Source organism: Cinclus cinclus, chromosome Z (assembly GCF_963662255.1).
Source record: "Cinclus cinclus chromosome Z, bCinCin1.1, whole genome shotgun sequence".
Lineage (NCBI taxonomy): Eukaryota > Metazoa > Chordata > Aves > Passeriformes > Cinclidae > Cinclus > Cinclus cinclus.
The window spans coordinates 21061325-21133413 of record NC_085084.1 but is presented as its reverse complement, the minus strand read 5'-3'; positions in this window follow the sequence as shown (position 1 = coordinate 21133413).

Sequence of the window (72089 nt, the reverse complement as noted above, 5' to 3'; positions counted from 1 at the left end):
GTTGTTCTAAAATGTTGAAAAGTTTTATGGTCCCATTTCTAGTAGATTTCTCGTGTTTTTCTGCTATTAATAGATCATTTACATATTGTAACAATTTTACTCCTTCTGGTGGCTGAAAAGACTGTATTAATTCTTCTAGGGCTTGTCCAAAGAGATTGGGGGATTCTGTAAAGCCCTGAGGCAATACTGTCTAGCAGTTGTTTTCTGCTCTCATCAGGGTCTTCTTATTCAAAGGCAAAATAATCTCTACTACTTTTTTTTCTAGTGGGCATGTCCAGAAGGCATCTTTTAGATCTATTACACTATACTAAGTGTAGTCAAGGGACAACTGATTTAAAAGAGTGTAAGGGTTTGCTACTCCAGGAAATTTGGTAACAGTTCGCTGATTTACAGCCCTCAAATCTTGTACCAATCTGTAGTTTCCGTCTGTCTTTTTGACAGACAAAATAGGAGTATTATGTGGGGACATACATGGTTCTAAAGCTCCTTGTTGCAAAAGGTTTTCTATGACAGGCTTAAGGCCCCATCTCCCTTCCAGTGATATTAGATATTGATGAACTCGGATAGGCAAGTCTGGATCCGTGATTTTCACTTTGATAGGCTTAATTTTTAACTTCCCTATTTCCCCAGGGGTGTACCACACCCCAGGACATATTTGCTCCTCGTCCTTTTGGGTTAAGGCAAAAATTTTAAGTTGCCCTTGGGATACTTGAATTTTCAAATCCAATGCTATTATTAAATCCCTCCCTAATTAATTATTTTCTGCTTCTGGCAGTAACAAGAGATCTTTTAATTCAGTTTTGCTCTGGGTCTCAATTTACACATTTTTAATTATAGTGACCCGAAATGGTTCACCTTTTGCTCCAACCACGAATGTTGTTTCTGTACTAGGTTAACACCCTTTTCATAGGTGTCCAATTGTCGATTTTTTGGCTCCTATATCTACTAAAAATTTCACCTCCTCTCCATGGGACCGATTTTTAATTTTATCAATGGCTCTTTAGATGGTATAGTCCCCAGTACATACAGCCCCTGACACCTCTATTTGTCCTCCTGTAACATTTTACTGTCCCATATTCTTTCTTTACAATTTTTCTTCATATGACTTTTTGTGTTACAGTAAAAGCAGGTCCGACTTAGTGAATTTTTGCCTGCCTCATTTTTTTGTTTCAGTGGGGGTTTTCCTGGTTTCCCTCCCCCTTTCTGCTGGGTTTCTTTCTGTGTTTCACGAACTGCAGCTATAAAGATTTTATCTTTTGCTCTCTGCTTCTCTTCCTCCCTTCTTACATAAACTTTTTGGGCTTCTCTTACAATTCCTGTAATCCCCTATCTTGCCAATCATCTAACTTTTCCAATTTCTTTCTAATATCTTCCCATGATCGAGAAACAAATTGGGTTTTGAGGAGTGCTTGACCCACCTGTGTGTTGGGTTCTATCCCGGAGTACATTTGGAGATCTTTCCTCAGTCGCTCCAACCAGTCGGCTGGGGATTCGTCTTTTTTTGTGGTTCACTAAAGGCTTTATTGATATTTTGTCCTTTAGGAACTGATTCTTGGATACCTTTAACGAGTATCCACCTTAAGTCTATTATATTCTGGCAATGGACATAATTTTGAGTATCCCAGTTAGGACTATTTAATGGCCATTTCTGCCCTCCCCTAGGTCAAATTTGATGCTCCCGGTCCCATATCCTCATTCCAGCTTGTCTGATCATTTTTCATTCTTCCGTGGTGAATAGGATACTTAATATAGATTGTAATTCCATCCAAGTATACATGCATGGTCCGAGGAATTGATCTAGTCTCTTAGATACCGTAATAGGATCTTCCAGTAATCTTCCCATCTCTTTTTAAAAGTTTCTTACCTCCCCTGTGTTCAAGGGAACATTTACAAATTCAGTTAATCCAGCCTGTTGTCCCGCTAATGGGACTTCCCTCAGGGGGTAAGGGAGAGCCTTTGTGTCATTATCTCCCTCTTTGATATTATCTCTCCTGCTATTTTTTTTTTACTCAAGTGAGTCCTTAGAGCTATTGGAGTACCAGGAGGAGAGGGAACGGAGACGGTGGGAGTGTCTCCTGTATTTTCTGTATTATACGGAGGTGGGAGATTATTCAGGAGTTCCCAGGTAACCTTTTTTTCATCTTCATCCTTTTTTTCCTTTAAAGTATATACCAAGAATGGTTTACGTTGTTCTGTTCACAGAGCAGCATAGTCACATTCCTTTCTGTTAAATGGTTCTTTATAAGCAACATATGTGATTAATGCTCGACAAATCCAACCCTCAAATAATCCAAACATGGGCTAGTACAGATTATCTCTGCGGATCATTTCCTTGGTCCATTCTACCATACAATAATGAATCAATTTTTCTTTACTTTTTCCTCTGTATAATTCCCTTGTGTACCAACATCTTAATATTACTCCCAAAGGGCTGCCAGATAGTATTTTTAGCAACTTGTTGATCTTATCTTCATTTCTTTGTGGATCACAGGAACCTGGACCCTTTTGTGAGTTATTTAGTCTTAAAACCTTACTGTTTTGTTGTCCCATCTTTACCTCAAGGGACTGTCTTGAGGTATTTGTGCTCCCCCTTGTATTCCGCCCAGATCCTGCCTCTCCTTGGGTCAGGATGGGAAGGAATTCTGCCTCTACCTGGGCTAGGATGGGAAAAAGCAGCACTCACTTCGTCCCTTCACCGGCCAGGCCCCTCGCGGGAAACCGGAACCACGGTTGGAAGGACTCCACACTCGGTTCGTGGAAAAATCCACGTCTCATTCAGCAAGCACACAGTCACCTCCACCAAACCAGACAGTTACTTACAGCTTTGACGCTTCTGTCTGGGTCTTTGTGCACAAGAATTACAGGTGATTTTGCCGCGGTTTTCCGGGGAGCTCTTTTTTCCTTGCTCAGTCTATATCGTGAGGTACATCCATGGGTCCAGAGAACCACTGAAGAACCGGGGCCACAGGAGTGGGCGCACCTCCCTGAAATCGCAGTGCCTCTCAGGGCTCCAAGGATGTCCTGGGTTTCGGCACCAAATTGTTGTAAATGAGAAACAAAGTCTCGATATTTAGCAAAATTATATTGCTTTATTTGATATAGACGGGGCAAGCAGTGCTGGGGAATGTGAGGGGTCACCACCCACTCCATGCTCCTTTGAACTTTGGTTTGCAGCTCCTTTTTATAGTATGGTTTTCTTCATAGTCTTCAGACAGTTTGTCATCTGGTCTTGTTAGATAAGGAACAGCAGACATGGGGGATTTGGTCTTAACACATAAATTGCAATTGATTACACCAAGGTAGGAGATTTGGTATTGCAAAATCTTTCAGGTTGCAATTGATTATACAAAGGCAGGAAATCTGATTTTGCAATATCTTTCACGCCGTGGGAAACCACCATTTTACAAACTGGTATCAAATAGAATTTACTAAAAACCACAATATTCATAACAGGGGAATTTTAAAAAAATTATTTAATCATATATATTTTTCTCTATCTAATGTCCATGCTTCATTTTAGACCTGAGTATTCTGGTTTATATAAACTCCAATACTTTTATGATTGACACGAATCTTTTATGAATTATCACAAAAGATTACCTTAAAAACAGACATTGATAAAGAGGGAAAGCAAGTGTGAATTTGTTCTGACTATACAGTTCCAGATCCCTCAAAATGCCTGACAAATTTAACAGAGAGCAGGCACTGGAAATTTACTAGGATTTAAAATTTTGTTTGAAAGAAAGTTTCCCTTTTCTGATAGGTATCCAGAAGATTTTGTGGACATGTTTGTTACAAATAAACAAGGAGCAATCCTTTAAAAAGCACAGTAGAAATTTCTGCCTTTTCTATGGTCCTCTAAAGGGTATTTCTAAAAATTACTCAAACTGCAGCAGCAACTGTCTCTGCTGAGATGAGACACCTATTCCTCCAGCGTTGGAAATGCCCAAGACAACGGAGCAGGTCCTTCTGTTGCTGTGATCATTTATGATTTTTGTTGTAAGTGATGTTTATGAACCACTTCAAGCAACTGATCTTCCTCCATGCTTGCTTCCCTGTTTTTTTTCTCATGTGTTACTTGTCATGCTCTTTCATGACTTTTTTTAGCAGTTTGTCAGCTGTTTAGCTGATCTAGGGACTTTCCCAGAACATCCTTGCCCTAGGATACCTAGTTTTATGATTTGTTTTGCAAAAGTGCTCTCTTCACAATTACCTGGATAGGTTTTTGCACACCATCAGGAAGAAGTCTTTGTCAGATGTGAGTCGCAGGGTGCAGCTTTAGGTCTGTCTCGGTTTGAAAGACAGGTGTCTGCTAGGGAATGCAGGAGCCTCCCTTGGATTGGAGAATGTAAACCCCCTCCCTCTGAATTGTTATAATTTTGAAATTAAGGGGCTCTTGGGCAAAAAGATACAAAGATAGGAATAACAGTTCTTCATTAATACGTGTAACAAGGCAAACAAACAACAACAACTGTGGAATTAATAACAAACAGAACCAGGGAACCCGTGACAGCCTTCTCGGCCAAGACAGGAGAGGATGGAGGAGAGGCTTCGCTTCACAAGCCCTGGGGCAGTCAATCCCGGTGCCCCCGCAGGACGCGGAGGAGCGCCAAGCTGAAATGCAGGAACGAGCAGAAATGCCGGGCTGGCGGACGAGATGTCTCAGAAGCTCTGCGGCAGTAGCTGGAACTGGGGGACGCCCCGGCAGGGCAGGGGGTGCGGGGCGGCAGCGCAGAGAAACCCAGAGCAGCGCCCAAAGAGCGGCAGGGGTCGGGCAGCGGCGGCCTGGCTCCCAGCAGGGCAGGGAGAGGGGGCTCAGGATTCCCGGGAACACGAGCAGATGGGGATAGGTCCCTCACTTAGTGAGGCGGGGTGTTAATAAGGCCCCTGATCTCACGAACAGAGGCTCACCCCGCAAGAGAAGCAGCAGCTCCGGGCTAGGTTATGAGAGAGAGAGACAGACAGAGACAGAGAGACAGAAAGATTGTAGCTGTCCCCTACTCTCCTTCTACTGGGGCCAGCCAATTTCTCAAGTACCCATAAGTACCAGCTACTCAGCGCTTCCCAACAACCCATGAGAAAAATTCTGTAGGTAAGAAGGAGCAAAAGAAAAGAAACCTAACCCCCAACAAAGTAATTTTTAAAAAGGCTTTAAACAATGTGTCTGAAGAGCTTTTCTGCACATTATTAACGACATCCTAGTGTTGTCTCAAGTCTCCAGCCAGCCCTGAGTTCGGTGATGAGGAACTGCAGATATGCATTGCAGGAATGCTACCTGGAAAAGATGTCTGACAGCTTGGACTGATAATGGTTAGATGGGGAGCAGAGACAGAGAATTCAACCAGGTCCATTTACGCCAGGAATTAGTTGCTGCTAGACCAAGATAATATTTTCACCTATTTCCCCTTTTCACAATTTCATTTCTGCACTTGTTAAGACTACAAGTGGGGGAAAAAAGAGTCTGTTCTCTAGTTCTTCAGAGGGATATTTAACACCTTGATACTGTCACAGCTGAATAAGAGCTTGTATACTGGTTTCAGAATTATGTGAAAAGTATTTAATGCCTCCATTTTGCAAGATATTCATCCTCTTTTGGGCCTATTTTAGAGACAGTCTTTTAAGATCATGGGGTTCTGACTTGTGTGAAAACTTATTTCACCCTGTGCTGAAACCTAAGATGTAAAACTGGCTGGAAATTATGAACACAAAGCCCTTCTTTTCTGTCTGTTTATTGTTTATTACGAGACTTATGAAGGATGGGTAATTGAGAGGGATCCACCTTTTCTTTTGAAGCTCTCAATGTAAGCATCCTATACATACAAAAATTATTTACTTTTAATTGTTATTTTGAGTTTTGCCAAGGACTTGCCTGTTGCCAGGGAAACTTTTGAATATGCAGAGATTTAGCAGTCCCTGTCCAGACGCCATTTGTCAAATAGTAGCCATATATATACACATACATACATATATGATAAATAATTAAAAGGTAGCAAATCACAGCCTGTGGACAGTGATCCATGTAAGGTTAATTAAGGATGTAGGAGAAAGGAATTCCCTCACATTCCTGTGGAAATTCCCTAGTTTTTCTCCTTCTTCCTTCAGGCTATTCTGATTTCATTAATGAAATGTGTAGTAGATACAATAACTGGCTCCCCTTAAGTGATATTTCCTACTTTCAGCTTTCATTCACAAACAAGATAATTTCTGTATAGCTCTGTCTAGTGTTCTCTGGCTACCAAGACATAAAATCTCACAGAAGAAAGAGCCAAATTTTCAGGTAGCTGTGCTCTGCTAATATGTCACTGTTTCCAAAATGTTAGTTTAGGTGAAAAATCGTGGATGCTTTCCTGAAATTCAGGCTTCATCAATCATAATCTGTGTCTGGGATCTTGCCAGCCTGGACGAGAAGCTGCTGAGCACAGAGCAATTGGGAATGCACCCATGGTGCCTGAACACCTCTTTGATTCACAAATCAAAAAGTCTCTTCCCTGAGGAGCTCCACAGCTCCTTAGATGGTCCAGGCAGCAGGAGGGATTGAGAGGCAGGTCATTTTGTCAGCAGTCAGTCCTTACTAGTTTATCCACAGATATTCAGCACATTGATGCCTGTGTTTGAAAACAAAACCCCTGGAATGCAGTACTGAAACTCTCAGCTTTGATTTGGGCTACATGGAAAATTTTGATCTTTAGAAAGTGCTGACTTGACTGGTTGTCATGTGGCTATTAGTGGCTCTCAGACACTGATTGTTTGGTGAATTGTTTGGAAAAGAACTAAGAGGATCTGCAGGTTGTCAATTCAGTATTAATATTTAATATATTAAATATTAAATAAATAAACAAAATATTAAAATATGAAAAATATACTAATAATTTTAAAATATAATTATCTTTTTCTTCTGGATAAAAGGAATGGGCTAACACACAGCTCATAGAGCCACAGATGTTCTTCCAAAGACCAATGAACCAGATTCTTATGAGTCCTACAATCAAGAAAATAAAACATGTAGAACATAAAAAATGTAGAACATTGAAAAGCTATTAGTAACTAGTAGTGGTAATATGAAAGTAAAGAACATGGAAAACACTAGAAGACAATTTTGAAGCACACATTACATTTATTTGCAGAGTGGAAGCAAATCCAAATGTCTAACGTTTCAAACATAAAGGCTCAACAGGGAGAATGTAAATCCTATCCTTAAGTTATTGAAGTTTAATCAGCTATATCCATAAAAGACAAACTGAAAGAGCAGAGCAATGGGGAAAAGTCTATTTTGTAATAAACTGAAACAGCATACTATGTAGTAAACAAAGTATATGCTTCCAGTGTGTAATTTACACTTATTTAAAATAAATGTTTTAGTTGAACTTGTTCAAAACACTCAAAATTCAGTGAATAAATCCATTCAAACTAAAGTCATAAATTCAAGATTTGAACGAGAGCTAGATTAAACCCATTTAGAAATGCTTAGTAGATTAAAGAATTCTATAAAGTAGTTAATTTATGGGTGCAACAAAACCTTTTCATATAATACTTCCTTTTCCTGATGCAATTACCAGTTGTCAGTTGATTCTGTACAATCGTTTTTTGTATTGTTAAATTCACTGCAGCTCTAAGTTGTGATTGTGAGGTTTAAGACTTGGGCAGTGAAAGAACACCTGGGGGCATGAGTTCAGCCAGCAGGGTAATAACCAAAGTTTGCATCTGAAAAGGAGTACTTTACAATCCACTGAGCTAAACATGGACAGCAGTTTCATTGCACTACAGAGAAAGCAGAAAATCACATTCTTCCTCCATTCTAGATGCTTTGAGCTCTCTGTTGTAAGTGAATGTCATTGTTTTCATTTGGACAAGGAAACTGAACTTTGGACAATGAAGTCTGAAAGAAGTGAAACAACATATATGTGATCATTGCCCTAACAAAACCAGCAGATACCAAGATCTTCTCAGGTCTTGGTACCTGGAGGAATTGGATTCAGATGTCAAAACCAGCAGTGATAGGACTTCAGGTTACAGACAGTTGTGAGACAGATCTACCTAGAACTTACCCAAAAGACCAGAAAAATCTGGATGAGGTGTCACTTCCATTTTGCTTTGTGAAAAAAGGAAGACTTTAGTGATGAAATCAGCACAAAACTAAAAGCAATTTCCATCTCCGTTTCCCACTATGTCTTTGGAAGAATCTCAAATTTGGGAGCGGGGGCTGCAGTGAACCTTGAGCAATTCACAGTATTTGAAGGGAGATGGACTTCTCTTCCTTTATGAAGCCTAACTGTGTGTTTGTGGTTTCCTGACACAGTATTCTGCTTCATTTATGTGACCAGCAGGTTCCCAGAATGGCAACAACTTTTTCTTTCCTGTGACTGCCATGTTTTGCAGCATGGTGCTTTTGTCCCAGTCGGGCTGTGCTGCTAACAGAGAAGGAAAAAGTGTATTCTCTTTGTAAAGAGTTCTGCTTTGCCCTGCCGCCAGAAAGGGGCAGAACCCACACCGAAAACATGCAGATTGTACATATACCTTCTGTCTCAACTAGAAAGAAAGTTGAAGAGTTCAGGAGGCCAATAAGTTGCTCCCTTGGAAAACTTCAGAGCAGATTTGAAGCAGACATAGTGGGCCCAGAGGAAGCAAGATCTTCCCCTTCTTAGTTATGTATTAGCTGTCTGTCCAACTACCAGAAAGAACTGAATCATACACTTTCACAGAAAATATTTTTTAAACTGTGAAATTTGGCAGAACTTACTCCACCTGCCCTGTGCTCCAGCTGGACGTCAGAGATCAGACAGGCTGGGTGTGGCTGGGCTCCAATTCTGATTAGAACCAATACAGTGCTGTAAGTCTGGTTCAGAATGATGTTTCATGAAAAGTGTGATTTATTGATTGGTGTGACAGAATAGGGGTCAGAAATTGCCATGGCACTGGTGTCAAAAAGGGGAAGTCAGTGGTATCATCATAGAATGAAGCTTATTTCATAGGCCTCCTTATGGGGCAGGAGATGGCCCCAGACCTTACATAGCCCCAGAATAGAAAGGTGGAGCCTCCTGTCACTTCTTTTCCCTTTTAAGTCCCAGGTCTATTGTTTGCTTTGAGAGTGGGAAAAAGGCAAAGTTCTAACTGATGTAATTTCATGAGCAGGTGGAGTTTGAGGGACTTTATTCACACATGTAATGCATATGCAGGTTTTATTTTGCTGGTATATGAGGGAGCGTGAAAAGCAGTATGTATTTTTGAGTGAATTAAGCAAAGTTCTACTTCTGGTCACTGTTTGGACCCTTCCTTGGCTTAGCTCCCATTGGCTGCATTGTTTTAAGCAGAGCATGACCACAATCTCTTTGTGCCACTCCATCCTTTGTTTCCTGCCTCTCTCTGAGCAGCACACCAAGCTCCCTCAGTGTCCCTGCTCCTGGGGCTGCAGACTTCTTGTTTCTCGTGAATTATTGCCCACACAGACACTTCTCTCCCATGCTTTGTCTTTCAGTATTCTCTTAACAGTGTTCCTGTTGTGAATTTCAGCATGATCTCCAGAGTCCTTAAGTTTGGCAAAACCCCCCTGCATTACTTGCTGAAGGATTGTTTTTCCAGATTTCCCTGTTTGTTTCTGAGCTCATAAGATTCACCTGCCTGTTTAGAAACCAACGGGATCTTTTTGTATTATGTATCAATGCCCTCACTGGAACTCAGTGTAATAGGCTGTCTTTAGAAGAATGTCATCAGAAGCATGTACAGTGGTGCCAAACATAGTACTTATTCCTTTTTCTGTATGTTTAGTAAGCAAAGCACAGCCTGGGGACAGTAACTTATGTGGGTTGTAAAGGCATGAAAACTGTTTTAACATCAGGTCTGCAGTTTGTTCCTTCCTTTGCAAATCAGTTGCATGGTGGATAAGCATTCCCTCCATTTTATAATTTTACGCGCCAAGATATGAAGATCTTGGGACCCAATTAGCTGGGTTGCTGGAGTTCAACACATTGGAGAACAGGTATTTAGCAAAAATCTGCCTAAAGCTTCTCCAGGTACTTAGCTTCAGTTTCTGCCTAAAGACTCTCCAGGTACTTGATTCAAATGTGGTCTATAAAAACCTTGACCCTTAATCTCTTCACCCCTCCATCGGTCTGACTTCTGCTGTGCTGCCATATTCTGAACCCTCCTTTGGGGAACACGATTTTGCTGTAGTTCTGGGACGTCCATGAGAACTGTCTCGAACTTCTGTGAATTTCTGCTCTTTTTGGTAATTTTTTAAAGGTGAAAATCCCCTATTGTTATCTTTGTCTCTTCTGTGTCTCCTGTCTAATTCTGTTATTCTATTATTTTTTTAGGATGTTTGGTAAAACTGATATGAAATATGTGAAACCCAGTAATTCTGAATTAGGTGGTTTTGACTTTGATGTTGTTCTCGTATTTTTTTTTCCTTTTCTCCTTTTTTTTTTCCCCTTCAAAGGAAAGCTCTGAACTACTGAAGAAAAAGCTTGATCTAGACATGGAGGAGCTGTGGAATTTTAGAAGCTTTTGAAATTAATGACTGATTATATGCCCTTGAACATTTCCTTTTCCAGACACTGTATGTTTATTGATGACAATCACAAGAAAATTGCTAGAAAAAGCACTGCCATGTTTGTAAAGCATTTTTGGGTGCAGAAATGTGTCTTTTGCTACTCTGTTATACAAGTTACTTTAAAAGTGAAGTTGAAGCTGGTCATAAAGTGAAGTTGAAGCTGGTCATTCTTTACCTGATGACACATCTGCTTCACATTCTGTTGAGGCTTGACAAAATTCCTGTCCATCTATGTGTCTAAACACAGTTTTATTGTTATGCCTGACTAAAGGTGTGTACAAATAGATGGATTAAAGGCATAATGAAAAGAAAAAACAATCCAAACACAAATTTGTCTAGAATTAATAGACTGGGATTTTTTGTGCTTGTTGGGGGTTGGTTTTCTCCCTTTTCCCTCTGTGGAATTTTCCCCATTGTCATGCTAAGATACCTGTTGACTGGGCCCTAGTGACAAGGGGGGGGGAAGAGAGAAGAGGGAAACCCCGCGAGATTCAAACAGCCAGAAGAGGAAGCGGAAGGCTGGGTCTTGCCCCATTTTCCCCGTGGAGTTCGGACAAGAAGGACGATCGCCGCCTCAGCCGCATCCCTGCCATCCCAGCACCGGGAGCCATCCTAGGGCTGCTATCAGACCCTGTCCTGCTGCCTTCTCGCTTTCCAGCACTCTGCTGAGCATCGGAACTGACACCGTGAGCAGAGGGCTCTCTCCATCTCTCTCTCCCCTGGGACAGCGCTGCCATCACCCCCAGCCCTCCTGCAGCTCTGCCAGACCTGCCTGCTCCCAGCACTGGGAACTGCAGCTCAGGGAAAAGGTGCCTGCAGCCAGAAAGGACTGGGACTGAGTTACTGTTCTGTTTGTGGCTAATTTCATAGCTGCTGTTGTTCTTGTTTGTCTTGTTAGATATACTATTAAAGAACTGTTATTCCTACCCCCGTATCTTTGCCTGAGGGCTGCCTTAATTTCAAAATCATAATAATCTGTGGGAAGGAAGGATCACATTTTTCAGTTCAAAGGGAAGCTTCTGCTTTCCTTAGCAAACACCTGTCTTTCAAAAACCAGGACACCTTGAAAGAAAAAAGAAATGGTGTAGAGTTAAAGGGCAGAGTTGATTCTGATACTCTCACACAGAGGCTTTCCAAAGACCATAGAAGCTCCCCAAGCACCTTTCCAATGATGGCAGTGGTGGATGTTACTTACCTGTGAGTTATCTGTGGTGAACAGAAGTTTGAATGGGAATTGTTTAGGAATGTTCTAATTAAGAACAGTAATGTGCTGTGAAGGAGAAAATTCTGCAAGAAAATTGCCCATTAAAGAGAGAACTAGAGCAAACATAAACCAATGGGAAATATGAGGTACAGGCTGTGTGCAGTTACATTCTGCCCTAAGGTCTGTGCTAGTATAAAAACTGCAGTGCTCTTTTACTTACTTGCAATGAATGTGTGGAGAAAGCAAAAGGATTTGCTTGGCAGTAGGTTGGGAAATTTTCCTTTAGTATTTCCTTTAGTATTTTATCTATTACTGGTTAAATGTGTAAAGGGAAGTCATGTGGCAAGGCAGAGGGGTCTTTGTCCTCTCCTTAGACCTGGTCAAAGTTGCTTCAGTGTTCACCATTTTTTTTGCCTCATTTTTGAGCCGCATAAAGGGTGTGAAGGCATGGTTGCTGGTAGTCAGCCCAAGGACAGGTTTTCTCTCTATGTGCGTTTTGCAGGGTGGTCTGAAGAAGGAGCTTCCATCAATCCAAGATTTTTTAACTTTAGAGATCATGGAGAAGTCTTTGAAATGGAAGACGTTCTAGTAGCTTAACAAATGAGTATTATTATTCTGCACTGCAGAGACTTTATAAGCCAGAAATGGTTGTAGTCGTCCTTCAAAAAGAAATAGGGTGCAGGAAAAACAGGGTTGCACAGTGATATGGCATTTTCAGTCATTTAATGAAGAGGAGGGCTACCACATCAGGTTTCTAACAGAGGATCATAAATCCTTTCATTTTCACCTTCCATTGGCCTTCAAATGAGAAAGGGGAGTAAGGGGCAGAGCTTCTTGTTTAGCAGGTATGGTTTTTACTGGCATGTTACATGAAGTTCCCAGGGACAGAGCTCATGGAAATAATTCCATTACAGAAAGCTAATGACAGCCCTTTGTTCTGTGCTGGACTCTGCCACATCAGTAAAGGGGTCAAGGCTGCCTGTCCACAACTGCAGTGGGGTGATTCCTTAGGAGTGATGGTGCTGATGCAGCCCATTCCAAAAAACACAGAGGGGTGCTGTGGGCTGTGCATCTGTAGGGTGCATATATAGATACCATGTGAGGTTTCCATGGTGTCCTGATTTGAAAGACAGGTATTTGCTAAGAAAGGCAGAAGCCTCCCTTTGAAATGGGGAGTGCAATCCCCCCTTCCTCCAAATTATTATTATTTTGGAATTAACGGAGTTCTCAGGCAAAGATAGGGGGATAGGAATAACAGTTCTTTAATAGTGTATCTAACACGACAAACAAGAACAACAACAGCTATGAAATTAGCCACAAACACAACAGTAACTCAGTCCCAGTCCTTTCTGGCTGCAGGCACCTTTTCCCTGAGCTGCAGTTCCCGGTGCTGGGGGGCACGCAGGTCTGGCAGAGCTGCAGGAGGGCTGGGGGTGATGGCAGCACTGTCCTGGGGGGAGAGAGAGATGGAGAGAGCCCTCTGCTCATGGTGTGGGTCCCAGTGCTCAGCAGAGTGCTGGATGGTGGCAGGTTAAAGCAAGAAGGCAGCAGGACAGGGTCCAACAGCAGCCCTGGGATGGCACAGGCAGCGGTCCTTCTCATCTGACTCTGTGGTCAAAATGGGGTGACCCAGTGCCTTCTGTCTCCTCTTCTGGCTGTTTGAATCTCGCAGGGCTTCCCCCTTCCCCCATGCCAGGAGGGCCTAGTCAACAGGTATTTTAGCATGACAATGGGAAATATTCCACAGAGAGAAAAGGGAGAACCATCCCCCAACACATGGTCAGGAGCAGCAGAAGATTCTATATGCTTTGATTAGAAGCTTTCTCACATCCAGCTCAGCATCTGCACTGAACTTCTGACTTGATGAACTGGATCTAATGACTTGTGATTGAATTTTACTGCAGATTAAATATTGACAATGCAGAATTGTTGCTCTCTGTTGACACCTTGATAAATGTTTATGGATTGATGTGTGGAATGAGAGAGCAGCTGTCTTCCTTAATGTTACTTTGGAAGCTGAAAATCTTGTGAAGAAGATTGTGGTGAACAGGATATCAGTGTGAATGTTGCCACATTGTGCTAATTAGATGCTGAAGTTTGATGGCTTTTGTGGTACACATTCTGTCATTAAGTTGTATGTTTTTCAAAGCTTTTGCAGAACAGATAAGTTGCTGAAGTTAAACCATTTTCACAAAATGCATCACAAAATATCTTGCTCTATATTTCACTTCACAGAAAGCTAATTGGGCACCTTCGCATAGCACTAGGAAAAAAAATAAATCTCAGATGCATTTTGCTAGGTTAAATGGCAAATCCAGCCCTTAGTGTGAGAATGTGAACTCATGGTATTGATAAGCATCCTGGCAATTGCAGTGATAGTTATATCAATACCAAATGCAGCCAAAGGTTCAGGGATCCAAGTCAAACAAGAGGAATGACAACAAGGAAACAAAATAATCGTGGAGTAAAATAGCATGTCTTTGGAGCTATTCCCCAGCCTGCAGAAGGGGGAGAAAGAATTTGATTTGGCTAATTGTTTTTTTGCATATTCCTGGGAGTTTTGGAAAATGTGTGTGATTTCTGCTTAGAGGACAGACTGTGGAGAAGTTACAAAAGGAGGTGTCTTGGTTTGAAAGACAGGTGTTTGCTAAGGAAAGCAGAAGCTTCCCTTTGGACTGAAAAAAACGTGATTCTTCCGATTATTATGATTTTGGAATTAAGAGAGCTCTCAGGCAAAGATATGGGGTAGGAATAACAGTTCTTTACTAGTATATCTAACAAGAAAAACAAGAACAACAACAGCTATGAAATTACCCACAAACAGAACAGTAAACTCAGTCCCAGTGTTTTTTGGCTGCAGGCACCTTTTCCCTGAGCTGCAGTTCCCGGTGCTGGGGGCGGGCGAGTCCCGCAGACCCACAGGAGGGCTGGGGGTGATGGCACCGCTGTCCCGGGGGGGAGAGAGATGGAGAGAGAGCCCTCCGCTCACGGTGTGGGTCCTGGTGCTCAGCAGAGTGCTGGATGGTGGTAGTTCACAGCGAGAAGACAGCCGGGCAGGGTCTGATGATGGTTTCCCGACGCTGGGATGGCGGAGATGGAGGAGAGGCGGCGATCGTCCTTCTCGTCCGAACTCCGCAGGGGAAATGGGCCGAGGCCCAGCCTTCCGCTTCCTCTTCTGGCTGTTTGAATCTCGCGGGGCTTCCCTCTTCCCTCCCCTCCCCTCCCCCTTGTCACCAGGGCCCAGTCAACAGGTATCTTAGCATGACAATGGGGAAAATTCCACAGAGGGAAAAAAAAGGAAAGAACTAACCCTCATCATTATCCACTCTGAATTTTCCCCTACCATCATGCCAAATCAAATTAAAAATCTTCAAATTATAGACATCCATACAGTTACAGATACAGGCACAGTATTGTAGGTAGTTCACCCTAAAACAAGGTCTCCTTGGGGTATGCATCTGGTCTTTCCATCCCTTTGCATGATCCACCAGGTACACCCTGGCCCTTGGGCAAAAACCACCCCCCGAATTGGACTGTCTTTGCTGGAGGCAGGGTTCACCCAAACAGTTTTTCCCAGCATACCTCTCATATGCACCACTGGAACCTTGACCACATCTGGTGTTTTCAAGGGCTCAGACTGGGCAGGGCCTGCTCGATTAGTGGAACCTTGGGTGTTCACTAACCATGTGGCCTTTTGTAGATTAATCTCCCAGTTTTTGAAAGTCCCCTCACCCAGTGCCTTCAAGGTGGTTTTAAGCAGTGCATTGCACCGTTCCACTTTCCCAGCCGCTGGTGCGTGATAAGGAATGTAGTACACCCACTCGATGCCGTGTTCTCTGGCCCAGGTGCTTATGAGGCTGTTCTTGAAATGAGTCCCATTGTCTGACTCAGTTCTCTCAGGGGTACCATGTCTCCAAAGGACTTGTTTTTCCAGGCCCAGGATGGTGTTGCAGGCAGTGGCATGAGGCACAGGGTAGGTCTCCAACCATCCAGTGGTGGCTTCCACCATGGTCAGCACGTAGCGCTTGCCTTGGCGTGTCTGAGGCAGTGTGATGTAGTCAATCTGCCAGGCCTCCCCATACTTATATTTGGACCACCGCCCCCCATACCAGAGGGGCTTCACTTGCTTGGCTTGCTTGATGGCAGCACACGTCTCACAGTCATGGATAACCTGGGAAATACTGTCCATGGTGAGATCCACCCCTCGGTCTCGTGCCCACTTACAGGTAGCATCTCTGCCTTGGTGACCTGAGGCATCGTGGGCCCATCGAGCCAGGAACAACTCTCCCTTGTGTTGCCAATATAAGTCTATCTGTGACACCTCTATCCTTGCAGCCTGATCTACTTGCTCATTGTGTTGGCGCTCCTCATTAGCCCGACTCTTGGGGACGTGGGCATCTACATGACGGACCTTTACGGGTAGCTTCTCTACCCGACTGGCAAGGTCTTTCCACTCATCAGCAGCCCAGATTGGTTTTCCCCTATGTTGCCAGTTAGCTTTTTTCCATCTTTCCAGCCAGCCCCACAGAGCATTGGCTACCATCCATGAATCAGTGTAAAGGTAAAGCTTTGGCCACTTCTCTCTTTCAGCAATGTCCAGGGCCAGCTGAACGGCTTTGAGTTCAGCAAGTTGACTTGATCCACCTTCTCCTTCAGTAGCTTGTGCAACCTGTCGTGTGGGGCTCCAAACGGCTGCTTTCCACTTCCGGTTCATCCCCACGATGTGACAGGAACCGTCAGTGAAAAGAGCGTAGCGAGTTTCATCTGCTGGCAGTTGGTTGTATGGTGGGGCTTCATCAGCCCGGGTCACTTGTTCTTTCTCCTCTTCATTGGCAAGACCAAAATTTTCACCTTCTGGCCAGTTTGTAATTATTTCTAAAATCCCAGGGCGATTTGGGTTTCCGATACGGGCGCGCTGTGTGATGAGGGCGATCTACTTGCTCCATGTGGCATCGGTGGCGTGGTGGGTAGAGGGGACCTTCCCTTTAAACATCCACCCCAGCACTGGTAGTCGGGGTGCCAGGAGGAGCTGTGCTTCTGTGCCAATCACCTCTGAGGCAGCTTGAACTCCTTCATAAGCGGCCAAGACCTCCTTCTCTGTTGGGGTGTAGTTGGCTTCAGACCCTCTGTAACTTCGACTCCAGAATCCCAGAGGTCGGCCTCGGGTCTCACCAGGTACCTTCTGCCAAAGGCTCCAGGACAAGCCCTTGTTCCCGGCTGCAGAGTAGAGCACATTCTTCACCTCTGGTCCCATCCTGACTGGGCTGAGGGCTACAGCATGAGCGATCTCCTGCTTGATCTGGGCAAAGGCTTGCTGCTGCTCAGGGCCCCAGTGGAATTCGTTCTTCTTCCGGGTGACCAGGTAGAGAGGGCTGACGATCTGGCTGTACTCAGGAATGTGCATTCTCCAAAAGCCTATGGCACCTAGGAAAGCTTGTGTTTCCTTCTTGTTGGTTGGTGGAGACATCGCGGTGATCTTATTGATGACCTCAGTGGGGATTTGGCGCCGCCCGTCTTGCCACTTTACTCCCAGGAACTGGATCTCTCGGGCAGGACCTTTGACTTTGCTCCTCTTGATGGCGAAACTGGCTCCCAGCAGAATCTGGATGATTTTCTCTCTTTCTCAAATACTTCCATTGCCGTGTTCCCCCACACAATGATGTCATCAATGTATTGCAGATGTTCTGGAGCTTCACCCTTTTCCAGTGCAGCCTGGATCAGTCCATGGCAGATGGTGGGGCTGTGTTTCCACCCCTGGGGCAGTCGGTTCCAGGTGTACTGCACGCCCCTCCAGGTGAAAGCAAACTGAGGCCTGCACTCTGCTGCCAGAGGGATGGAGAAAAATGCATTGGCAATGTCAATGGTGGCGTACCACTTTGCTGCCTTGGACTCCAGCTCGTACTGGAGTTCCAGCATGTCCGGCACGGCAGCGCTCAGCGGTGGAATCACTTCATTCAATGCACGATAGTCCACAGTCAATCTCCATTCTCCGTCAGACTTGCGCACAGGCCAGATGGGGCTGTTGAAGGGTGAGTGGGTTTTACTGACCACCCCTTGGCCCTCCAGCTCACGGATCATCTTGTGGATGGGCATCACGGCATCTCGATTTGTCCTGTACTGCCTGTGGTGCACTGTGGAGGTGGCAATTGGCACTTGCTACTCCTTCACCTTCAGGAGTCCCACTACAGATGGGTTCTCTGACAGTCCAAGCAAGGTGTTCAATTGCTTAATATTTTCTGCCTCTACAGCAGCTATTCCAAAAGCCCACCTGAGTCCCTTTGGGTCTTTGTAATAGCCATTCCTCAGGAAGTCTATGCCTAGAATACACGGTGCCTCTGGGCCAGTCACAATTGGATGTTTCTGCCACTCCTTCCCAGTCAGGCTCACCTCAGCCTCCAGCAAAGTCAATTCCTGTGATCCCCCCGTCACCCCAGCAATAGAAACAGGCTCTTCCCCCACATGTTCTGATGGTATTAGGGTGTCCTGTGAACCAATATCAACTAATGCCCTATGTTTTTGTGGCTCTGATGTGCCAGGCCATCGGATCCACACCGTCCAAAAGACCCAGTTTTCCCGTGCCTCTCCCTGGCTAGAGGCAGGGCCCCTCTAGCACTGGTTATTATTTCCTTCCTGGGCATACATGTTGGAGGTTCCCTCAAGGGGATCTGACAAATCATCCTCCCTTTTGTAGTACCCTGCATCTTGGTTATGGGAAGTTGAGGCTACCTTCACTTTAGTGGAGCTCTTTTGGTTAGTGTTTCCCTCCCTGAGTTGACGCACCCATGCTGCCAGGGCAGAAGTGGGTTTCCCATCCCACCTCCTCATGTCTTCCCCATGGTCACGCAGAAAGAACCACAGGTCAGCTCGTGGGGTGTATCCTCTCTCCCTAGCTGGGGGACTTTGGGCTCTAACTCTGGCATCTGTGACTCGCACTGGTGCTGCATTGACCTTCTTCATCTCCTCCCTCATCTCTTTCATCTCCTCTCTGAGTTCCCTAATCACGGCAGAGACCTGAGCCTGCATGGGGCCATTCATTATACTCTCAAAATTCCTGAGCCTATTGGCAACAGAACCCACTGTCTCGTGGTTGGTGTCAGCATTAATGGCTGCAATGAATGTGGTGTATTGAGATGGCCCCAGGTGTGCCAGATTCCACAACATCTGCCCTGTGCACCTGACCTTGTTGGGGTCATTGTCATGTTGTCCACCCCTCCCAAAGAATATCTCCAGTACTGCCACTTCTCTCAGCTGTTGGATCCCCTCCTCAGCGGTCTTCCAGCGCATTCTATGGTGGTGCTCCTGCATTCTCTCTCTATGGACAAACCTCTCTCTTACACTCATTAAAAGCCGCTCCCAGAGGGAAAGGGGGTCTGGTTCCCTTACGAATATGTCATCCACACCTGAGTCCTGGGTCAGGGGTCCCAAATTCCTTGCCTCAGCACCATCCAGCTGCACACCTGTACCCATAAGGTCCCAGACCCGCAGTAACCACGTTGTAAAAGCCTCACGGCCCCTTCGTACAACATCTTTATGCAGATTACGGAGGCTCTTGTATGACAGGGACTCTGTGACGATCTCAACCTCTGGCTCCCCTGCTGGTTGTGAGAGCCCTGATTTCTGATCCTTATTATCCAGGTGCTTTGTTTTCACCTTAGACTTTCTAGTTTCCACAGGGGCAACTACTGCTGGCTGTGAGTTCCCTTGCAGTTCAGCTGGAACCTGGTGAGATGTAACATCTGTGGATTCCACTGCTGTACCATCAGGTTCTCCCTCTTAAAGACAGGGGGAGAGTTTCTCAAGAGCTGGGGAAAGGTACTCCTTCAGCATTTGGCCCATCTCCTTCACTAGAAACCCCACCCACTCTGGATGGTTCCTTTTTGAGGTGAGCTCTGGGGCAGAATCAGGCTCAGGGGCAACATCCTTAACCTCTGGGGCAGAATCCTTAGTCTCTAGGGCAGAATCCTTAGTCTCTGGGGCAGGGGCAGGGTCAGGCTCTGGGACAGAATCCTTAGTCTCTGGGGGAGAATCCTTAGTCTCTGGGGCAGGGGCAGGCTCTGGGACAGGATCCCTATTCCTTGGGGGACGTATCAGGGTTGTCATCCAAGTCAATGTCCCCTCATCTCGGAATGTTAAATAGAACAGGTTTACAAGGCCTATTAGCAATGTCAGCCACTGTATGACATCATTACTGCTTAGAAGAGATTTGAATCCCTCAAAAGCTGGTGGAGCAGACCCAAAAAACTGTGTAAGGGGTTGGGACAAAATTTTCCCTGGTGTCATATCCTCACAGTATGTACCATTATTAAAGTAGCCCCAAAAACATACAGTTAGAGTGTGATAGCTCCGAATCCATGTGCCCACCTTCCAGAGGAAGTTAAAAATCCATGAATTTCTCACGTTATCAGCCCACAAAAGGAACTGGATAGTAGTTACAGCAGCCTGAGTTATAGGACCCATGTTCAAGTAAGGGATTGCAAATGGGAGAGATAAAGCTGTGGCCACATGGAGCCCAAACCACGGTAAGCTGGACAACATGATGCCACCTAACACAAAACTGAGGTAACTCAAGAACTGTTATTCCTTTTTCACCCTTTTCTCTCAATGCCCTTGGGCCCCACGTTGGGTGGCCAAAATCTGTCTTGGTTTGAAGGACAGGTGTTTGCTAAGGAAAGCAGAAGCTTCCCTTTGGATTGAAAAAACCGTGATTCTTCCAATTATTATAATTTTGGAATTAAGAGAGCTCTCAGGCAAAGATATGGGGTAGGAATAACAGTTCTTTACTAGTATATCTAACAAGACAAACAAGAACAACAACAGCTATGAAATTACCCACACACAGAACATTAACTCAGTCCCAGTCCTTTTTGGCTGCAGTCACCTTTTCCCTGAGCTGCAGTTCCCGGTGCTGGGGGCGGGCGGGTCCCGCAGAGCCGCAGGAGGGCTGGGGGTGATGGCAGAGCTGTCCCAGGGGGAGAGAGAGATGGAGAGAGCCCTCCGCTCACGGTGTGGGTCCTGGTGCTCAGCAGAGTGCTGGATGGTGGTAGTTCACAGCGAGAAGACAGCCAGGCAGGGTCTGATAGTGGTTTCCCGACGCTGGGATGGCGGAGATGGAGGAGAGGTGGTGATCGTCCTTCTCGTCCGAACTCCGCAGGGGAAATGGGCCGAGGCCCAGCCTTCTGCTTCCTCTTCTGGCTGTTTGAATCTCGCGGGGCTTCCCTCTTCCCTCCCCTCCCCTCCCCCTTGTCACCAGGGCCCAGTCAACAGGTATCTTAGCATGACAATGGGGAAAATTCCACAGAGGGAAAAAAAAGGAAAGAACTAACCCTCAACAGGAGGAGAACATTTGCTCTCTGCTCAAAGGCAGCTACTTTGATCTGACACCAACTTTTACCTTTAAGACCAGATCTTGTGCTTCAGTGACAGCTGCAATAAGATATTCTGGAAAGCATGAATGTCTTAAACTACAATCTGCAGTTTAAAATTTGATTGAGTTACACACAGAGTATTTCACAATATTTTACTCTTAGTGTGTGAGAGTGTTTTTTTACCAGCTCTGTCTTTGGGCTTGTCTTCGCTTTTTCCTTACCTCTGATATCAAGCACTTCTGTTCTCTGATCTGCAGCTTTGATTCAGTTCATGGTGCCAGTAGTATCTTTCAAAGATCCAGACCTTTAAGCACTAGGTTATATGTAGTTCTTCAGGGATATCTGTTTACTCCATAAAATATTACTATTTCCATGTGACATCTTTTGCACTGACAAATCTTACTCAGATGTAATGTAAATATCCCCAGGAAAGTGTGTGTATCTTCCTACAATTGCCCTCAGATGCTCAGCAGCATCCCTGCTTGTTCTAAACCATGCATGGATCATGTAATTGATTCACACCATATGTTCAATTACATCATGTTTGGTGGTTTATTTCTTTTTTTTTTTTGAAAGTTGCTTCTTGGAAATAAAAATTTTCTTAGGTTTTCCTTAGGCAGCAGTCACTACCAAGAGGTAGCTTTGCAAAACCTTCAGTCATCTTCAGTGAAACACCTGGAATTCACTGAGATGAGTCCAGACTTAGACGAGTGATTTTGCATTTCTCAAAGCTGATTATTTTTTTCCTTTTTGTGATTTCTTCAACTCTGTGCAACTTGCCACATCCATGCCTACAAACAATTGAGACTTTTAACAAAACTTAAGCCAATTAATGACAACACTGCCAAATAAAAATTGTCTGTTTCATCACTGTTTCATTGTTCATTTTCTGTTTCATTGTCCAGTTTACAGCAGATACTTCAATGGATGTGTTTGGGTACTTTAGTGCGATCCAAGCCACTGGTTTTTTGGGATGAATTTGGCAGCTGCACTATGCAGGCTGCTCAACGTTCAACATCCAGGTAGCTGCTGCTGTGGAAGCTGGAGGTACAAGCTCCTGCACCAGGGCAGAGTGCATTAGAAAGTGCATTAGGAACAGCACACCTTGACAAGGAGATTGCCTTCTTTTCCCATCAAGAAGCAGTTCTTCATTTCAACAACTGACATTTTTTCCAGGCTTGATGAAACAAATATGCATAATCTAATCCTAATCTGCATGTGGAGACAGTTTCTGTTGATGGTTGCAACATGGTGGCAGCTAAGAACTTTCTTAGTTCAAGGGCTGTCCTTTTTTAGGTCAATAGACTTTGGGCTGTGCATGTGAAACTTCCCCAAGCAGAGGACGTATAGAGTGAGTATTGGTAAAACTTCCTGAGTTCTTTTTCCATTTGAGATGTTCTGTCAGAGGCCATCATCACTGCTCGTGTTCCTGTTAATGAATAGCATCTGACAGTGCTTCCTTTCTGTCTGCCTGAACATTTGGGGAATGCCAGAGTGGAAAAGAAAAGAGGTTTGTGTGCTGTATGGCTGTGTTTGATGAAAAGGAACAACATCTTTTTGCACCAGACTCTGAGATCCCTGAGGAGAGTTCCCTTGCTTGGCACACTGAGACAGAACAAAGGGGAAAAACACATGAGAGTCCTGATGGGTTTCTTGCCTATGGTAGGCACACAGTGTCTTCAGGAAAGTGGTCTCAGTGTCATCTAGTTTTCCCCAAAGCCACTAGTTTGGAGAAAAGACCATTTCTACTTGTTCCAAATAAGGCTGATGCTTGGGGTTCTTTATAATTTGTACACCAAATATTCTAGTGAGGCTCCACCTCAGGGAGGAAAAGTCACCTTTGCTGTGTCCATGAGGAGCCAAGATACAGCAAAGAATGCTGGGGCAGGAGTTTGGGGGTGCCACAATTTTGCTTCAACTTCCGCACTTCCCAGAGCTGCTGAATCTTACTTCCACTGGTGCCTCACTCTCCCCATCTGAAAACTGTGGAGATTAATGTGACCTTGAGGACTTTGCCATTTCCAGAGAGCAGCGCAGCAAAAGAGATGATAATTTCAGTGCCGGTGACATTAAATGCCAACTGCTCAAAATATTCTGCTGGAAACTCCAGGTTCCAAGAAGCTGCATTTCTTAAGTGTTACATTTTTAATGCTGTATAAGTGGGGAGAGTGGGAAGGCCAGGGCTAACAGTAAACAAATAAGGAATATTATAATTTTGGCTTTGCAAGGTCCAGGTAATGTTAGTGTTACTTGGTGCACATCCTCATGAGGGATGAGTACTGACCTGCTCCTGTTTGTTTGTGCACAATTAGCAGGAGTGGAACATGGTCAGTACAATTCACTTATGATGGATTGATGTGGAGACAAAATAGAGCACTTAATCCACTGAGATTTTCCATTTGCTGCTTTGTGAAGGAAGTCACAGGCTTGCAAAGCTAAGGCAGTTTCAAGAGGTAAAAAGCTTGCAATAAAAAAATGTATTTCTAAAGATTCAATGGTGATGGCTAGGAAAAAAAGCAAGGTTGCATTGCCCAGTTAGCCTGCTCTGGTCAGGCAGAAAAAGAAAAGCACAATCTGTCTCTTTATTTTTTATTTTTTAAGTAATTTGGTGTAATAAAAATAAAGCTTTTGCTCCTCAGTGGCATTTTTCAACAGCAAAAAACACTCATACAGCCAAATTGTTTGGACCAACTCCACATGAATCCTATCTTTTTACTATTATTGGGCTTTTGAACTTAGAGTGTAATTTCTGGTCTTATTTCAGAGTTACCGTCTGAAAATAGCTTTTGCTGAACTGATTTCCTGACATGAGATGTTATGAATGAATTACTTTTAACTGATGCTCTAAGCTATAAAATACACTGTTTACTGAAACGTCATTATCTGCTTTATGTTTTGAGAACAGTAACCTTTTTTTGGACTGCCAGTTTCACTGTATTTGTAGTTTGTGCTCATTTCAAAACATTTGGAGAGGAAAAAAGGAGAAAGGCATGTGTACACCAAGGAACAGATCTGATGAAATTGCACAGGACATTTCTGCTCAAAAGTGCTGTTTTTATAGCATGGCAAGTGTCTCGGGCATATGATGACAGGTGCAAATGAACACGTTATTTGTGATTTCTGAGCTGAACAAAGTGAATAACCTAGGCGAGGTCAATGACAATGATGGATGAATCTGCTCAAGACTATTACAGACTGATTGCAATTATGCCATCTCTGGCTCTTAAGAGGGCCTTCAGTCAAAAAATGAACAGAGGTAAAATGCACTAGCATTGGGAGCAGGAGAAGTTAACAGAAATTCATGCTATTTGTGTTGGGCCAGAAAATTAACTATGCAGCTAAATGGCTCTTTTTTGTCCCCTCCTACCAGTATGTTGGTAATACACACTCTCCTTCCATGATTTCTGTATCATTTTTGGGGGGGTTGCATGATAAAGGGTGCACAATGAGAGCAGTGCTGTGGTTTCTGAAGAAGAGCTTTTCCTGAAGTGACCCACCCTGGACAAATGTTTCATTTGTATACAGTCAGTGCTGCTGTCTCACCCAGAGTTTGCACCAGGAGGAAAAAAAAATAAATAAACTGTGAATGCATCTATAAAAATTTAAGCTACACAGCTTAGATCACAGGGTAATCTAGGTCTGGACACAGTCATGTCTGTAGGATAGGATGCTGGGGTTTTTCCTTCATCAAAGATGCATTCTGTAGATGTGAGAGCGTCTGAACCAGGGAAGACCTGGGCTTTTATCAGTTTCTCTGAGAGTAAGGGGAGACTTTATTCCAGTCTACAACTTCCTCATGAGAGGCAGCATGAATCTCTTCCCTGTGGTGACCAGTGATAGGAATGGGAATGGCTGTGTTAGGAGAGGTTTAGGGTGGATATAAGAAAAGGTTCTTTGCTGCATCCTGCTACAGCAAGGGGTGCAACAACTCCCCTGGGCCCTGGAGTCTCAGACCTCAGGGATCCACTAAGGACTGACAGGGAAAGATGACAACAGGACAGGTCTTGGTTTAGCAAAATCCCAAATCCTTTATTGAGCCAGGGACCAAGACAGGAATGAGAGTAGTCATGGGTTTTAAATGCCAGGGTAGGGGTGGAGTTTAGGGTTGGGGTTCAATAGTGAGAGGAGCAGGGGACTGCAAAGGAGTGGGTTGAGGAGGACAACAAATGGGAAGAACTAAGGCAGGAACCCTACAGTAGAATTTAAACCAATGAGGGTACAGGAAAAGAAGAACATTCTGGGGCCATTCCTTATCTGGCAAAATGGGGTGGAGTGTCTTTTCGCCGACTTGTGAGGCACACTTCACAGGGTGGAGGGGCAGAATCTTCTTTTAAGTCATGGCCCTTGCCCAATGCTGTCTGCCTAGGTAGAATCCCCCTCTCCTGGTGTGGGGGCACTCCACAGTTCTTCCCCCAGAGTGGTGGGCATCGAAGAGGCTCCACAGGAAATGGTCATGGCCACAAGGCTAACAGAGTGTTCCAGGACTGTTTGGACACCACCCCCAGGCACAGGCTGGGATTGTTGGGGTGCCCTGTGCAGGGCCAGGAGTTGGACTGGATGATACCTGTGGATCCCTTCTAGTTCAGGATATGACTGTGTGCTTCTTCCAGATGTCTGTCTCCATGCAAAAGAAATCCAGGCACAAAGCCCAGACTGGCATGTTGGTGGGCACAGAGTCTTCGATAGATTTAGAAACAGGCTGTAAGTTTAAACTTAGAGGCGTACCAGACTTGTGCTTTCTTTGGGCTCTGTATTTTATTTCCTGTTGGGCTAGTTTTGACGTAAAGCTCTAAATTTACATATTCTTTTTTCTCAGAAAAGAAGAATGCCATGTTGACAGGATGCTGGCCTCTCACAGGAGAGATCTGTTTCATGTAGATCTCTAAGCCGCTTGGGAGTTTAGAGGATGAGGAAAGCAGCGGTGTTACTATGTCAGGTTTTCCCAGGAGGTAATGTTCGGATCCCTTAGCTAGAATACAATACAGGCAATTGAAATGTGTCTAGCTTGGTCACTCACTTTATCTGTGATTTTACCATCACAGATTTATTTCCATCTGTATGGAAAGAGGAGGATCAGGACCCAAAGGTGGGAAGCATACTCCAGTAAATGAACTCTCCTGAGGAGCAGAGAGATGATCTCCAGAGATCTCTTTTAATACTTCCAGTCACTGATCTGCTTCTCTGGACTTCTGGGTCTTTAGTTGTGGGAAACAGATGAAACAACACTGGGCCCAGGACTATAGACTGCCATACCTATAGGCTTGTGTGTTTATTTGGTGACTCTTCTTTGGCCTGCAGTAAAGTGGTGAGGTAGGACTGAAGTTTTACCTTGCTTTTTGTTGAGAAGCAAAACCATCAAGCTTCCGCAAAAAATAACCCGAGACAACTGCTTGTTGAGCCTTTTGGAAGGCTACGTAACTAGTTATTTTCCTGATTCTAGAGAAATAATAGCACCTTCACAAACTGCAATTGTGATAGAGAAGGCTGGAGGGTATTTTAAGATGTCATTCAGTGAGGTTTATCAGTTTCCTCCAGAAAAAGCAATCTCAGAGACTCTCTGAGTAGTTGCATTTTATATTTCTCTTTAATTTCTCTCCTAGACCCTCCTTACTCAAGTTTTAGTTCCTGGTTTCTTTGCCAATACTCTTCAAAGAAGTTTATTACTTTCTCATGAGAAACTAGATCCTGTGGATTGGAAGACTTGTATTCTCTCTCTGCACAAAACTGCTGCTGCTCCTTCATCCCTCCATGAGAAGCTGCATTTTGTACAGCAATCTGTGTTCTGTATTTCCATCAGTTGGCTCACAGTCACCAGATAAAACTGTGTAACACTGAAATTTAACAGTACTGGGTAGAACAGGAACTTCAGGTATCTCACAAGGTCTCAATCTGCCCTATGCAGTTAGGAAACAGATTACTGGCCTCAAGATCCTGCCTTGCTGACTGTTGTCACATTTTATCCTTCTATTTGCCAATATAGGAAAAAAAGAATCTCATTTAACATATGGGGTGATTAAAATTATAAAGGACTGTCATATCCAGATAGGAAAACTATCTGATATATCACTTGTAAGAGCTCTGAAATCCATTTAACAGACAAACAGACTAACAGACTTTAGCTCTGCAATCCTTTTAACAGAATATTGGGGGTTGGTTCTTTCCCTTTTCCCTCTGTGGAATTTTCTCCATTGTCATGCTAAGATACCTGTTGACTAGGCCCTCGTGGCAAGGGGAAGGGGAGAGAAGAGGGAAACCCCTCGATATCCAAATATCCAGAAGAGCAGATGGAAGGCACTGGCTCAGCCCATTTCCCCCGCGGAGTTCGGACAAGAAGGACGATCGCCGCCTCAGCCCCATTCCTGCCATCCCAGCGCCGGGAACCATCCCCACTGCTGTCGGACCCTGCCCTGCTGCCTTCTCGCTGTAACCTGCCACCATCCAGCACTCTTCTGAGCACTGGGACCGACATTGTGAGCGGAGGGCTCTCTCCATCTCTCTCTCCCCCTGGGACAGCGCTGCCATCACCCCCAGCCCTCCTGCAGCTCTGCTGGACCCACCTGCCCCCAGCACCGGGAACTGCAGCTCAGGGAAAAGGTGCCTGCAGCCAAAAAACACTGGGACTGAGTTACTGTTCTGTTTGTGGGTAATTTCATAGCTGTTGTTGTTCTTGTTTGTCTTGTTAGATATACTATTAAAGAACTGTTATTCCTATCCCCATATCTTTGCCTAAGAACTCCCTTAATTTCAAAATCATAATCATTTGTAGGAAGGAAGGATCACATTTTTCAGTTCAAGGGGAGGCTTCTGCTTTTCTTAGCAAACACCTGTCTTTCAAACTAAAACAATGGTCCCTTCAGCCCAGGCTGCCCTTGAGCTTCAAATTCTCCATTGGCTCTTCCTTGTTGGTGAGAACAAGGTCCAGCACTCCTACTCTCCTTGTCTCCTTTAGTCCTTGGAGAAGGAAGGCATCATCAGCACATTCTAGGAACATCCTGGCTTGCTTATTCCTGCTGTGTTGCCTCTCCAAAAGATTCCAAGGTGGTTGAAGCCCACTGTGTCAACCAGACTTGGGAATGAGAGGTTGCTCTTATCTGTTTGTAGACAGAATCCTCCCAGCCTTCCTGGTAGGATGGCCTGGAGAAGAATGCGATAAAGTCACTTTTAATTCTGGTTACCTCCCTTAAATCCTGATCCACCATGTCTTATCCATCCCCAGGAGAGCTCCCTTCACTCCAGCAGGTCATTGACATACAAGGTGATCCCTCCTCATCTTCCCTGCCTGACCTAAAGAGCCTATGTCCTTCCTTTCTACATTAAAATATTTTCTTTGTGTTTTTTTTTTTTTTATGAAGACAGTCTTTGGTTGTGAATATAATTATTTTTCAGAAGAAGAAAGATGTATATGAAAATTGGACTAATTTATCCTGTATTGTCTTCCTTTTTGAGTCCTGAAGAAAATGGAAAGGAAATTGAAAGGAGACTTATAAAAATCCTTAAGAAATGAGTGTGAGAGAGCAAAGTTGGAAATGTAACTTTGTAGTATGGGTAATGTGGGATCATCCCACTGGGTTTTTCTTAAAATGGAATAGCTCTGAGCTGCCTGACTCTGCCCTTTACAGCAAAATAATTTCATCAATAATGTGATAATTATCATGGTGTTCATCCTATTGCTATTTTCAAGCACAATGCACATTTTTCAAACACAATCAGCTCTTCAAAGATATAATTGGGCAATTTTGTTGTGAATGGCCTTTGATTTCAAAACCTTTCTGGCACCTCAGTGGATGTGCTATGTCCACAATTCAGTAGATGAAGCTGTGCCCTAGCAACTGCTAACAATGCAAAGACATGCAAAGCACCAGAGCAAATATGTGCCTCTGTAAATCAATATATTTTTTGGGTACCTGATAGTACTATGATTTTAAACTCTATTTCTAGTGGATTCAAGATATGGTAAAGTAATTGTAAGGCCTGTGTCACAAAGGGGGAGGCCTGTGCCTCCCATTTTACTTGATATATGACATCTCCTTCAATATCCTTTGATTATGGGATAACTGTTTCAGAAGATCAGCCTTGCTAAAAGGTACCCCTCAGCCACATCAATAGAAGCACAGCTGGCTGAATAGTTTTCAAATTACTTTTTCAGAGGAAGATACTGAGTCATTAAAACACAAACTGGTTGAGCATAAAGGTCCCTTTCAATGAGACTACTGTCACCAGAAAAAAAAGTGCAAGAGCGAACGTTTCAATTTGAAGAACAGCTTTGAGAATTTGCTGATGTATACACTAAACATCTATAGTATGCACTATAGATGAAATATAACAAGTCTTCAGAATTATTGAAATAAAGTATTTGATTGACTCTCTTTGATTTGATTTGAATAAGATTTTTTGCTTTTCAAACATTTTTTAAGGTTTGAAACTTAGACTTGATTCAAGTCAGTGAAAATATTGAGAACTCTTGCAGAATGGCTTTTTTTAACAGTCTGTTCTAAATGCAAAGGAGGAACACTTTTCCATTCTTACTTTAACATCCTTCTGCTTGTTTATATGACAGGCACTGTGCACATCCTCTAACCTTGAGGCACAGGGTGCTAATGGAACTTGCTGTAAGTTTGGCTTCTGATGAATCACTGCTTGACTTCCTGGGCTAATGGGAGAGCCCCTATTAACTATTACTAGTTATACAGCCAGTTTGACAAGTTAGATACAAATACTGAAGTTGGTCTAAATGGCTCTGTCAAAACTCAGTGCATTCACTCACTACTCTTCATTGTGAATAGAATCAGTATGCCACATGTTGGAAGATTTTAACAATAACCTTCTTCTAGAATAACCATAAGGCCACTTATGATTAATTTTCTTCCATTTCCTGTTGATAATCAGTGGTTCATTTTTTATCAATAGAGAGTCTTGTGAGCCTGTAGAAAGTTGGATGCCATAGAAGAGGTCAGTGTGAAAAACAAGAGAAAGGACACCCTTTTATTTATGGTTAATCAGGCTGCTTTGGAGTCCAGATGATAAATTGTAAGAAAATTTGAAAGAAGAAGCTGGAATTTGGAAGTGCTTTCTGAGTCTGGTCTGAAGTGTCACAAGTAGTGTTGCAGCTGAGGTCTTGTGAGTGCACCACTACAACTGTGCCCTGGTGGGGCCATGACAAGAACACTGCCTGCTTTGAACACAGAAACTACTGTGTTTTGAGACTGGGTGGCTTCCTGTGGCCTTGTCTTCTGGAATAGATTGACAGGAGCCCTTTTGCACAGAGACCTTCTGTGTTAGTAAATAACTACAGCACTGAGGGAGTTACTGTGATAAAAGGTTAAAAAAAAAAAAATCTGCACCTGCAGCCCACCTGTGAATTGTGAGTATGCCCAGTTAAGTTCACTCACTAATGATGAATTAATTGAGTAAGGAGATGTCCCAATTCTCTTAAGGTATCCAAAACAGTAGAATTCCATCTAGTGATGCTTATGCTTTTTTGGCAGCTCTTGAATCACAGAATCATAGAATGGTTTGGATTAGAAGGAAACTTAACGACCTATTTTATTGCACCCCCTGCCATAAGCAGGGACACCTTCCACTGTCCCAGGTTGCACCAAGCCCTGTCCAGTCTGGCCTTAGACACTTCCAGGGATGGGGTGCCCACAACTTCTCTGTGCAACTTATGCCAGGGCCTGATCACCCTCACACAGAAGAGTTTCTTTCTTCTGTCTGGTCTAAACCCTGCCCTCTTTCAGTACAAAAATCTTTTTGTCCTGACATTCCAGGCCATTGTTAGAAGTTCATCTTCACCTGACTTGGACCTCCTTTAGGTCCTGGAAGGAGCTCTAAGGTCTCCCCAGTGCATTGTCTTCTCCAGGCTGAACAGCCTTTACTCTATCATGTGTCTTCATAAAAGAGAGGTGATCCTGCCTTCTAATTATCTTTGTGGCAGTTCCTTGAAAGGGGATTCTCTTTCTCTCCCTGAAATAGTTAGGACTAAGTCCCAGAGTGTGGAATTCCCCTTAGCACTGAAATAACCTTAATATCAATATTAATTAATATCTTCTTGCAGGTGAACTTGTGAGTTGCTTGTGTGCTTGCTTCCCATGGCATTATTAGAAGCAGTATTTTCCTAGCCTGGCTTCTCACTGGGGATACTTGAAATTGTTGCAGTGTTTGAATGAGAACACTGGCTAATCAGATTAATTTTCCAACAGTGAAACAAAGAGAGTGGAATAAAGGTGGTCCTCCATAAATGCTTGCAGGATGTTCAAAGTGTAACCCTGCTGCACATTGCATCTGCAGGGACTAATTGCAAGTGGGACAGGAATGTGAAAATCTGCAGGTGAAATGTTAATAAACACAATAGTATGTAATAGTTATTAGACCAAAATAATTCTGGGCCATGTCATCTGGGCCATGTCAGCAGTAAGATATCCAAAGGACTCTTACTTTCAACTCTTATTTACCACAGGGAAGGACTGACCCAGCATTTTGTACCTAGATAGCTAAAAGGGGAAGCTGTCTGCTTTAGTGGGTGTTTGTCATAGCCCCAGAGTCCCTTGTGGCTGAAACAAAGCTAAATAGTGAATATGAGGATATAGATGAGACTCAGGAGAAAAGTGTCCTTGTTTACCTCTCCCCACCTTCCTTGGTGATGATGTAATTGGTGGCAGGGATAGTTTCAAGCTGCCACTGGGAGGAAATCCAAAGAAAACAAAAAAGAGCTTTAGAAGTACTAAATCTATAAGCTGTGTGCTGTAGGATATGTGACATGTGCTGTGGCTGGTTAGGACCTAAAACCCCCCATGCTTTCACACTGATGAATGCCTAAGTATTTTAATTTTTGCATGCACTGTGTAATTCATTCTGCACAAAGCAGTCTGCTGGAAATCAAAAGGACCACCCTGTGAGAACAGATTCAGTTTTGAGTCACATTTGCACTGAATGCCACAGTAATATTACTGGACAGGCTATCTCGTCCCAGAAGAGATGGATTCTCCTTATGGTTTAATTCATAGAACAATTATTATTTCATGTGTGATGATACAGCAGAAGTTCTACAAACTTAACTTTTAAAAACTGGGCAATGTTGAAGAAGTAGGATGTGAAGCTGCTTTGCCTCAAAGTCTTTATGTTCACATTATATGGAATAAAACAAACAAAGCACCAATATCACAAAAGTTGTGTTTTTAAATGAATATAATGGATTCTGAGACGGTGCATTATGGCTAGGACAATACAGAGTGTGCCTGATCCTGACTGCGAAGATCCAGTCTTCCTTTGCTCTGTAGGCAGTATTTTATTGTTCCAGCTGGAAAATATTTTCACCAGTAGCAGATATTTTTTCATGCCATTCTAATGGAGTAATTAACAGAAAGAAATCCTGAGTAATTATGAAGTTACATCCTCCTGCTATTACTTTTGTATTTCTTACTCCATGATACTGCTGCTCACTCCTGTTCTTTGATACAGAAGGTTCAAATCAGTTCTTAGAAAATAAGCCCTGACCCTGTTAGGAAAGCATAAAATGTTTCAAGATGGGTGTCATGCTAGAGTACAACTTTCAGTCTCTCCAATTCTTGCTTGTTCTGAAAGAATTAATACAGAAAAAAATTCAATGTTCAACTACCTGTCATGATTTCGGCAAAATAATCTGTTCAATTTCATAAGAATGGTAAAACTTTCAATTCACTGTAGAGGTATTGTAATGAAAATAGTATTAAAAAAATACAGACTGTCATACTGAAAAAAAATATTATGTTTAAAATAACAAATTACTGGAATTCCATTTGAAAAATGGTGTAATTTGTAATTCCGTATCATCTTCATTGCCCCAGTCACTGTTCTGGTGTAGATGCATTGCCATTGGTGAAGTAGAAATTTCTCCCAAAACATCCCAGCCTAACTTTCCAACTTTCCAAATAGAACTCATCTTTCCTTTATGTTTAATGCACTTTGAATTTTGTTCAGATCATTCTTATTAACTTTACAAATAATTACTTGTTCATTTTTCAGAGTGCCACTCCTTTTTTTCTATGGATTTCAAGTGTTGGTTTTCTTGTTCAGGTCATCAGAACTGACCCCCTCTGGTAGCAGATAGGAAATAGTTGTAAATATTTGCAGTTACTTTTATTCTTAATTAATCTATGCAGAACAAATGAAATACGAGGAATACCAATTCTCATAGGCTAACTCTGTTTTGGCACTGCCAGTGATGTTCATTCTCATGTATCCTTTGTATTTCCCTCATATGCAGAGGAATAGCACTTTTTATTAATGTCATAGGGATAATTCAGGCTGGAAGGGATCTCAGGAGGTGTCTCAAGTATGATCTTATGTACAAAGAAATGTCAGAACCGAGATGCTCAGGGCTTTTTCCAATTGATTCTTGAAAATCTCCAAACAAGGAGGTGTACATCTCTGAGCAACTTCTTCTGCTGCCTGTCCATTTTCATTAGTAAAAAGCTATTACTTGTCTCCAGAGTAAAGGCAGTTGCATGGTTGGCTGTTGCTGACTTGGCTGGGTCTGCATTCCCAGGTCAAAGCTGCCCTTTGCTCTTCCCTGAATTTTATGCAGACCCTGTTAGCTCTATTTCTCCTGTCAGGCTATACTGTCCAAACTTGGACACAATCAGATTGTGGCATAAAGCATTGACCAGCCTTGGCCAAATCTAGTTAAGTCCACTGCTCCCCTGCCCCACTAATCCAGGTTTTATTTTTTTTTTTTTTGTCATGAATGGTAAACTGGGTCAGGCATGCTCCACCTAATAAATCCATGCTGACTGTACTCACTGCTCTTCTACTTTTTCATATGCCCAGAAATGCGTTACAAGAGGACTCTATTTGTGATTTTACCAGGAGTCAAGGTGAGGCTGACTGGTTTATAGATAATCCCTATCTGCTTTACTGAAGGCTTGTGTGATTAGTGTGCTTCTCCTCTCCTTGGGCTGTACTCTGCTTAAATGACACCAGCCCTACATGCCCAGGCAACTTTACTAAATTCCTCCTTTGCACTCTGTCCTTGCTCCCAGCCCTGTTTGCTGCATACTTATGCCAGAGTTCTGCCATGATGTCCTTTTTAGCCAAGTCCTGACAGACTGACTTGTCTGCCTTCACACTGGAGTGGGCTGTTCATATGGATGATGCTCTTCTTTAAAGGTCTGCTAGCTTTCCTGAGCTCCTTTGCCTTTCAGTGTCCTTTCAGGTCCTCACTCCACTAGTGCAGCTCAGACCACCTGAAGTCCAGGCGTTTTACTTTGCTAAAAGATTTCAATTTTATCTTTTCATTAGTTCAACTTTAATGTGCATGTTCCTGCAGGGGTCACTCTTCAGGTTCCTCCCTCTTAACTCCTAATGACTCCCCACTACCTCATTTACACTCTCCTAAACTAGCAGCTCTTTCTGAACTTTGGTCTCTCCTGCATTTCAGTGACATATGCCTCTTTGCTACGTTTAACTGTATTTGCACTTTCTCCCTGCCAGCTTCTTTGATGTCAAGATTCACTGGTGTGTTTTATTATGAAAAAGTGATATCCACTCTTTTTTGTTATGTTTTTATCTCAAATACACTTGAGTTTCTATTTTAGAAATTGAAGTGATAACTCAGGTGAAGTACTTTACAAGAGTAGTATCTTATTTAGTATTTTTCCTCTTTATTTTTTCTATTTCAAGATTTGGAATGAAATTGACTTTTTTGGCAGTTTCAAAGAAACATACTTTCCCTCAAAAAGAGGAAATTGGAAACTGAATATTTATAAGGATTATGAAACTGGATAGTATTTTCAGATTTTCTTCAAACCTGGCTGTTTGAGAAAGGTTATTTTCAGTCTCACACAGTGTTTGCAACTGAAAGTGAAACAGCCTGTCAATTTATAGTATGCAGGCAAGTTCACTCCCTAGTTTGTATTTACTACAGCAAATTGAATTTATTTAGATGTGTGTACTGGTTTGGGCTGGGGTAAGGTGCATGTCCATTCCAGGGCTGGTGTCGGGCTGTGTTTTGGATTTGTGTGAACTCAGGGATGATACAGAGATGTTTTTGTTATTGCTGAGCAGGCATTGCACAGAGCCAAGGCCTTTGCTGCTCCTCGCTGAGGAGACCCAGCCAGGACAGGTGACCCTAACTGCCCCCAGTGATGTTCCAGGCCATATGACATCACACTCAGTGTAAAGAGTGGGGGGGGAGGGAAGGGGGTGACATCTGGAATTATCACATTTGTCCTCCCAAGTCACTGTTCTGTATGATGGGGCCCTACCGGGCTGGGAATGGCTGAACACCCGCCATGTCATGGGAAGCAGTTAATTAATTTCTTGTTTAGCTTTGCTTCAGTGTGTGGCTTTTGCTTTCTCTACTAAACTTTCTTTGTCCCAACCCACAAGTTTTCCAGCTTTTACCCTTCTGATTCTCTTCCTGATCCCACTGGTGAAGGTGTGAGTGAGCAGCTCTGAGCGGCTGGGCTGCTGGCTGGAGTTAAACCACAACGTGTCATCTCTGGCTGCCGGAATCCCCCTGGTCTCTCTGACCTGCCTCGGCTATCTGGGGTCAGAGAGATAGGGGATTTTATCCAGCATGAACAAAGGCAACAGTTTAGAGGAGGTTTTCCTTCCCAGGATTTTCCAAGTTTATTATCCTGAAAGGTTCCAGGGAGAAGAGAGAGAGGGTATGGGAAACGCAGGACATTTCCAAACCTTGGTAAGGGGCGGAGGAACCCGGGTCACAGCCAATCAGGGCTGGCTGGGGGGGGAAAGGGAGGGGTTAAGGGAAGGGGAGAACCATGCTACAAAGCGAGAGGGGAAACAGAACAAACCATCCTCAGTGCAATATAAAACCATGAATGTGCATTACAACATCTCTCCCTCGTTTAATAAGTTAAAAGAAAGGCATCGGTTTCATTCTGATTTAGAATATGGCAATATTGGATGAGGTTCATCACTGGGTTGAGTGGGAGGTAGGTTTTCTCTAAAAGGAAAAAGCAAACATATTTTAAAACATATTAAAAGTTAGTGTGCTTGCTGGAGGTTAACCAAATTTCAAGGAGATGTTTCCTCTTCTTCCCAGCAGCGTCTTCTTTTTGAAGCATTGAAAACTTGCTTCTTGTCCCCTTTTGCTGGAGCTGGATGTTTGGGGACAAAAGGTTTCAACAATTCCTGGGGAATCCACCAAGGGCCTGAGGGGGTGGATACACATGCATAACCACGCCCACAGGTAACAAGCTCATAGGGACCTTTGGTTTCCCAAGTTTCTGGATCCCTGATCAAAACTGGTGGACGCTGGGACAATTTGAATTGACTACCACTGTTAAAGTGACGAACCACAGGTGGACTCATATTTTCAAAAGAACTGTTTAGAAAATTGATAGTAAACATGGCTTTACAGAGATTCTGCTGTGCAGACATCCATGACCTGTTTGAGTGTCTGGTGGGCATGCTACATCACGCCTTGGCCTGTGGGGGAGTGGGGGATGCCAGTTTTATGTTCCACTCCCCACTGCTGGACAAACTCTAGGAACTCCTTGGATGTATACACTGGGCCATTGTCTGTTTTGATTTCCCTAGGGATCCCCAGCACTGAAAAGGCTTGCACTAGGTGTTGTGTGGCATGCACAGACCTTTCTCCTGCGTGGGCAGAGGCATAAACTGCACCTGAATAAATATAAATGTTCACATGTACATATTTGAGGCGACCAAAACTGGGAATGTGTGTGATGTCTGTCTGCCACACTTCACAGCTGCCAAGACCTCGGGGGTTAACCCCTACACCCAGCGAAAGCATGGCCTGGAGCTGGCAGCTGGGACAGGTGGCCACAATGGCTCGAGCCTGACTCTGTGTTAGCTGGAACTGACGGATCAGACCTGGCACATTTTGATGGTACTGCTGGTGGCTCAGCTTTGCCTGTTGGAAAATGTCAGGGAGGCGTGCTTTCTCAGCTGGGGCAGCAAGGGAGTCTGCCTTATGATTCCCTTCTGCGATTTTGCCTGTCAGATCGGTGTGTGACCTTACACGCATCACATAGAACGGATGCTTTCTGTACAAAACTAAATAGATTAGTTTGGAGAGCAATCTGAAGAGCTGCTCGTTCTCGATGTCCTTGAGAACTGCCTGTTCTGCTCCGGATACCACCCCAGCTACATAGGCTGAGTTGGTTAACAAGATAATTGGCTCCGAGAATTTCTCAAAGGCTATCACAGCTGTGGCCAAGTTCTGCTGTCTGGGGCGAACCCTCCACAAACTCAATCTCAGCTTTCCAATTTTGAGTTTGTGGATTTCTCCAAGTCATCACTGACTTGTGGGATGCTCCAGATGCATCAGTGAACACCATGAGAGAGTTGAGTGGCCTATGGCTCCTTTTCTCACAAGGAATGAGGTGGAATTCCTCATTAAACAGTTTGGGAGACAGGGCGTGGACTGATATTTGTTCACTGTAGCTATTCATGGTCCGGCCAACCCCCCCCCCCCCCATTCTGCCGCAGCACCAGCTGCACCACCCCATCACTGGGGTCCTTTTGGGGTCCCTGCCTGCTGCAAGAGTTACTCTCCCCTTCCTGGAGGCTTGGGTCATCCAAACTGCTGCAAAGAAAAGTCCGTTGTTACAAACTGACTTGCTTGGGCTAAGAACAAACTACCAGTTTGTCCCTTTTTCGCAGAATATTGCGCAGAAAGCAATTTCATGCAAGAAAGTAGCTGAGCAATCCAAAAGGCTTAATGAATCCTTAGATAGGACTCCAGCCAGAGCATGAGGCTCTCAAACTTCTGTGAGAAAGCCCCACGTTGGAGCAACAGCTGCCGGAATCCCCCTGGTCTCTCTGACCTGCCTCGGCTATCTGGGGTCAGAGAGATAGGGGATTTTATCCAGCATGATCAAAGGCAAAAGATTAGAGGAGGCTCTCCTTCCCGGGATGATCCAACTTTATTGTCCTGAAGGGTTCCAGGGAGAAGAGAGAGAGGGTATGGGAAACGCGGGACTTTTCCAAACCTTGGTAAGGGGCGGAGGAACTCGGGTCACAGCCAATCAGGGCTGGCCAGTGGGGGAAAAGGGGAGGGGTTAAGGGAAGGGAAGAACCACATTACAAACTGAGAGGGGGAAACAGAACAAACCGTTTTCAGTGCAATATAAAACCATGAATGTACATTACAACATCTGGCAAATGTCAAAATTAGCAAATACATACTTTAATACAATGTTCTTAACGATCATGGTGAAATATATTTGTTTACAGATTTCTAGAATTTGCTTATTTGAGAAACAATCCTGAATTTTGAAGATACACTACATGAAATAATAGACTTTATCATGTACATAATGAAATAATGTCACATGATTTCTCAGAATTCTGCCTGATTAATTTAGAGAACAAAGGATGAGTGTTTCCCCAGTGTTCTGAGTAATGCTTTTATTTTCCCTGTTTAATAGAAGGGAGAAATTATGGTGCTGCAATTCAGGCATTCAGCAAGGAGGAACTAGAGAAATCAGCTGACTAGATATGTGTTTGTTGTCCAGTTGTACATGAGGACATCTTTCTATGGTTTCTGCAGACCAAAGCTTAAAGAAACTTTGCAATGAAATTCTGATAATTCAGAGGAAAATATGCTTTTACCTCCCCCCTTCTTTCAGTTCTTTTTTTTGTTTGTTTGGTTAGTTTTTTAAAAAGATTGTTTGTTTGTTTGTTTTGTTTTTCCCAGGTGAAACTATGAAGAACATTTGAATGGAAACTGGGAGATCTTCAGGACTGGCTGAATCTAAAACTTTTCTCTGAAATAATTTATTGACTCCTCATCTCATTAAAATTTTGTCATTTAAGCCATGTGGGATTGTGTATTTTCCAGCAGGAATTCTCTTGCAGCTCATTACTGCAATTAGAACAAGGAAGGCTTAGGTAAACAAGCTGGCACTTTTATTAGCAGTTTCCTAAGCTCCTGACAGAGTTTGCCACAGAAGGCTGTTAAAAAGATGTATAGATAAGATGTAAAGTGCTTTTATATATTCAAAGCTAAGAGACATGAAACAACACAATGTTGGGGGTTGGTTCTCTCCCTTTTCCCTCTGTGGAATTTTCCCCATTGTCATGCTAAGATACCTGTTGACTGGGCCCTGGTGACAAGGGGCAGGAGAGAGAGGACGGAAACCCTGCGAGATTCAAACAGCCAGAAGAGGAAGCAGAAGGCTGGGCCTCGGCCCATTTCCCCCGCGGAGTTCGGACGAGAAGGACGATTGCTGCCTCCTGTCTCTCTGTCCCATCCCAGCATCGGGAAACCACTATCGGACCCTGCCCGGCTGTCTTCTCGCTGTGAACTACCACCATCCAGCACTCTGCTGAGCACCAGTACCAACACCATGAGCGGAGGGCTCTCTCCATCTCTCTCTCCCCCTGGGACAGCTCTGCCATCACCCCCAGCCCTCCTGCGGCTCTGCGGGACCCGCCCGCCCCCAGCACCGGGAACTGCAGCTCAGGGAAAAGGTGCCTGCAGCCAGAAAGGACTGGGACTGAGTTACTGTTGTGTTTGTGGCTAATTTCATAGCTGTTGTTGTTCTTGTTTGTCGTGTTAGATATACTATTAAAGAACTGTTATTCCTACCCCCGTATCTTTGCCTGAGAGCTCTCTTAATTCCAAAATTATAATAATCGGAAGAATCACATTTTTTTTTCAGTCCAAAGGGAAAGCTTCTGCTTTCCTTAGCAAACACCTGTCTTTCAAACCAGGACACACAAGAAGATAGGTGGCTGTACTTTTGCTTAGTTAAAGCTGAGCAGCAGCCCCTGCTGAAGGCTGTCAGGTCTGGTTTTTCATCCTGAATACATTAACACTTCCCCCACCCCAATCCCCCAGGAATCAATAAGATGGGAACTTCTCCACACTCTTTATGTTGTTCAAGACAAGACAAAGCCAAGACTGAATTCATAGAATGGTCACTGAAAAACTCTGATCACCTGAGTAATTCAGCACTGGTAAATTCAGTGCAACATAATATGGGCTAAAATGAGACATCCTGTGATAAATGGTAGAACGAAATATAAGCTGTGGATAGTAGTCAAGGCCAAATGGTCTGCTCAAGGCCAGCACTGGTATGTGCAGTGCTACTGATAAACATCCCTGCTCCTCATCTGTGTTTCTCCTCAGTGGAAGTGCCATTCCTGGGTGGTGCCTTTGCCAGGGTGATGTACAGTTCACTGGTGCTGATGTTCTGCATGCTCGGTTCATACACAAAACAAGCTGGTAGTTGCCTTCTGTTGTATGAAAATTGTCAAATGTTGCCTCTCATCATCCCCTGTCCAACTTTGTCAGGCTCAGCAGTTTTTTCTTCTCAAGAGGCCACTCAAGGATACAGCACTTAGATTTTAAATGGCTTGGAACTGTCTGCACATCATAAAAACAAGCCCTTTAAATGTGGCATTTTCTTTTGACTGTTTTTACACAGGTTTATTTCAGTCCATTTGTGTGGATATTTGTTCCTTTTGGATGTAATGCAGTGGATACTCACATCTACCATAGAGAACCACTCTCACACGCAGCTGGAAACTAGGAGCATGAACTGGACACCAGAGTTGTACAAAATTTTGGATAAAGTTGTACCAAAGTTCAGCAGAAATTACTCAGAGAATTTTTGTTGCAGTTAGTCATTAAATGTATGTTTATTATATACAGACATAGGTATATTGGTATGTAATAATAACAAGTCTAAATTGTCCAAGTATATAAATATCTAGAAATTAATGATAATTTAAATGTGCATTTATGTCCCAGCATATGTCTAAATATAAAGATTTGTGTTCACTACTACATTATTAAATATGTTTACATGCACAGGGAATTATATGTGTGTGTGTATATATATAGAGTCAAATATCTAGATATCCATCTATTTGATGTAAATGTCATTATAACATATATACATATGGTTGTTCTTTTGCTGCGAAAATTACATTATTTTTTATACTATTGGGATAAAAGGGAGTACTGTTCTCTGTGCTCCTTTGTGACTTTTTTGGTCTGTTTCTTTTGTTCTTTTAATCCCCAACAGATACTTTAAGAATGCATGAACATGATTCTACTCTAAAATAGTTTTCAGATCCAGGATGGTATTTTGTTTATCACCAGGCCTGTGGAGATAAATTTTTTTATATCAGTGTCTAAATAACATGCATTTAGATGGGAGGAATGAAGACATTTCTGCTAGAGGGCATGTTGTATTATTCAGTGATATTGGCCCTCAGGTTTGATAATCAGCTTGAAGCTGTCCCTTAGCTGAGAAATGTTTCTTCCTTCAGCAGGACTGCAACCGCAAGAACATCTGCAGATATTGTGCCACACCCCTACCTCTGCCGCCAGAACCTGAGCAGCTGCCTAACAGGAATTCTTTTTCGTCATAGATTGAAATCATTGTGGAAAATATACAGTAAAGGTTGACTTGAAATTCATATCCTACCAGGATTTTATTGTGGTTCGTTTCCAGAAGTCCACTGGATGCTGAAAACCAGACATAAAATTGCTTTTTCAAAGAGTTTTTAAAGTATTTTATTGAATAAATATTTTCTTAACTGAAATACAAGGTAGGAACAAATTTTAAATGCCCAGAATCTGTGGTAAAACCTGTCATTTTGGAATTTTTTAGAGTGCAGGTTTCTGACAGATTCAGACAACCCTAACTTCTCTGTAGTTATCCTCTTTAGCTTTTTCATTGATTTCACCATAATTTTTCTATGCAACACCTGCCTTTCTCTTTGTTTTAACTCTTAAAAAAATCATGCAGAATCATATTTAATGGGAAGTTCAATGACTTAAATATTTTCATGCAAAACCCCTGCTTGCACTAACAAAACCCCTGGAAAACAAAAAGCCTGATGCTTCCCAGAGGTTTCCACTTACAGAAATGTACATTCTCAGTCACACTTTGCATCAAAGTCACAAAAGGAGCTCAGGCACTTAACTCGTGGTATGGATTGAAAATTTACTTTCACCAAACTTTGATTAGCTGTTTTGATATTTTTCATTTTAATAATGGAGTCACTTTTCCTTAAAATTTTGTCATCCAAGTTAAGTTTGCTCAGATTTCTTTCTTCATTTGTGGGTTTTTGTTTTGGTGGGGTGTTCTTTTTGCATTTTTTGTTTGTTTATTTTTTTACTTTTTTAAGATGGAAATATCATAAAACCTTAAAAACTGTGTATTAGCTATTGATTTAGGGAATAATCTTGGGCTATATAGGGTTTATAAAAAAATAGATATCTACTCGGAAAATATCTTTTTTCCTTTTCATGTCTTAAGAAAATTTTAATATAAAATATACTGCAATTCCTGTGTGTATTCTATACACCTGCATTCATTATAACTGTTCTGTAAAAAAAAAAAAAAAGTTTTGCAATAGAAATTTATCTTGTTTAGTAGTACTTGTATGTCTGTCAACCATAATATTTTTAAGACCTTTGGAACATTATAAAATGCTTTTCACAGTCTTATTTCTGAATAACCATGATCCTAACATTGCTTTCTTATTATTGTAGGCAGTGGTGAAACCTCAGTTTGCTGATGGCCAGTTTCAGATTTGGGAACCTTTGCAATGCTTCTGATTCCAATCCCGTGGATAATCATCATTGCTCTTAGCCTTTCCCTCATGCACTTTATTGCTGTTTTGTTTTATTACTCTCTCCCCTGGATCATCTCAATTCCTCAAACTGGATTTAAGGACATTGGCAGCCACAAAACATGAAGTAATATTAAATTAGTTTGGAGTATTGAGCATTCTCCTGTGTTCTCTGGCTGTGATGAAAATGATAGCCTGAGAAAGAGACATATCAAGGCAAATTCTATCTGCTGTACTTATGCAAGAGTTTTCCCTGTAACTTTGCCTCACAGCAGCAAGAGATGCACTGAGCTGCAGCCTGTGGGCAGTGTGGGGCAGTGTCAAGGAAGCCCCGAAGGCATGGAGGACTTTAAGATTATGTCACCATACCCTTAATATGCCTTTTCACATCCAACTAGCTCTATTGACCTGTGCAGAAAAGACAGGCTCCTCAGGAAATGAGACAGTTCTACCCTATCCCTTGTCATCTCCTGTACCATTACTTGCTTGACGATTGATTGTATGGTTTCTTTTCTTGTGGATATGTTGAGTTTTTGAGCCATGGAATGAAGAATTGGGTGATCTCTCATAATCTTGGGTTCTTCTCTTGAGGTTCAACTTGCCAGAAAGGCATGATATCCTCCCAGCTCAGGGGAGACTTCCAGAGCTGGACATGCCAGACACCACATGAGTGGTGCAGTTTACACACATGAAGGATGGGGATATCCTGAGAGATGTGGGCAAGTTGCAGAAGTGGCCCATGGGAATCTCATGTGATTTAGCAGGACCAAGTGCTGAATCAGGGCAGTCCCTGGTATCAGTCCAGGATGGGGATGAACAGATGGAGAGCAAACCTGCCAAGAAGGGCTTGGGAATGCTGGTGGATAAGAGGCTGGACATGATCCAGAACAATTGCTGCCGGCCCAAACAGCCAAACATGTCCTGGGCAGCATCAAAAGTCTCATGGGCACCAGAGGACAGGGGGATTCTGTCCTTCTGCCCACCTCAGGTGAAATGCCACCTGCAGTGATGGCTGCAGCCCAGGGACCCAGCACAGGAAGGACCTGGAGCTGCTGGACTGAGTCCAAAAGAGGGCCATGAAGATTATCAGAGAAATGGAACCACTTTGCTGTGAGGAAAGACTGAGAGAGTTGAGGTTGTTCAGCCTGGAAAAGAGAATCTTCAGGGTAAACTTACTGGGCTTTTAAGTACTTGAAGGGACTACGTGAGAGCTGCAGAGGGACTTTTGAGAAGAGCATGGAGTTACAGAACAAGGGGCAATGGCTTTCCACTGAAAGAGGTTAGGTTTGGATGGCATATTAGGGAGAAATTATTCCCTGTGAGAATGGTGATGCCCTGGCACAGGTTGCCTAGAGAAGCTGTGGCTGCCCGTCCCTGGAAGTGTCCAAGATCAGGCTGAACAGGGCTTGGAGAAACCTGGGATAGTGGAATGTGTCCCTGCCCGTGGTGGGATAGGTTAGAATTAGATGACCTTTGGGATTCCTTCAACCCAAGCCATTCTAAAACTCTATGGTTTCAAACTACCGAGTGTAAATGTGGAGACTAGGATGGAAAATACCTTCCAGAGTAAAGCAGGGTGTGCCCCAAGGAGGAGCTTGTCTGTTTTAGAGCACTAAATTGGACCCAGCAGTGCTGAGGAGAGTTTGCTTTTGTCTGATAGATGACCCTAAACCCCTGTTTGGGCTAAATTGGTGTAATGGGTACATGGGAAACCACAGAAGGATGATTCTCTCCTCTTTCTGCAGGATATTGCACATTACTCCTTCCTTAACTTTTTTTTCCATGCAGAGGATGGGGGAATGCACTCTGGTCCAAGCGAAAGTTGGGACTACTTCTATCCATTTGCTTTGTACAACAGAAAAGCCTGTCCCTGAAACTGCTAGAGTGAACAAATGTTCTCAGTCTGTGCTGGATTTGAGGTACCACAAGGTCTGCTGGTGCTAAGCTTGGTGTTGCCTTCGGGTATTTGGCTACCTGGGATTCAGGGAATTGTTCTGTGGAAGGGAGAACATTTTCTGGTCTTGCTGGTGTGGTGCTTGCAGGAAGTCACAAGCAGTAAAAGCTCCCAGACTGTGTGCAAGGCTAAGAATTTATACTGGAAACCTAAAGGATTGGGTTGTGGAAGGAAGGTTTCTGATTATCATAATTCTGTCAGCCTCTACATTAGAGAAATTTAATTGATCCTTCCTTAAGAAAAAGTGTTTTCTGATCAGAAATACATGCCTTTGATCTGAAAGGTGATTTTGAGTAGGAATTTTAGGGTAGTAAAATCTAACTATATATTTTACTTGCAAATTTAATCCTTTCTTTAATCCAGAGGTATCTGCCTGCCCTTTGCAGGAAGGTGTTGTGCTTGTGTGTCTTGTTCAGCATTATTTCTCAGCACCAATTCAACTTGTAATAGTCAGCCCTTTTGTATTTTATATAGGTGTATTAGGAAGAAGAAAATGGAAAAAAAAACTAACAAACTACTTTCATCCTAAAGAAAATTATTTTTCCTGAATTTCCTCTACAGCTAATAGAGAAAAATAAGTCTTTCCAAGCAGTCATTCTGTAGTGTGCAGTGAACAATGCGTTGTTTCTAGGGAGGAATACTAGGTTTAGAAAAAAAATGGCACTTCTTTTTTAAAGATGAGTTGTTTGAAACCAGCTGCTCTGTTAAAAAGCCCTGTCTCATGACACAGAATCAAGGCAGATTATTGAGATTTGTTATGATTCACCAGCCTGTCTGGACATTTACACCTAGTGATAGAAATTGTTCCATTTCTCTCCCTGCCTAATATATTTATTTAATCTGCAAGAGACAGCAGGTCATTTGTATATTAAGATTCAGATATATATTTTCAGAAGCAGGCAGAAGGGTTTGTGAGAATGTAAACAGAAAGAACGTATTGGAAACAGCACTGCTGCTTTCTACATTTTAAAAGTAAAAATTAAAACACCTACAGAATGCCATATGCTCAGAGAACAGGTTAAAGAAGCTGCACAAAAGCATAGTACAAGTACAATGAGATACCTCAGAAGGTATGGTTTTGGTGATAAACCAAATAAATTCCTTTCAGGTCATTTAGTATTTATTGAAAGAATTTATGAATAATGCATTATTAAACAATGTGTTGTAATATTTAGTTTCTTTAATATGGATATAATTACCCAGTTTCACACTGGAGAAGTGAGCTTTTAAGGACTGACAGTTTGAAATATTTAGCAAAGGATTACTAGAGTCTGATGGAAAGCTTGGGGTGGGGAGAGGGAGAGATAGAGGACAATGTAACTTTACAGTTTCTTATACTCATCCCTGTCATCTTTACGTTGAAGCAGAAACTGCAACGAGATAAGAGGATGGAAAAAGTCTGAAGAATATCTGTAACAGCACTGAGTGTGCCAGGTTCTTCCAGCAGCACCCCACAACCACCACTGCATTAAGGAGCCGGATTGCTCTGAAGAAGTAAGCCAAAAACTGGAATTCAGACCATTCAAAGCTTGGGCTCATTTTTCAAAATCATGCAGCAGTATGATGTCTTGCAGTCACCTTAAAAAAAAAGTGTCTGTATGTGTGTTTGTGATGGTTGGTTAATATTTCCGAGTAGTATTTTAATCATGAGCTGTGTTTGGCCACTCCAAAGAAAAATGTTGAAGACACTAAGATGTGGCTGGTCATGATTCCTTTTAGTGCACAGGTTAAAAAACAAGGAGCTGCAATGCCCACACTCTTCCTGTTTGTTGAATGCATTTTTTCTAATAAAAGCAGGAGAAATATGACAATATATAATATGCAAATATAAAACCACTATAGAAATAATGAAATAAACCACTTGTGCATAAAATGCACATTATTCTTCTGCAACTTGCTTAACAAAGAAAAACAGTATAAGTAACAATGCAAATTACTTGCAAAAAGTGTTTCCTCTGCTGATTGCTGCCAGGCTCTGGTAATAAATGTCAGGGTCTGGAGTTGATACTAAATACTTGTGTCTTTCTTGCTGTGTTTCTCTGTTGTTTCCTTGAAGCTCTTTTCCTTCACTGCTTGAGTGGAGGTGATAGGGAAGAGAGGAGGCTGAATCAGGAATTGCAGTTGCCATTAGCTGATATGGAGGAGAGGGATGAGCAGGAGATGAAGCTGTGCAGCCACACTGAAGGAGAAAGTTTTCTGCCTACAGCAAAAAACCTAATTCTTTTGATGCTTGATTGGCCAGGATTTCTTTTTCCCTGATCCACCCTGTGTGTATTGTTAGCTTACCACCTCCAGAAATACTCCATCCCATTGAACCTTGGTCATTCCATGGCATGGAGAGGTGTGTTACAGAGCAATCAGAGATGACCTCATGAGTTTATTACAGCATTCAACTGCTGCTTCTGATTTCAGATTATTTAGAGGGAGCGCAGTGTGAATCCTCTTGTCCAGACTGTCAGCTTGGACAAATCCCAGATATTTGGATAGGGTTTTTTTCCACTTCCCTGAAGGCAAAATTTTAACAACTTCCAGTAAAGTAAAAAATGGTTTTGCTGGACAATTTTCTTATCCTTTGGACATATCATCTCTTAGGATCAAACTTGATCTATTCATGAAAATATAAACCCCAAATTTAGACATTATAATTTTTAACTACAAAAATATTATCACTTAGAAAGTATTGGTATAGATTGTTAAACTCTGTTGAAATGGGAAATCTATTCATTTAAATGCTTTCCTGCAAAAATTTTAAGTTCACTGATTCTATATTTTTTAATGGAAAAAAGTCTTTGGGAGATGAACCCACAAGATCAGCTTGCTGAATAATACTACTTCATAGATAGTTGCAACATAGACTGGCCACACTATTCTCCCGTTTCAGTCAATGAGAAAAAGGGCAATGGTTTGCAGCTCCAGTTACACCTACACCTACATTTGCTTATAAATATTTTTTGGATGTCAGTTTAGTCTCTGCATTTTCTGGCAGGATTTATAGGATTTAAAACATCCAGATGATTAATGGCTTTATGGATTTTGTCTGTACTAATATTTATATCCCATGTATTTTCTGCCTTTGCAGCAGGAACTTTTTGTGAGTGTAGGAAGCTACAAGATGAGCAAGAGAAACTCAAAATTCTAAGTTATGTCAATCCCTGGCATATCTTGGCTCTTGGTAATGGCTGTGTTACAGCAATTTAGAAATGATCCATATTACACAAAACCATTTTACACTGGATATACAATGGTAGCATAGATGGATTGCCATAACCATGTCTATGGCATAAGAAGCAATAGAGATGTACAAAAATAATGTGAAATCCCCATTCCAAATGGCTCACCATTCCAAAGGCTGATAGGATAAGAGTGAACTTGTTAGAGAGGAAGAATGTGTGTGAGGTGGCAGGTTTGTAAAGCAATGGGATATTTTATCACAGCCAGTCAGCAAAATATTGTTAATTATACTGAGTAATACTTAATTTATATTTCACAGCACTGTATCCCTTTTGCATATTCAAATGAGTAAAATAGTCTTCACATGATGCACAGATGATTTAATAACAGTTCAGTGCAAGCCAGGGCACTGAATATTGACTGGCTGGGCAGTGAATATTGATGCTGGGCAGCAGTCAGCAGTAGCAGTAGCACCTTCAGGATGAATGCCAAGGTAGTCTCTGCCTTCTGTAGTCTGGCAGTATAAAAATTGCCTTGCTGAAAGGAAACACTTTAATTGGTGGCATTGAGCTCTCTAAAAGAGCCTGAAGAGAAACCTAGCACGACCTATGTACAAAAGACAGGTGGGACTATGTCATGTGAAAAGGGGAGATTTCCTCAATCCTTGGTGCTGGGTTTGTCTGTCAGCACCCCAGGAAAGCCAAGACCCTTGTGTCCCACCAATCTCTTAGTGTCCCGTCACAGGGACCCTTCCCTGAACGGCCCTGCTGGATTGGAAGGGTTTTGATGGACTTTTTCAGGGACACACCCCAACAGTATGAGGGAGATCCCTCAGTGGGTCTCCCCACTTTATTTGAGTCTGTTCCCTACAGCCAGTGCTGGCACTGCCCAGAAGGATCCCGCAGACAGTTTATGGAACGAAACTCTCTATCAATATAAAATTGGGACAGCTTAAAGTTTGAGGAGCATCAGTGACAGTATGATTGCAAAAACATGTTCAAAGCAGTGCACAGACAAGCTCTAAAACCCAATAAAGGTATTCAGCACACACAGAGTTCTCACCCAACAGGTTTCCCTACAGGGAAGAAGGCAGGTTCAGCATATTGACTGATCCCAGCAGTTACAGTTCAATCTTCCCTAACTTTTCCCCATCCTTGATTTATTTTTATACTATATATTCATATTAGGTGGAGTTTGAGTGGTGCAGGTCATACATACCTTTGTTACTGATGGTGTAAATTTCTCTTGCCTGACTCTCCGACACAGCCAATGAACCACAGAGCAGGTGCCCAGTGAAGGATGGTTGGACCATGGGACAGGTAATACTGGCATGGAGGGGTGTGTTAATATCACAGTCAGGTTCTAATGAACCCAGTTCATCCAAGGACAGCAATTTCACCCCAGCTGCTGGCTCAGCAGCAGGACATCTCCTCCTCTCTGCCCTGGCTGACAGGTGCTGTGAGGTTTATCAGATGCAGAGAATCATCAAATTCCTCTCCCTGCAAGGATTCTAACAGAGCCCAGCCACCCATCCTCTCTTCTGCCCCCCTTAGTAGGTGCTGTGGAAGGACATTTTGGGTGTGGCAATCATTGTGGGATGGGTCTCAAGCATTCCAGCCACATTCCATCCAGAGAGAGCAGCTATTACCCCTATAATTTTTGTACTGTTATAATTTCTGTTAGGATGTGAGTATAACCTCTCAATTGCCTTTGATTTTACCCTCAGCCATCTTTCCACTATCAAAGCTCTCACCACTGGCCCAAATCTTTATGCATCTAAATTGATAATAAAAACTCCATTTAGCCTGGAGAAGGATCTGCAGGCTGAGGCAGTGGAGTGTATGTATGCAGTACTTTCTTTGCAGCTGTGGCTGAGAGCTGGAAGTGCCAGGAAGGGGAACTATCCAGTTTCACTGTGATTATCAATCTGCCTTCCCTCCACTGGGATCTGTCTTCATGTTGCCAACTGAGGGGCACATCCAGGTGAGCATCCTGACTCTGAGTAGGGAAAGGGAGCTCTAGTTCCCAGTTCATTGGAAGAAATGAGATCTGGATAGCTGTTGGGCAGAGTAGAGGCTGATGTAACTGAAAGAGGCCATCAGAGACAGGAGGCTTAGGAGAGAGGGAGGTGAGAGAGGCAGAGGATGAATGCCCTTCCCATCAGTTTTCATTGCTGTTTCAGTCTTGCTATTCTTCTTGACACTGTTTTGCCTTCTTCTAACTGTACCTTTATTTTATTTTATTTTTCCCTATACTACTTGTGGGAATAAAAGCAGTTATGCATAAATTACTACAGTTCTTACTTTCTAGAAGTCAAAGCACTGGGGTCCAACATGCAGGGACCAACTGGGCTGTAAAGCAGCACAGCACAAGTATAGTTCTCTGTTCATGACAATATACAACATAAACAGGCAGAGCTGGTGCTTCAGGATAAGGCTTGTAGAACCACAGAGACCTATATTATCCTTCCCCAAATTAGAAAAAGTCCAACATTGCAAAACTGGAACCATTAGCATCACATAATACAACCAGTTGGATAACGGCCAGTACACAGTGCAGCAGTTCCCAATGAAGAAAACCCCTGCATTTCTGTGAATAACACATTTTAACACTTAATAGCTTTCTTGCATAGAGTTAGAGCTTTTCTTCAGTTCTAAATGTTCTCCATTTCAGTTTTCAGCTCTGGAGTTCTGATGTGTGTTTTTCTGCTCGCATAGGAAGTCAGTGGCTGCAGATGGGACTTTGCCATGGGACACAGTGATCCCTTTATCATTCCTGGAGATGAATGGAGGGTCTATCTACAGTGCAATCTAGAGACCAATGTTAAGTTATAGTCTTGCCCTGTTTCAGGTCTGACCCAGACATTTACCTTAGAAACATCAAAAGACAGACAAAAGACTCCCAAATCAAATCATTCTGTGCCGTATTCTTAAAACCAAAATTACCTATGGTGACATCAGTGTAGGGTTACACCAATCCTGAGATTATGATCACCTGTCCTGCCCCACAGGACATCACTGAGAATTTTGTGCTCTTGATTTGGAAAGTAGCCTCCAGACACCTTCTGACTGCTTTGTTTCCATTGTTCCTTTTCATTCAGATTAGGACTTTAAAAACCAGTGAACTTAAAATGTTAGTTTCATGATTAAATCTTGCCTTTACTCATAATACAGCACAGGGCAGTTTACTATCTTGTTGGCATAGACTGGTCAGGTAGAAAAGGTCTTGCAGCTAAGACTTGCCTCACTTGCCTCACAAATTTCTTCCTTGAACTCTGTGAAGTCCAAATCATACTGTAACTGTAAAATGGCAACTTCCAGCCACATCAAAGACCACCCTTCAAGTCCTGAACCCCCATTTTGGTAAGATAAATGAATCCTGCATTATGTGATAATTACAGTCTTCACCCTGGTTGTCAAAGTTTGTAGAAGTTATATATTCCACCCAAGACAGCAATTTAAAATGCCTTTATGGTAATCAGAGAGAATCATGACTCTGCAAAAGCAATCTCATACTAACAGAGAGCAGGTAGAATTGGTCCCTGGAAGAACCTCTCTGTCCTCTGATTCAGGGAGCTCACAGAAAACCATGGAGAATATTATATGAGGCACTACTGAAAGGCAGGACTGCCAGCATAGAGGTTGTACAGAGGGAAAATCCTTTATAAATGATGTGATCTCATTCTGAGGCAGTCACCCACCCACTGGATGGAGGGAAAGTGGTGGATATAACTTTCTATATATAATGAGGCTTTTGATACTGCGCTTCACACATCCTTCTGGAAAAGTAGCCCAGCTGTGGGTGGGTTCGCAGTGTTCTGAGTAAAGAACCAGCTGGACTTAGATTTGTAGTGAATGGGTCTATGCCTGGCTGGTAACAAGTCACCAGTGATGTGACCACACAGCTCAGCGCTAGGTCTGGCTCTGTTTGGTATTTTCACCAGTGATCAGGATGCCAGAGTTACATGCCCCCTTCCACGGCTGCTGTTTATCCCAAGCTGGAAGGTGCTGTGACTCTCCTGAGGAAGAAGAGGCCATGCAGAGGCATCACTAAGAAGCGCTGGGAAAAAAATGGGTGTGTAGGAGGGCAGTGCAGTCAGGGACAAGGAATGCCTGTCATCAGAAGGCAGCTGAATTCTCTGGGCTGTCTGGTTGGGAGGAAAGGAGCCCGAGGGACCGCTGCTCTCTGCATCTTCCTAAGGAGGGGCTGTGGAGAGGGAGGTCTTGTCTCCTAGAATCATAGAGTAGTCTGGGTTGGAAGAGACTTTCAAAGGTTTCCTTGGGATCCAGTGACAAGGCAGGAGTTAGTGATTCAAAGCTGCACCAGGAGAGGTCCAGACTTAAGACAAGGAAGTATTTCTTTAGGGAGAGTGTGGCCAAACACAGCAGAATGTTCCCTCAAGTGGTGGTCAATGCCCCAAAGCTATCATTCTTTTAGAGGCATTTGGACATTGTCCTTAATAACCTGTTCTCACTTCTGCTCAGCCTTGAAGGAGTCAGGCAGTTGCATCAGATGGTCTTTGTAGGTGCATTTTAAATTAAAAAGTCTTAATCTATTCTGTTGTACTGAGTGAAGTGCTTTCAGTGTTAGAAAACTTGTATTAGGGACACTTTATGCCAGTGATGGTGTTGTCTGTCCAATGCAGATTCAATTTAAGGGATGACAGCCATGCTCTGGATTTTTGAGTGGCAAATGATTAGTGGATTTAGACCTTAGAATTAGTGGTATTAGGAGAAAATTGAAGTAGGAGCTGTTGTAGATGAACAATAATTCTGTTATCATCAGTCGCTTTGGACAAGTCACACCTGGAACAAATGGAAAACCTCCATGAAAATCTCTCGGATACCTTTGTCATTATGACTATTAGCAAATGCCAAAAACCCATCTGCTGAAGTTTATGTCCTGCACTTTTCACCACAGAAATGGCAAAGAAATCCCTCTCTTCCTTTTAGCTACCCTTTATGTATTTGAAAGTAATTTTGTTGCCTTTGTTCCTGCTTCTAGGGTCCCTAAGCAGTTTGAATAAACCCAGCCCTTTCAAAATAAAGGGTCTAAGGAGAAAAAGAAAAATCTTCTCTGCTTGAGTAAAACTGATGACGGTTATTGTTTCAAGTGGATCTATTTCCTATTGACTTTGTGGAGGATGTGGTCCTTGGGTAAGGCATGTAGAGATGAAACATGGAAAATGTCTTGTATTTTCTGAGATCCTGATTAGGGCATAGAACCTAGAGTCAATCACTTAAATCAACAAGGAAATATCTACATTTAGCTGAATAAAGCTGTGAGAAACATGAGTGGATCTTTTAGATTTTTGTTTTAGAGGTCTTCCAAAGGCCTTGCTGAGAAAATCTTTTTGCTCATTTTACATCTTTCCTGTGTTTTCCCATTAGAGACAGAATTTAGGACCAAAAATTCTTTGCCTTGGTATCTGTGACAGCTGAGGGTCCAACATTTAATTCTTTGTCTGTGTCACCTTCATTCTTGTGCATTTTAAGAATATTCCTTCTCCCTGTCCCAGCTCCAGGCCACTACACAGACACATGCACCCTGCCTTGCTCTGGACAGTTTGATATCTAGAGCATTTAATCCAGTTTATGATTCTTGTCTCTAATGGACTGAAAATGGTAAATGTTCTGACATAATTATGTTGTTTAATATTTCATATTCTGTGCTCAGAGAAATCTATTTTTACATGTGATTTTTCAGCTTTTCTTGCTCATCCCCTGTGCACAAGTCACTTTAATCCTAGGATCAGCATTCATACACAGATACATATGAAGAAAGGAAAGGTTTTATCAATCATTTTTATAAATGCAAACATCTAGCATAATTTTACAGAACTCTTGTCAGAAACATGGGAAATTAAGAGAAGCTGGTTCCTTTAGTCTGGTTTTGCATCTGTGTAAAGGAGAAGAACTTACCTCTAGATGTCGAAAGGAGAAAAAGGAAACACTTTTTGTGTGGCATTCAAAGGGATGAATTGAGGTAAAGAAACTGAGGTAAAGCAATTGAGGCAAAGCTGTAGCAGGAAAATAGGAGTTGATGTGGCAGCATTTTTATGAATACTTCCCTTAGCTGGAATCTGCTGAACCTTGCAAAAGTGGGATTTTGTTCTGTCAGCAGTAAGTGTCCCACCATCACAGACTGTAGCACTTTACAGCCATGTGAGACAGCTCTAGCACTTATTGGATATGAAGTCCTAGCAGTAACAAAATTTTTTCAATAAAATGATAAAGCTGTAGCAAACAGAGACAGAGAACATGCCCCTTTAATGCAATTCCCTTTTGTAAGGCTGCAGGAACAGGAAAAGATTTTGGCTTTTCTGAGAAATGCAGCATGAGTATCCATGGCAGAATATCTGATTGGATAAAGTGAGATTTTGTCCCAGCATCAAAGTGATGTATCCAGCTTGCCACTTTGACTTCCATGGAAATGAAAACTTTTCCATGTGGGTCTGTCCTGGAGTTATTTGTCACAATAGGCTTCAAACAGCTGTAATGAATGTGCATCATGAGATAACATGGAATATTTAAACTTCCTGCACTTCCTTCCTCTCTTCTGTGACGTCATGGGTTTTGTTAACTGGTCAGATACAGGGATGTCAGCAATGTTATTATGCTGCCAAATTGGATGCTTTCAGTTATTTCAGCCTTTTGGGGACCATCATTTGAGCAGGAGCTGACTGTACTTCACACCTCTATCCCTGAAACACCTCAACATTCTCTCTAGGGTGATAAACCTTGCAAAAGATGCAAATTTTTAACAGATGGTAATGTATGGACAGCAAAAAACTTCATCCATCACCACTCCCAGAGTCACCCCTACACTTTAGAATGTTTTGTTTTTTTGGAGCAGCGTTGTCTGAGGGAACGTCAGTGAAGTGGGAGGAGTGTTAGAAAAAGCTGTCAAGCTGTCCTTCACTAAAGAGAGGTTTGGTTTGAGCAAGGCTGGGGACAAATGGTGTTTCCAGCTCTGACAGGGGTTATGGGAGCATCTCCACCCAACCTGAGACTGACTGCCGCTTTTCTATCAGTATTTTCTCCATTTATCAAGTTCAAATATCAAGAGATACTTTCTTGAGCATGGTGCAAATAAAAATAAGAAAGACTGCCAAATGACACTACAAAAGAGTTATGTCCTTCAATTTTACAAATTATCATTTATTAGTTAGAAAAGTTCTACACCATTCCAGAACTTATGTCTGACATGTCTTCCATCAACTTTTACCTGTCACAATCATTTAGACATAATGGCCCACAGGACAGAATATTTTTACACAGCTTCTTTCTTTTCTTTCTTTTCTTTCTTTTCTTTCTTTTCTTTCTTTTCTTTCTTTTCTTTCTTTTCTTTCTTTTCTTTCTTTTCTTTCTTTTCTTTCTTTCTTTCTTTCTTTCTTCCTGGAATCCTTCCTGGAATCCTTCCTTCTTTCATTCCTGGAATCCTTCCTGGAATCCTTCTTGGAATCCTTCCTTCCTGGAATCCTTCCTTTCTTTCTTCCTGGAATCCTTCCTGGAATCCTTACTTTCAGAAATGTATACTTACTTTCTTTATTTCTAATGTAATTTCTGGCATGTGAGGTACAATACAATCAGATAGCCATGAACCATTCAAGAGGAGAAGCAACTTCTTAGCAAAAGAGCCAGACAAAAATTTCTGTCCTTTCTTCCTAAGCACCTAAAATGTTGCCAGAGAAAGAGGGGGATCCTTGGTGGTTCAATAACTGTATACATCTGTCCCAAGTATCCACCTAAAAGTCATATTTTACTTTGGCTTTACTCTGCGGCAGAAAGGGAATGGCAAGACCAGACAGGATTAGTGATTTCAGGGGCCCAGTTCAGCCTGGTACTGCAGGCTTATAGCTTCAAGTCTGTCAGCACTTTTGTTGGTTTCAGTGGATTTATTCACCCCTACTCTTTAGAATGTTTTACTTGTTTTTTTTTGGAGCAGCCTGTTGTCTGAGGGAATGTCAGTGGGGTGGGAGGAGTGTTAGAAAAAGCTGTCAAACTGTCCTTCACTAAAGAGAGGTTTGGTTTGAGCAAGGCTGGGGACAAATGATGTTTCCAACTCTGACAGGGGTTATGGGAGCATCTCTACCCAACCTGAGACTGACTGCCTCTTTTCTATCAGTATTTTCTCCATTTATCAAGCTTTTTCAAGCATTTTTTTAATGAAGCATTTTCAGTGCTGTGCACTGCACATATCTCTAAATAAATGTACTGAGGAGATGGAACCTCTATCTGCAGGTTATTATACTGAGATTTACAAAACTGCTAAACAACACACAAATCTGAGTGCGACTCTGGATTGCAAGACCTCTATGCAACACGAATATGTCTCAGAAAACCAAGTTTAAGCAGAGAATGCAGGGCAGGTGTAGGAGCTGGTGGTTGGGACAAACTCAGGCGAGCTCTCTATATTCAGATCTTGAAGCTTGCAGTTTATTACATCGGGTGTGGGTGAAAAGGGCCTTGCTACCAGATGCAGCTCAAAGCAGGTCCAGAGGAGCAGAATAACAAAAGGGGTGAAAGCAGGGGTGAGGGGTGCAAGGACAGGGACAAGGAAGTAAGAGGGTAAGGGCAAGAGAGAGCAGAGAGGCAAGAGCAAGAGAGCAAGAGCAAGAGAGTAAGGGCAAGAGCAAGAGAGTAAGAGAGTGAGGTCTCCTTTTAAAAGGTCTTAAATCTCCTTCTATGTTGAATATTCTACTTTTTCACTGACCAATCTAGTACAAGATACAAATTTCTAACATTAACATACAGCCTATAAGAATCACTACATTATCATGTTTTACCATTTTCTTATCTCTAAAGCTTATCTTGGGCACTTCCTGTCCTGCCAGGAAGGGGTCTCTGATGGTTCTTTGGTATGTTTGCAGCAACAGGCATTATCTTAACAAAAGGAGAAGACCATCAGGCATCCATATTGCTGCCCTCCAGACACTCAGTCGAGAACACCGCTTTCATTTCATTCTCACCTACACTTTCTATATTCCCAGGTTCTTATGCTAAACAATCATATCTATAAGGCATTCCTATTTCTTCCTCCCCAACAGGCAGAGTGCAGATAGATAAACCTCTGTCCTCTAGCAATGGCCACATATTTTAAACCTTCTCTGATCTCTGGATTCCATTACAATTTAGAAATGAATAACAGAATTTGAATCTGGCCTTTCTGTTTGATGTTTTTATCAGAGTGAGAAACTTAGGGTTGTCTACTCTGTCTTCTTACCCTGCAGTTGTGATGAAAGGGAAAAATATTTACATTATTTGCATGTGAAAGATGCAATAAATTGGCAAAGAATTGGAGTTATTCTGTCTCACAAAAGATAGGATAAGGGTCATCATCAAGTTGGCACAGAGCATATCTGTGCTCATTAACAGATTTTCAAGACAGCTATTACACTTGTTCAGTGTTCTTGGTTCTTCCTTTAAAGAAAGCAGGTTGTTGAAAGGTCTGGAGTTAATATTTAAACGTTACACAGGATTCCCAGAAACCCAGTGGTGAGAGTGATAACTTTACATTAATGCTGATTAGCAGCTGAATTTTTCACAAAGGCATACCAAAAAAACCTCTAAAATGGAAGTTGCAGACACAACTAAATTACAAAATACAATGAACTAGAAACTCAGCTGGTACAAATGACTAGAGAATCATTGGATTCAAAACCCTGCTCAGTGCTTGCTGGAGGACATCCATGACCTGATTCCAAAGTGTCTCACAGAATTTGTTCTGTGCCATTTTAATGGTGCCAGTGAAAATTATGGTCTTCCTGTAATCAACTTATTAATGACTACACAACATAATTACCAGATTGGGTATAAACCTGGGGTTGGCTGGGGTTTTTCCCTTTTCCTTGCCTGTTTTCTGCTCAGCTCAGATATCAACAAAAAATTTAAAAAGTATATACTCTTTTGTAGAAGGCACATTTTAAATGCTGGGTTTATGATTTCTTTTGATTAATATGAGCCTTATCTCCCTGCTCAGAATGACAATATCCATTCCAAAATCATGATGTGGGGTCCTGTTACCAACCCAGTGAAAGCTGAAATGACACTTTCAAGAGGTGAGCCCAGGCTGAAGGCATGCAAATATGAGAAATGTTTTGGTCATGCTCTTTTCCTTCAAGTAAATGTGGATTCTTCTCTTGTCTCAACAAGGTTGGTCCCTCAAATTGTGACATATTTTAATTTCATTTCTCAAAAATCTATGGAGAGAAAAGTAAATATGTTTTACTTCTCAGGTAGAGAAAATGTCTATGTTCTGTGTGTAGAGGGAACAGACAAAAAAAAACCCAGCAAAGTCTCTGACATTTTGGTAAGAGAACAATTAAGTTGAGAGTACAGAAGCAGTTTAAACTGCTTTGTCTTTACATTGTTTCTATAAGGCTAACATAAATCATGTTCAGATTGAAGCTGTGATGAAGACAGGTCATTAGTTTGTGAGCAATTGTCCAAACTTTGCAGCAGAATTGCTTCTTATACTGTGATACAGCTACAGAGAATGGTGGAAGTGCTTTGACATTATGGATTTATAGAGCAGCTCCCTTCCCATGCAGGACAATTGGGAATAAACTTTGTCTGAAGGAAATGGATAACCAAACACTATGTCATCAGTCCCTTTTAGAAAGAAGGAAAACTGGATGATTCACAAACAAGCCGCTGGGCCTGAACAGAGCCTGGGCAGTGGAGGACAGAGTTTGCACAATAGATGAAGTCCTCCTTGAAGAAAGAATTGCTCCTGTTTCTCTGCTGCCAGCTGTAACAGTGCTCCACTGTCAGAAACTCTTGGGAGAAAAGTATCCTTAAGGATAAGTTTTATTATTATTAATTCTTTGAAGTTTTTATTATTCCTTTTCCATTTCCATTCTTGCTTCCTCCAAACATCTCCTGGACTGCTCCAGCAACAGCCAAGGTCATATTCACTGAGAGTAAGTTTGTGATTCCATTGAAGTTGGACAATGGTTCTCCCTGCAGTACTTTGTTCTCCCCTGCTGCTCTTACAGACTGGAGAGGGTCCAAAGGAGGGACAGAGATGATCAAAGGGCTGGAGAACCTGTGCTGTGAGGGAAGACTGGAGCAGCTGTGTCTGTTCTTCCTGGAGAACACAAGGTACATCACATGATTCCAGTATTTAGAGCAGAGACCAGGGGGACAGGGCATCTCTGCTCACAAAGTACCACGTGAAGAAAACAAGGAGCAACAGTACAGGTAACACTGGGAGGGGTTTTGTGTCAGCCAAAAAGCAATTCTTACAGTAGGAACAAGCTTTTGCTGAAAACCTCCCCAGGGATGTGGCAGAGTCCCTCATGCTGGAGGTTTCCAAGTTGCAACTGGATAGGGCTCCAGGGAATCTCCCCAAGGCTCCCTCCCCTTCCCACAAAAAGTTGTACTTTCTGAGGTCCCTCCTACCCTGGGCTATTCTGTGGCTGTACCCGTGGAGCAGAAGGCCACGCTTACCATTCTATTTTCCAGCTGTTTTTCAGTTCCCTCAGTGCCAAGCTGTGCTCACACCCATGCAGATCCAATGCAGGGCAGAGAAGGGAGCGAGCACCTGGCTGCAGGAAAAGCCCACAGAATCTCCTCTTGTGTTCCACCTGTGTTCCGACTGTTGGCTGTTGACAGTCTCAGCAGCACCCATTGCAGCTTTGACTCCTTTGACCTATGGTGAATCATTCTGAGATTCCAGGGACTTTCGCCCCTGGCTCCAGGTGCTGCTTTACGACTTAGATGCACTTCCACAGGTTTTTGTTGTCTGTTATGGTTAAGCTGCACTGGATTCTGTGAGAATTGACATAGCTGCAGTCAGAATTATAATCAATTCCCCCCCAAAAGAGCATTGGGGAATTCCCAATATTTAATAGCTCAGATGAAGTTTTGATGATCACTGTTGGACAATGGTATATATGGTCGAAAAGTAAGGAAACTTTTCTTGGACAGTCAGACTTTCGCCACATAAGTTGTGAGGACACATAAAGCAGAATATGGGTCACCAGTTCCACCTCTTTAATAAGAAATTAAGCCTTAATGTTTGCCAGCAATCAATATGCTGTTCTCAGACACCACTTTTTATTTTTAACAGAGCATTTACCTTCAGCTGCTAGGTAGAACTCAGAGTGCAGTGAAAGCAAGATGGATCTCAGAATTACCTCTATTCTTGTGTAGATGGTATGGTTACAAAACTTTCTGGGCCCTAAACTGACATTCTGTTTATCACAGGAGCAAATTACAGAAATATAACTCAGTTTCTGTGATTATTTCCTGATAACAGCAGAGTCAGGGCTTACTTATGGAAGGCATTTATCATAAATACTGGTATCCATGACAACATCAGAATGCAAAAGGGCATAGTAACGAGTTACTTTTAAAAAACATATTCCTTAATTTGGATGATTGTGTGACAATAAAACTGCACTGGGCCATTTTTGGAAAATATTTTAGGTGGTGTCACCTTAAAATAGAATGTTGCAGGATATATTAAAATGTCTCAACTTGCTACCAGGCATACAGCATGAAATATCAGGCTGAACTGGTGTGAAACCTCCTCTGGTTTTTGCTGTTTTGTTGTATTTTCTGCAATATGGCCAAAATGGTGCCTTAAGAGACACAGAATCATAGGATCATTGAAAAGAATAGACCTTGGAAAAGACCTCCAAGATCATCGAGTCCATCTTTCCAGACATACCATTAATTAGAGCAGTTGAAATCAACGACATGGTGTTGGGGGTTGGTTCTCTCCCTTTTCCCTCTGTGGAATTTTCCCCATTGTCATGCTAAGATACCTGTTGACTGGGCCCTGGTGACAAGGGGCAGGAGAAAGAGGACGGAAACCCTGCGAGATTCAAACAGCCAGAAGAGGAAGCGGAAGGCTGGGCCTCGGCCCATTTCCCCTGCGGATTTCAGACGAGAAGGACGATCTCTGCCTCTCCTCCATCTCTGCCATCCCAGCGTTGGGAAACCACTATCGGACCCTGCCCTGCTGTCTTCTCGCTGTGAACTACCACCATCCAGCACTCTGCTGAGCACCAGGACCCACACCGTGAGCGGAGGGCTCTCTCCATCTCTCTCTCCCCCTGGGACAGTGCTGCCATCACCCCCAGCCCTCCTGCAGCTCTGCGGGACCTGCCCGCCCCCAGCACCGGGAACTGCAGCTCAGGGAAAAGGTGCCTGCAGCCAAAAAACACTGGGACTGAGTTACTGTTCTGTTTGTGGCTAATTTCATAGCTGTTGTTGTTCTTGTTTGTCGTGTTAGATATACTAGTAAAGAACTGTTATTCCTACCCCCATATCTTTGCCTGAGAGCTCTCTTAATTCCAAAATTATAATAATCGGAAGAATCACATTTTTTTTCAGTCCAAAGGGAAGCTTCTGCTTTCCTTAGCAAACACCTGTCTTTCAAACTAGGACACATGGGTCCTCACTCTGCCCACCTTTTCCAGGTGTGTTCCTAGCACACGTACACATCTCTGTCAAGGTGAGGTGAGCACAGCATTACTGATCAGCACTGACACGTGAGTGTGTGTAAATACAACCCCTGAGATACCATGGAATTGGTGCATCCCCTTTTGACATATTTGGGGTCAGCCCTCCAGGCCAGTAAGTTCACAATACAGTGTGAGAGAAGTTGATCCTGGCTTTTGTTGGGGAATCTCCGTGGAAGGGGAGTTGGGGTAAACGCTCCTGTTCAGGTTGCTGGTGACAGATGTGGTTTGAGGTGCAGCCACCCATTCCTGTGCTTGCATTTCTCTGGAGGGTGGGACAAAGTGTTACCTCTCATCCCATTTCAGTTTCAGGACACTGTGGTTTGCCTTCCAAGCATTCTGTCTGATGAAAAGCCAGCAGTCATGTGGCACCCTTGGATTTACTCCGTGGAAGCAGCACATGGCAGAAGGCTGAGGTTCCTTTGGAGGACATGCTTTGAGAGCATTCCCAGTGCTGCACTCAGCTCTTCCCAGAAAATGCTAGGAGAAACACATGATGCTTGCAAGGTCAAAAGTGGCCAAGCTGTGCCCCAAATCCAGCCAGAGGCAGGCTCCTGGAGGTGAGGAGCTCCAAGTCCATGGATATGTGCTGGCAGATAGATAAGAAATGAGCCTGGCCAGTGAGGGAAGAGAGAAAATGCCTGGCTTCTTACAAAAGGGCAATAATACTGAGATGAAAGAGATAAAGGAAAATATGGCAAATTTGTTCTTCAGATTCATGAACCATTCAGATATTCCCTTGACAGAGTCATGGTCTTTAATTTTATGAAAGGGCTGCACACTCAGCTGTGCTGTAAATAGGAGCAAAGTGCTTCTTGTCCATAAATTTGAGATAACACAGAGATACATAAGACTAAAACCAGCACTTTCTGCTGCACTATTTCTACAGCCTCTGCCATCTGAACATCCAATGTTCTCCATTGCATAGCCTACACATTTCCAGTTCCTGTAGACATGATTTTCTGTTCATAATCACCAGAACAATGACGAGGACGCCTATTTGTTAATTCCATATTTTATGTTGGTTTAAGCAATTTCTGGGTTTGTGGCAGCTGAATTAATGTTGCTGCTCAACTGCTGAGATAAGGAAATGTTAAGCTTGAGCTTGAGGTTGCCATGAGCAGTTGACAATGGTGTGTGTACATGTGTTGCACTCCTCCCACCAGTCTGCACCTCCATAAACCATCCATAATGGTGCACTAAATTATGTTTATGTTTACATTATGCCCTTGAATAGGTCAGGTTCCTGGAAGTGAGGGTGCAGTCAGGAAAAGATAAATCAAGCTCTGGTGTGTTTTACTTGGAATTTAGATGTGAAAGTGTAGAATATATATATATATACATATATATATATATGTTATTATTTTTTTGGTTCAGAAAGGTTATATATTTTGGTCTAAAAGATCAGATTAGGTTAAAATGAAAAGATTGGTAAATATTGTTGATAACTGTTAAGAAGGTTTGGAAAGTGTCTCTTATTTGGCAAGAAAATGGAGTGCAAGTCAAATTTTAGGGCTAACAATGGGAGTAGAAAATAATAAATATTAATTGACTCCATTTGGGAATGCAGTCTGTAATTATGGTACTGATCCAAAATTTAGTGCCAACCTCTTACTTCAGTATGCTTATTATAAAATGTCTACATCAAATAAATGACCATTAAACCCTTTACAGTCATTAATATCAAAAGGAAAAGGGAAGTGCCTGATAAAATGTCATGCATTTGGGCTAGGAGTATGTGCAGGAGCTGTAATGACACACAGTGATGGTGTTACCCTTGGAGCACTTGTGCCAGTCACACGCCCCTGGGATGAATTGATGCTGAAGAGCCCCAGTAGTGGAGTGAGAACTCAGCATAGAAACTCCCCCAGCACCTGTCTGTGCTGTCCTGGCCATTCCAACACTCTCTTAGGTCCCACAGTTCACAGCCACAGCCTGGGGCTCACAGGGAGCCATCAGTGTCCTGGGTCTCTTGCTGGGAGGTTTGTGATGCTACTGGTGGGGGTTTCCTCCCCTTCCTTGGGAGCAGGAACACACCAATGTTGGTAACCCCTTCCTACCTGGCTTTGGGTCCGCCTGAGTTTGTTTTCATAGGTTTTATCCTCAAAGTCTGCCCACAAACTCCTTTTTATCCCCTTGGTTCCCAGTTCTGCAGATTTTCTGGGGTTTTTGTTGCCTCCAGAAATGTCCATACCTGATGAAGCTGACCCAATGAAGGACCCTGCAGTGACCTGTGCCCAGGCTGGCCTCTGTCCCTGTGCTCTTCCTGCACTCTGCCCCAGCTCTGGTGCAGCCGTGGGGCTTCACCCCACACAAAACAAATCCTGGCACTGTGAGCTGAAGAGAAGCTGCACCAAACCAGGCTGTGCTGTCCTGCTTGTGAGAGAGCTGCCCCAGGGCTGGAGTGTCCTGGGCTGGACAGAACCCAGGGGAGTCTGAAGACAGGGCAGTGTCTAGCCAAAGCAGAAATCATGTCACTGGTAGCGCCAAAGTGTCACATATCCTGGGCTCTGGGCACAGAAGATACAGGACAGTGACAGCACGAGGCTGAGGGGATGTGGGACTCACCAACCTTCTGCTGGGAGAACCTGCTTTTCCTGTGCACTTGGAATACGTGTGGAGGATCCTCCAAGCCATCCTCAGAATGGGCTTTGCTGTGACTTCTGCGTGTGCTGCTGCAGATTTTGGAGACAATTGTGCATAAAACCATGCAGTAGAACCAGAGCTGGGGCTGACATGCTCTGCACTTCCAGGATTGCTCATTGACAGGGTGAGGTGATATCAGTGGACTCTGGATCAAGCTATGAGTACTTCAGCAAGAGAGGGTTTTCTTCAGGGTGATTAAACCTTCATCCTTTCTATGATTTCTGTGGCATTTGCATCTCTGTTTTGTAAAACTTCAGAAATCTTAATTGTCTTTGGCCCAGTGAAATGTTATTAACATCAGCAGAAGTCATCATATTTTGCATGCAAAAATACATATTTTTTGACATTTGGGAACTGGAAGGAACTAATTTCTCTTGCTGATGACACACAAAGAGGGTAGGTTGGTGCTATGGAGCCCATCTGCTACTGTTGACTGAATCTTCTGAAGTGGCACCCTATGGTCGTGGGTGTCCAGAATTGTGGTCCAGGAGGATAGACAGGTGTTTACTACCTAGTCTTTGACCTTTCATGCCAAATAAAAGCTATGAATTCTTAGATCTATGCATTTATAAAAGAAAAGTATAAAGGAGAGATGTACGTTGTGTGTCATAACTTGAACACACCACATTATAGCAACACACTCTCCAAGCATCCATTCTTTTTTATGATCATTATCCATTAGGAAATGCCATGTAAAATTTAATTCTTTGTTTATAAGTACCTCACCTGCTGACAACAATTAGAATTGCATTTGCCTCAGTTGCAAATGCAAAACATTCAAAACTCAGACTAATTGGTTATTTTAGAAAAAACACATTGCTTTTCTCAAGAGGCTGATTGTGAGATATATTATGAGCTATTCATGAAAATATCCTGGGGCTGTTTGCGTCAAACACTGGGATTTTGTTAGTAACAAAGGAGGGAATGCACCATGTGTGGGAAAGTAATTCCCTCACAAAATATGAGCTTGGAGGCTACTTAAGTCAAAAGAAATTATTTTTAATTCCATGGGCTGAAGAACTGCCCATCATTTGCTTTATCAGAAAAAAAAGAGGGTTGAGTCTTTGGCTTCTCTCAGAGCCTTTAATGACTGAAGCTGAAGAGATTTCCCCTAGAAAGCAAGGAGTATTTTCAGGAGCGTGGCGATACCTGTCTGCAGAACTGACCATTGGCCAAAGGAAGGTCCTGCTGCCCAGAGACAGGCCCAAGGTGTCCCAGAGGATTTGTCACATCCTCTCCCTCCTCTGGTGGTGCTGCCACAGAGCACAGCAGGAGGGATTCCAGGGATTTGTCATCATAGGGAGGCAGAGCACGAGCTCCTACTGATGTTTCCACTCCAGGGGTAGCACTTTCAGGCCAGCGATGAAAAATCCTGCAGCTCTGACTTCATAGTAGTTGCTGGCAGTGCTGTGACAGCCTCTGCCACTAAGCTAAAGTATCTGCAGGGGCAGGATGGTGTAGATATGCCTCTCAGAGAACAAAGAGAACACCTTCAAACAGCATCTGGCACAGTTATTAAGGGGACAGATTATAAAAACCTGGTCTGTGAAAATAAGAGATAATAGGAGTGTAGAGGGGACAGGAAAGAGGAAAGTGAGGAGAAGGGAAAGGGAAAGGGAGAGGAGAAGGGAAAGGGAAAGGGAAAGGGAAAGGGAAAGGGAAAGGGAAAGGGAAAGGGAAAGGGAAAGGGGGAGAGGATAGAGTCCTTGGAAATTCTGATTTTATCTAAAGGACATTTTCTGACAGCATACGTATTTGCTTCAATAAATAGCCCTTTTCCCATGCTTTAGATTTCTAGCTCTTGATATCAACTTTAGTGAATCAAACCAGTGAGTTTTAAAGAGATCGGAAAAAAATTAGCAAAAAGTTTTCCTTCAAGACCAAATATCTGCCAAAGACTGAGTGCTATGTTTAATGGCTTTTGAACATTCACAGGAATGATCAAAGCATTAAAGTAAGTAAACAGAGTTCTTAGAATCCAGCATAAGCTGTATTGTTAAGGACATTAAATTGCGATTCACATTATACTGTGTGTTTATATAGTCTTGAAAACAGAGGCTTGGTAACAGTATTTCATGCACGCACAATAACATAAAAAATGTCACCCCATGTCTTTTTGTCCTGATAAGCATTTGTTGCAGCAGCCACCTTTCCTGTAAGTAACAATGTGTTCAAAGGCCTTTTCCCCCCTTTTCTATTGAAAACTGTTTCATATCCAAAAAGGATTAATCTTTTCTTCTTGTCAAGGAACAAGCTCAAATCTCCAGGCAAATATAAAAGGATACTATATTTTAGAAGAATGTAAATTACAGTGATAATAAACCTGACTTGAATTCAGTTTTGACCTCTGAATAATTTTAAATCTAGCTGGGAATACAAAGCCTCACCTTTCCTTAGTGATATGTGAAAGGCCAGAACAAGATGAGAATCTGACTTACTCTGCTGATGCTTGCTGAAATCAACATGTACCGAGAAATTATTGTTATTATTGAGAGAAGTTTAAATTTCATGAGGGTCTCTTGCCTTGGTGAACTCTTAGCTTTCTGTGATACCCTTCACCTCAATGTAGACTTAAGGTGATCTGTTGTTTTCTTTTTCTTCCTCCAAAACACCAAGAGATCAAAATTCTTGGTAGAAACAGGACTTCTACTTTCAATCAAAGCCAAAGACTTTCTCAGCAGCAGCTCAGCCTCTGGATACCAAGGACATCTTCCACTCACACAGCAAGGTAAGTGAAAATGCAATCTATCTTTCATGGAAAGTGTTGAGTTTTTAACAAATTATATTTGCTGAAGACATGCCTAGGCAGTGGTGATTTAGAGCATTTTATGAGACTCATAGAGCATCCTCACATCTGTTTGGATACATTTTCTCTTTCTTTTTTTAATTTTTTTTTCTTTTTTTTTTTTTTTCCATTATGAATGATTTGTCCTACCCAGGTGGCTTCTGGTTGGAATTCTGCACTCAGTGGGGTCCTGGAGTTTTCTCAGCAGGCTTTGCAGGGAGTTCTTAGCAAACGTGTGCCTCTGCTGCCATCCCAAATATGCACTTTCCTTGACCAGCCTGAGTGCATGTGGGGCATGTGCTGGGCACGGCTGGAGATTTTCACAGCCAAAATCCTCCAGCATCATCACCTTTACATCTGCTCATTGCTTTGGATAGAATAAATCACACAACACCCATCTCAGCTGACAAATGTCATTTCTTGCAGGCATTTGTTACTCTACCCATATATAAATGTATCTCTGCAAATCTATAGATGAGTATAATGTATATATGCATGTATATTTGTATCACATCTGTAACTATATATAAATTTAACTACACAGACCTATAAATATATACACATATAAATACAAGGCTGTGGAGGCCCATGGCTCTGCCCCAGCTCCACCGATGGACTTGCCCTGAAGGGATGTCCTTTGAATAGGCTGTGATTAGCTTATCTCAACCCTCCTGGAAGGATACTCCTTAGGTTGGCCCACCTTTTATTATCATGGTGAGCTATCCCACCATGCCCTAGTACCCATGTTAATCCTTTGTAACCCATTGGTCTTACCCCCTTGGTACCACCCTTGCTCTCCCCCATAAAAACCCCAGTATTTCCCCAGTCCAGGAGGGAGCAGTAGTTCCTGGCTCCTTTCACAGAGCTGCTGGATAATAAAGGAATCTCTGTGGAATTTGCCATGCAACGGTTCCCGTCTCTCTGTCCCTTAGTTGGCCTGGGATAGCCTGGCAAGCAGAGCTGGAATAGCTGAGCTGAAATCACTGATCAGAGCTGATCACTTGTGGCCACAGCCACCGCTTGCTGAGTCTTATCCGGCAGCTCAGAGACCAGCCAGGAGACCCCCTGCAAGGCAGTTCCTTGTGGGATTATCTCTCTCTGGGAAGGTTGGTGGCTTCCTGGGTCTGGAGCATTGGATCTCCATGGACCCCATAGCAGCCAACACAACGCTATAAATGTATAAATGTAATTATATGGATAGATAAATATAACTATAGACATCTATAAATGCAGCTATAAACAGAGGGATTCCACCTGCTGGATGCTCACAAGCTCTCTCTGTCCTTTCCTGCTACACAGAGCAGCCCTCCTGGAGAGGCTGATAGATGGGATCTTGGAAACAAAGGGAACACTGAGTCAATACTGGCCCTTGTGCATGTTTCCCTTGGGTGCCAATTGTCCTTCTATGAGGGACTCAACATGGTCTGAGATGCAGACTCTCACTTGGAATATGAAGCCTGCTTTTCAGAGAACAGGGATCCTTCCAACTGTTCAAAACTGTGGAAAGAACTGAAATATCTCAAAAAAGTCTCAGCACTCACAGTGCAAATAGCACCCGTGAGAGCTTGAAACACAGACGGTCTCAGCTCCCACAAAGAAGCCCAGCCTTGTTCTTTCTTTGTGCTGACAGAGAGACCTCAGTACTCACTGAAATGGCTGAAACTGAAGGCTGCTGTGAGCTGAGTTATGAAACCAAATTGGGACACCCAGCTTAATGACACAACTCCCACAAGATCAGGTTTACTCCTGGCTCTCTGGCCACAGCAGAGGACTCAGTGTCAGAGCCTCTGGAGAAGCGTGGAGGGCAGGGCTCGGGGAGGTTGTGTCAGTGCAGGATTTGAACTAAAGGCACCAAGAAACACCAGCCCTGCAGACAAGAACTCAACTCTTCTGATCTCCCTTCCTGTCATGCAGGGTCAGAGCAGCTGTCTCACATCTCTCTAAAACAATATGGGCTCTATCCTTACCAAGCTCCTCAGGTTCCTGGGAACTGTTCCCACAGCTCTTGGTGCCAGGCAAAGCTCCCTCTGCTGCAACCTTGTTCACAGTCCCCATTCCTGAAGATTCAAGGGCAACATTATTATTCCCCTTGAAAGAAAAACCAGAGAGAAAGAAACCCAAAGATCACTTGCTATTTTCCTGGAATCACTTCAGGGATACAATAGTTCAGAGCCTTCCACATTTCCCTCTCTTGAGGAAGAAATTGCTTTTGAAATCTGGTATGTGTGAGTTTACAGAAGATGGAAGTTCATCACACTTGGCAATAAGATATTGGGGATTCCAAAAAAATCCCACTCCCTGCATTGAGTCTGCCCTTCCTCACTAATAAATATACCGCAGGCAATGGGTCTGCATACTAAACAAAGTAGAAAGATTCTATGGCAAAGTTGTACAATAATGTGCAAAAAGGCCTGTGGCAATACAGAAACTGAACGCTCCAGGAAAGTCTGGGAAGAGGCAAGAGAAAGTGGATTCCTAAGTCAAAGAGGGAACCTGTCAAACACAAGGACTAATGGTCTGCGATTGAATCCTCTTCAACGCAGAAGAAACCCCTGGGCTTAAAAGAGTCTTTAACTATTTCATGTCCAGAACCAACATTGTCCTTCTTGCCAATCACACAAGTTATCAAGCCTCAAAACCAACCCATCTGCTCCCTAAGGGTTCCATGGCTATCACACTTCCATCCCTTGTTCCTAAAAAGGAAGTTTGGGCCAAAGACTTTCAACAATGGATAAGACTGACTTCTCAAACACAGTCCAAAAGCTGTCAAAGCTTTCACTTCATCACCACTAATGTCCCTGCACAAGGGAATCTTCCCAGGAAAAGGAGCATCAAAACTTGGCCAATACACATTCACACCTCTCAGCCTCACTAGAGGGGAGACTTTTACTTTCCTTCTTCTTTTGGAAAAAAAACCTTGCCATACCAAGCAAATCCTTCCCTGTCCATTCACAGCTGAATTCAAGAAGCCTTTGCTTCTCAGTCATGTAACAACATTCAAAAGCTCTCAAGCCAGGCCCTTTTATTCCCTATCCAATGGGGTTAACTGAGCAGAGGGAGACCTTTCAGGCAGGGATCTCCTTATCTCCTGAATCATTGCCTCAACTGCATAGCACAGACCCACTGGTAGCAAGTCTCTCCCCTAGGAGTATTCCATGCCCAGCTGGAGGCTGTCAGTGTTCCACTGCCTGGTGGAGCATTTGGGGCTGAAGTGTTCAGTATGGCTGCAAGAATGCAAACACATTGGTCAGGCTCCAGAATGTGGGGAAAGAGGTGACAAAGCCTTATATGCCTCTACAAGTACCAAGAGACGTACCTAATTATTCATAGACATAGATGGTGTTAAAGAGCAGCCTCTAGAATGAAAACTTTCTTTTGGTACATGTCACTATAAACATTTAGAAAAAGAACTGGAGGGAAAGAGGTTCCTACTGCCCCATCTTCATAGCCTATCCATTAGCTGCTTTCTCCTGCATGGAGCCATCCTCCTGCAGAGGTTCAGCATGTGGGTACAGAGAAAGCCAAGGACTGCAGAGCCTCTTCAGAGCTGCCATGGAGCTCTTGTCAAGCCCTGGACAGCAGCAGCCCTCATTGACCCTTGCCAGCACCTTGAGCTAACTTAGGGCAGTGTGGAAAGAAGGATGGGCAGCAGAGCCTGGACCATCCATACCTTGGCTTCTTGGTGTGCTGGAGCCTCCTGAGTTTCTCCAGTCTTATTTGGTATGTCCTCCTCTTCCTTTCTGGCTGGTATTCCCTGTCTTCTGGCCAGGCCTCTTCTTGCTGTCTTTTCCTTCTAATTTTCTTTTCCTTGGGGTAGCAGCCTTCAATCCTTTGGCCACAAATTCTGTTAGAGAGGCAAAGCCAGGAGCTACGAGGAACCAGGGCAAGCTCCTTTTACCTTGTTGATGCAGAAAGACTCATCAGTGTTACAATCTTTGCCAGAGTTCTGGTAGGTGTTTGAAGACACCAGAATTGTGCTTAAAGCAGGTGCCTAAAATGGAAATTCTGGAGGTGAGAGGTGTTAAGAGACAACAAGGAGGATGAAGGGAGTGATTGCTAAATCACCTCCTTAGCTGCCCAGAGAAGACACTGCTTTGCATCAGCCCCTCTTGCACAGTATAGAAGGCCCCAAAAGGGACTGGAGGGAGCTGGGATGAGATGGAGTCTGAGCAGGAGGCCCATCAAGGTGACAGCTCTCCCACTGCTGCTTTAATTTACAAGAATTTTGTAAATTCATGAAGCATATGCCTAAGGCATTGGACAAGCAACCTGTGGAGTTTTCAGTAGCATGTGTCAGTGTGGGGGGAGAAAGGAAGGAGGAAGGAAGGAAGGAAGGAAGGAAGGAAGGAAGGAAGGAAGGAAGGAAGGAAGGAAGGAAGGAAGGAAGGAAGGAAGGAAGGAAGGAAGGAAGGAAGGAAGCCTGCAGAGCTGCACTGTCAGAAGGAGGTACAGCAGTTCCTTGACCTCATGTAAAACTACACACCTCTATGGGTTGCATTGTGCCAGGCTTTGTGTGGCTACCATACCTCTACTCTTTGGGCCTCCAGCACCGTGGCCTCTTTGCCATCTTCTTGCTGGACATGTGGCAGAGAGGAGGATGCATTGGGATCTATTCTTGCTGGGGCTCCTCTGCTCTTTCTGCAGGGCCACTTTGTTCTTCCTGTCCCAGCTCTAGAAAGCAAAAGCATGTGCAGAAAAGTGACTTCTTGGAAGACAAGGACACCAAAAAGAAAACCCAGAGGAGAGCCCTACACTGCTTGTCTTCTTGATGCTGAGATTTCAAGGACCCTGAGTCCCAGACTGGGGACAAACCTGTTACTGTTCATACCTGTGGATATGTCTGTGGATGCTGGAGTCTCATCCAGGCCAGCCATCTCCTCAGCAAAGATGTTGTCCATGTTCTCAATCAAAAAAACACCAGCAGATTCACCTGCACACAGGGAAGCCTTGCTCTCAGCCCAGGTGCCAAGCAGCCCTTGCTATCACTGCTGAGTCTTTTCCTCTGTACAGAAGGTGGTGGCTGTGGGGCAGCCCTCCACTGGTCTATGCTGAAGAGAGGGCACAGGCACCTCTGGGCAGCCAAGCTTACAGGGGCTGGGGAGGATGCAGCTGGCTGCTGAAAACAGCATTACCTTCTTATTCTCGGCCAGCATGGCCTGGAGCTCCAGCTGTTCCTCCTGGGGTGGGCTCAACAGGTTTAGCCCCATGCAGATGGCCAGGTTGCTGCAGGTCATTCTTCTGGTGGCCACAAGCTGGCTGATGTGTGTCAGCAGTGTGAGCAGCTGCCTGAGGATGATCAGGTTCACTGCTGGCAACTTCTTGACCACCGTGAGGGAACAGGAAGGCAGCATCCATCAGCAGGCCCATGTTGCCCATGGCCACC